Below are 72089 nucleotides of genomic sequence, written 5' to 3'. Positions count from 1 at the left end.
AATAATGGACAAATCGGACGATATGACCTTGAGTGGAATTCGTAGGAAGGTGCACATGTTATTCTTTGATAACGATCCACCAACAATTGAAAAAGTTTTAAATTTAGTGAACGAGGACGACAGCTTACCAAGCTTTAAAAGAACTACCTTTCAAAAAGTTTTAAATAAACTAAAGATTAAATATTTGAAACGGTCGAGACGAAGTGTTCTCATTGAAAAGGAAGAAATTGTGCGATGGCGCTTCTATTATCTTCAAAAAATGTTAAGGATGAGAGAACAAAGACGCAAAATTTATTATTTGGATGAGACTTGGGTTAACGAAGGTACATAAACAATTTTAACTTATTTTTTATATAGAATCAATCATTTCTGTATACTTATTGATCTTTATTTAAACAGTAACCATATAAATTATTATTAATAAGTAGAATTTAAATGTCATAATCAATATTTTATCACATCTTTGGCACACACTGTGTATAAAATTATTTATATTAAAATAATTTAAAGCAATAATATATTATTTGGTTTCAGGACATACAAAAAGTAAAATATGGCAAGACCTTTCCATTGAGTCTGCTCGACAAGCCTATCAGGAGGGACTCTCAACTGGCTTGAAAGCTCCATCGGGAAAAGGGAAGCGCTTGATAGTTGTACACATTGGTATGTTATCATCCTAATATTGTTAGCTTAAGATCACATAATTTTAGATGTGTGTTATCATGGAATTGAAAAAAGTTTTGTAAAAAAATAAACTCATGCATAGCTAATCAGGTTAACGTAAAAGTATAGTTTCTATGCCATATAGTCAATATATGATCACTAGACTGCTACATGTACTTTTCACATTTTAATATTTATCATTTTTTTATAGGTAACGAGGATGGATTTGTGGAAAATGCAGACTTAATTTTCGAAAGTAAAAAAGGTGAAGGCGACTATCATAGAGAGATGAACTCGAAGGTGTTTGAAGAGTGGTTCTCTAGAACTCTAGAAAAATTAGAACCAAACTCCATAATTGTAATGGACAATGCCCCATATCATTCTCGACGCTTGGAACGAGTTCCTTCTATGAATTGGTTAAAAAAAGACATACAAAGTTGGCTAACAGAAAAAGGTATCTCGTTCCAAGCAGAGATGATAAAAGCACAGCTTATCGACTTGGTAACACCTGAACGGGAAAAATACTCAGCATTTGTATGCGATACAATGGCGAAGCAGCACAACATTGAGGTATTAAGATTACCACCGTACCATTGCGAATTAAATCCTATCGAGTTGATATGGGGCCAAGTAAAAGGCCATGTCGCAGAAAAAAACAAAACATTTAAAATAATTGATTTAAAAAAAATATTAAGTGAAGCAATTAAATCTATAACTTCTGCGGCATGGCAACAATGTGTCAATCATGTAATTAAAGAGGAAAAGAAAATGGCAGAACTTGACGGCATTTCAGATAATGTAATTGACAATTTTATTATTCGAGTGACAGACAGTTCAACAAGTCCGTCAAGTTCTGCCAGTGATGAAGAAGATGAATAATTTATTTATGATGGTATTCTTTCCCGTTTGATGTAATTCCCGTTTGACGTAAATTTGATGAATAATAACAACATGTCTGTAATTTTGAACAAGACTCTTACAAACTATAATAATTACAATCTGGAGTTTACTAATATCTGCATTCTCTTTATATATAAAAGTACTAACTGGACTAACCTTCGAAATTTCTTCAGGAGTCTTATTCAAAATCTATAATGGGCGGCCAAAAAACCTTAAGGATTTGTATTTTTACATGATGTATTACATACTTGTAATTTGTGCTATTTAATTTAATCATTTTAACCCGTTCATACATGTAATAATAGCTAAATAAATATGTACAAAACTCCAAGTTTTTATTTTTATTTTTAGTTACTACTAAACCAATTTCAATTTTATTTTCCAATCTACTCTGGGAATAGAGTATTTACTAACTTACAGTCTATTTATTCTCTTAGAGTCCAAATACGAGACGTGTACATATTGCCATGGAGGATATTAAACTACCATTACTCTAAATTACATTATTTTATTCATTCTGATTAAAATAGAATATCACACAGCATAATATCTAAGAAAATTGTATAAATTCACTTAATACGCATTTAAATGCTGATTTAAAATATATCTTGCGAGATTATTCTCGAAATCTAATTAAACTCAAGGTCAAATATTTATTCACAATATTTAATTCAAACCAGACATTAGGTATAGTGTATAGAATAGGATAGAAAATAACGGAAATTTTCTTTTATTTTACATAATATTATACATTAATAAATTGTGCTAATGAAAAAAGGTTATTGTTATATGCCCGTTATCGGTTGCTAAGCGACGATTGTTGGTAAACATTCTTCTTCCAATTTGGCTGGAGTATAGATACACAATCAGCGACATAAAAATGCCGCGACGAAAAGAGCACCCAAATAGACATTTGGGTGCGCTTTTAGGTTAGGTCAGATTGTATAAACCATTTAAATTGTAAAGTCTGTTACTAAACTTACAATTCTTACTATTGCATGCCAACTTGATTTGTTCGGGTAACATGGTGACTCTGTTCTAACTTGAATGGAGACGCTATTGTTTTATATTTTTTATTTAATTTATTATTATTTTTCTTTTTTTATGTTATATAAAAATATTTGTTTTGTATAATAATTAAACATATGCCCGTATTACCTAAAAGGTTAGGCAAGAGTAAATAGTAAATGAGTGAAATTAAATTATTAAGTAATAGTACATTACGATACGCGTGGCCAAAGTAGCCTATTTTTGCACGGCGTGAAGTTAGCGCCCGAGCGCAGCGAGGGTGCTAAACGCCGTGCAGATAATAGGCTACTTTTGTCACAAGTATCGTATACTATTTTATAGCTCGTGTGACATAAACCCGCTTATACTTGTGAAGAAATATGAAAAAATATGATAATTATTTTGAAACTTATAAATGATTGAAACTAAAAATTATGAACTAAAAAAGCAATAAAAATGTGACACAACCAAAACCATTGAAATTTAGAAAATTTAGTACTTATTCTGCACTTGTGATAAAGACAAATCTAACACCACACATACGTCGAAATCTATCAAGCCATTTAGGCTACATACAGGCGTATTAAAGAAACATATGATAAGCAATCACATAATGTACTAATACATAACTAATACTAGTGATACAGTAGAAAATCGATTATCCGGACCTTAGTTATAAATATTCGCGATTGTTCGGATTGTGAAACGTGAACAAGTAACTTTGTAATAACCCTTACAGATCAGCCACATTTTGTGTGACTTGTGCATTTAAATTCCGGAAAGTCGCCAAATCGCAACAAAATAGTTACTATAAAAAACAAAAACCCGATTGCTAAAAATATAACCTATGTTATATCCACAATTTAGACGAATTCAGCGACACATCATGTATCAAAATTAATGAAGTCGTTTGAGTTTGCCAAAGAATGAAAAATACATACGTAACAAACATATAGTCGAAAAACATCACCTTCCTAAATCGGTTTAAATTGCTTTTCTTCATAAACTCAATTATCCAAATTTTCGATAATCCGAATGCCACAAATACGACAACAAATAGGTCGCTTAGTCGAGATTCTGCTGGAGTAGTATTATGGCTAATTTTGATAACGATTCCTAATTTAAATATCTCCTACTATGGTGTGTAGCGAAAATAAAACAAACACAGTCAAAACAAACAATAAAATTCGATAAAGCCCAATAGTTAGTCTTATAGTGATGCTATTGCTTAGTATGTACACAATGGCAAAAACATTTATAAATACGTCCAAAATAAAATATTAAAATAATTATAGCTTTAAACAAAATACTCATTACTCACTTTTAATTTTTAAATGGCATTTAAAAGTATGAAACGTTCATAGCTATGTTTATTTTTTTCAACTGTGAGGGTAGTGTATTAATATTCGTACGGTGTAAAAATCGGCTACTTTGGACACAGAAATGCGTGGCTAAAATGCGGGTTTAGGTCACAGAGTGCTATAAATTATTATTTAATATATTTTATGATGTCTTTTCATCCAACTGCCGCGGCAATGGTCATAGAATTATTATAATAAAGTGTATTGACGAACGATACACTAAAATAAGATTGCTTAACATAGTCAAAAAACATACGGAAAAAAAAATAAAAATCCATCGAAAAGACTGTTTTCCAATAAACTCATTTTATTCAAGGGAATTAATGGCACCCTGTTGATTCCGTATTTTTATTTTTACTCGACTGCCAAGGAATGGTTATGTTTTTTGCACGTATCTTGTATGTATCTTTATAAGAAAACTTTAGCTGCACTGCATTTTATTCCCTCGGATCTAACATACGGCTGGGTGAATTTCGACAGTTACGGTGTTATTATATTCGTCTCAAATATCCAAATGTCCTTAGATGGGTGTTGGAAAAAAATCTAAATTTAAGAAAAAATATACAACGGATTTCTGTCACTACAAAGTAAGCAAGTAATTTGATTAAAAAATAAAAAATCCCGGCTGGCTGAAACTACTAGTACTACTACTATAAAGGCTGAAGAATTTTCAAAAACAGTGAAATAGGCGTTTCATTATTTTTATCAAGAAAGCCAAATAAAAGTCATAATAGGTATCTGCTTCAAAAACAAATGTTCAAACAATATTATCCTATTTTATCCTCTTAGTGCTCATTCACACTATATAAAGAACCTATGTGTAAAATTCCAGCACGCTAAAGTTCGGTTCCCCTAAAGCGGTTTCCCTTTACGTTGGTGTCTGGAGCAGCAACTTACGCATTTAATCAGACAGTCACTTCGATGTGTTATATATATATATACATATGTATACATCATATAATATGTGTGTAATCTCCTTTTAATTTCCTTTATTTTGATACCCCACTCCATAGGTTTGGTTAACTTTTTTTGAAATATTATTATTTCGCGCCAAAAATCCGCCATTTTGATTTTTTTTCTAACACCTATCTAAGGACACTCGGGTCATTGAGACGAATATAATGACACCTTACTTGTCGACATTCATCCAGCCGTTTGTTAGATCCGATCAAATAAATAAAGACAAACATACAAGATACGCGCGAAAAACATAACCCTTCCTTGGCAGTCGGGTAAAAATAATTGAAATGTTGGTTTACTACATATTTCTTTAGTCGGCGGCAATATATTTCGTTGGGTAAAGGCGTAAACAGCTTGTTGATTTTTTAATTAAATTACTTGTATTTGGTTATATTTTAATTTTAAACTTATATTTGCATTAAAATAAATTGTGTCTTCACATTACTTTCATTGATAAATTTTTATTATGTTCATTAAAAATAATTACTTCGACCTAATAAAAATATTAACTTATAATTTATAATAACCGTATAAAGTAATGACAATTCGTCTCCACTAATTCCTTGTCCAAGTGACAAACCTGTCAAAGTGATAGTTTATGACAGCTAGCTTATGTCGTAAAAATTTATTGCTTTTGGTAAGCAGTTTTTGAAAAACACCGTTAAATAATAGTGATAAGGTTGATTTTGCATTAATTTTAGATTCTGTCGCTTAGAATTTTATAAACACGTTTGACGCCACTTTTTAAGTTCATTTTTGTATGGGATTGTGTATCTAGTTCTTATTAGTGATCGAAGCCTAAACTCCATTTTATTGACGGCTTCTTCTGTGTATTAATTAATAGTTTTATTTATTTATTGATTTATTTATTTTATTTTTGAAACACTTTAAACTAAGGGTAACAAGGGCGGACTTAATGCCTAATGGCATTCTCTGCCAGTCAACCCTGGGCGATGGCGACAATTACACAAAAGTAAAATAAACTGAGCCTGAATAATCTGAGATATATTATACATACAAACAAACATACATACATATATAATACTAATGAATAGAGAAATACTCAAATGCTGGACGGTGGTCGTAAGAAATATTCCAGATCCAACCCTGTTATGTGGAGGAATACTAACTTTAAAAATTCTGGAAGGAATAAACGAGGTGTGGAATTGACAGTTTTCCTTTAGATACAAAGGAGAAGCTGGATAATGTAAAATATAATACAGAACCAAGAGAATTCTACAATTACGCCTTTGATGAATGGTAAGCCATTTCAGCTGACGTCTATAATTGGATATATGATTAGGGATATTTTTCGAAGATTAAAAACGGATACAATTATTAAGAAGGCGCTCTAGCTTATTAAGAAGTTAAGTCTGGATAGCATACATCCACGTAATCAATAATGGGTAGAACGAGACTGTGTATTCGTGTAATTCTAGTCTTGTAAGGTATAACCAAGACTGGTACACACTCAGTAGGTTATGCTTACATTGTCCCTGTAGTACCGGGATCAGAATAGGACTACGGGATCCCCCGCCTGTCGTAGGAGGCGACTAAAGGCTTCCGGGGTTGCGGGCGCCAGGGAGCTCGAACCGTCCAGCAAGCGACCCCGGGAAGGACGGCTGTATGTGTGGTCGCATACCGTCGTAAACACTACATGGTGTGGGTGGAGCGAAAACTGCTACCCCCAGGGTAGAGCCCGATCGGGGCATAGCGCTTGGAGGGCTCCGGTTGTGTTCCGTCGGAGATCCCGGAGTTCTCCAACAAGCGTTGAGGGTAGCCAACGGGGGGGTTTTAGTGCGGTAAAAATCCCACATAACCCGGCGTCGCTCCCACGTCGTCGGGGCCCTTTTGAAGGTGTCCCCCTCGTCAAAAAAAAAAGGTTATGCTTACATAAAAAGATGAGGCTTGCTTATGTACACAGGCTTACAGAACTTTAGAGAGGAATGGAAGTATACAAATTGGACGAAAATGGTTTACAACGGTGGGATTTGCTATTTTTGGTAGAGGTTGGACAAAGGCCTTTTTCCAAATAGTAGAATATTGGCCCGACAGCAAGGAACAATTAATTATGTGCGTGATCGTTGGTGATACAGGCTTTACTATCGACCAAATCATAGATCTACTAATATCATCACACCCAATGGCCTTTGATTTAATTGATGTAATTACTATTATTACTTCCTCCCGAGTTACAGGACAAAATGAAAATTTGGAATGTAGTCACCCTACATTAAATCTTACCTTAAATCTCAAAAGTATGTGAAGTCTACCAATACGTACTTGGCCAGCGTGTTGGTCTATGGCTTAATCCTTCTCATTCCGAGAGGAGACCCGTGCCCAGCAGTGGGACAATAATGGGTTGATGATGATGATGAATGATGAATTAAGGTTTCAGTATTACATCTGATTACAGGGTCTAAAGCTGAAGTTGTGACAAAATGTTTATTAATGTAAACAAGAGTAAGAGAGGGACCATAATCATAAGTTAGTGGTTTACAATATCCAAGAGAGCGAAGAATTCTTCAGCAAATCGGTGTTAAAGTAGTTTTCTATTTGAAAAAAGTGGCTTATGTCCTTTCTCGGGTCTTAAACTGTCTTTGTACAAAATTTCATCCAAATTGGTTCAGTGGTTTAGGCGTGAAGAAGAGACAGAAGTTAGAAGTCATCATATTATTAGTAATGCATTCTTATAACGTCCATATAGGTAAACCCATAGATTAGTAATGATACTTCGCCGCCTTGAAATTGAATGAAGCCACAAACGGCTTATTTTAGTAAGTTCTTTTTTTTTAATTCTTTACAAATAAAAACATTTTTAGAGAAAATTTACGAATAAATAACTAATACTGCGTTATTTACGTAATAAATAAATAATTATTTCAAATATTTTAGGGACATTTTAGCACGGAGACGTGGCAAAACTTTTTTACGCAACTATTTCAATTCTCAAAACTGGGTACATTATCTTGTTAGGCGTGACTGCGTGAGTAATCTTTACTAATCTATGGGTAAACCATAAAAAAATCTTTAAAAATTCCGCGGGCGAAGTCGCGGGTAATTTCTAGTTAAACATCATTAATATTGTAAAGATACTCGGTAAGATCTCTGCTTAAGTAGTCTATGCTACTTCTTAGTCAGGCGATATTTGGGGTATGTTTATACGCAAAAAATCTTGAAAAAAAGTCGATAACAAGTATCGTGTTGTGTACAGTACTCTTACCATGAGTTTTCAAAACATCCCACAATTTTACGTTACGTTTATTCAATCCATTATTCTGTTCCGTTTGCTTAGTAGACTGAGTAAACATAACAAGAAGTAAGTGCTCAAGTCATTTTGTCTACCTCACATGTTCGCAAAAAAGAGAGACAAAACATATAGCGCCATTTTGTCAATTTAGACGTTTAATGTTACGTTACTGACACTATAGTTCTGATACAATCCGCTAGGGGCGCTGATTGAAAATTGTATACGTAAACAAATACCAAAACAGTCAAAATATTTGTCAAAACGTAAAAACTCATGGTAAGGGTACTGTACCCAGAATGCAACGTTACCGATGTTGTAGAGTGAAAATAATTAAACACAAGGGAACAGTTAGGTAGGAGGATACTTAATTGTATCAGGCGTTACTTTGCGGAAATCCATGGTATTAAGTTAGGATTAAAAGTACTTCGTAACAATCCGCACAAATATGTATGATGGTATATATTTTAACCATGTATGCAAAAAAATAAAACTTTACACCACCATATATACCAACCACCAACACGTGTTTCGCTCCAAAACGGAGCATCATCAGGGTAAGCTGACTCTACGACGGTTAATCATTAAGTGACGCTGTCAACAGGCATTAGACATAGCAAAAGGCATGCATTAGGTTGCATTGTTGCGATGTAGTTTTAATCTTAACTTAATAAGTTAGGGGAGTCATCCATCAACGCCAATAGCAGCTACCAAACCCTTTGGGGCGAACAATAGAATAGCACACGCGTCCACAATATTGTTTGATAATAACTCGGACACACATAATTTTGTTTGCGTACTACGGTTGTTTGTAATTATAGAATTAAAGACCACTCTTCGTACACATGGTTAGATCTATTGTTAGGTAGGGTTATTAAGAAGAGGTGTCGGGTTGAGACGGCGTTGACGCATTGTTGTTACATATAAGTATACGAAAGTGAGGCAACTATTCTATTATCCCCCAACCTTTGTGTTGCTGCGAGCCCATTTATGTCCTACTGCTGGGAGTGGGACAGGAACTAGGGAGAGGAACGCTGCTACAAAGCTTATTGGTGGAGGGAATACAGGGAATAACTGGGATAGCTTAACGTACTCTCCGAAACATAACATCATCATGAACAACCCATTACTGTCCCACTGTTGGGCACGGGTCTCCTCTCAGAGTGAGAAGGATTAGGCCATAGTCCACCACGCTGGCCAAGTGCGTATTGGTAGACTTCACATACCCTTGAGATTTATTTTTTATAAATCTCTCAAGTATGCAGGTTTCCTCACGATGTTTTCCTTCACCGTTTAGCAAGTGATAATTAATTTCTAATACGCACGTAACTTTGAAAAATCAGAGGTGTGTGCCTGGGATTTGAACCTCGGACCCCTCGATCAAGAGGCCGAGTTTCTTAACCACTAGGCTATCACTGCCTTTTCGTACACATAACATATGGTACCTATTTTACCGGGGGTCACCCATCCAACTGCCGACTGCGCCCGTCTTTTTTGTACAAGCTGCGAGGCTAGGCGCCTTTTATCGTGAGCTTTGTTTTTAACCGACTTCAAATAAGGAGGAGCTTTCTCAGTTCGACCATATATGTACATACTTGTTTGTTCGGAGATAACTTCGTCGTTTATGAACCGATTTTGATGATTTTTTTTGGAAAGAAGATATGTTCAAGGTGGTCCCATTATAAGGAAATAAGGGTCTGATGATGGCAGACCAGAGAAATCGAGGAAAACTTTCAAAAATTGTAGGGGCGACTAGTGCTTTTGTAAGTTTATTAATTAAAGGAGATGTATCATTTTCGGCCATCTCATGTACACTATATCTAAAAAACATGAATAATTTGTAAAATTGAAGAAAAATACACATATATTTTGATAACCTAAAGTATTCCTGTTTAAAAATATTTAAAATAAGCATTCCTCATTGAAATATTAAATATGGCGGAATACTGTCAATGTCAAGTTTTCAAAACTGTCGATGTCGGTCAGGGAACCTATGTGTACCCCACACATAGGTTACTATACTCTTTGGATGTCGGTAATTCTGTAATTCGCTATTTTTGTCGTAAAGTTATTGTTACCTTAGTACTTTACAACCTGGCTTTTGTTTTGGGTATCCCGTCATTATTTCTGAATTTAATTAATTATTTATAATAACAAAACCTCCTTTTAAATAGTATCTGGTTTTTAGGTGTAAGTGACATGTCAAATTAAAAAAGAAGAAGTTGTCAATTTGATATGTGTAAAAGTGGATATATACATACTATATAATAGTGGAATCCAATGTAAACGTTGAATAAATATGTACTGATGAGAAGATTCCATTTGAATACTGAATATGTTTATGCTCTGTGCTGCTTAAGATTTTGGACTGATTCTACCTTACTTGTTTGCCCAGCTTATGTTTTATCAACTCTTGTGATTTTCGTGCGATCGCTGTGAATTGTGTTGACAAGGATTCAATATCATCAGGTAAAATATACATCAGTTAGTTGTATTAATCGTGAAATAATCGTTAATAATTTCAAACTAGAGAAGCTAATCTTTTTACATTTCTCTTTTTTTAGATAATTACAATAGCAAGACAAGGACATTCTTTAGATGACAAAGTAATCAGTTATTATTGCAACTGCATCGCTGGGTAACGAACCGTACTCGTAGGTAGCTGTGCTCACATTATGACCATTGTTTGACGTTTGGGCTGAACTCGTCACAGGATATTACAGAACCTGCTACATGATTGGATGAAAATATTGATAAGGGAAGATATTGAAAATGAATAAATAACGTATCTAAGTGAAGAATAAATAAAATATTATCTAGATGTGTACTGAAAGTTGTTTTATTTACACACTTAAATGTTTTAACTAAAATAAATTGTTATTGAAGTCATAGATTAGTAAAGATACTTCGCCGCCTTGAAATTGAATGAAGCCACAAATGGCTTATTATCGTAAGTTTTTTTTTTTAATTCTTGACAAATAAAAACATTTTTAGAGAAAATTTACGAATAAATAACTAATACTGCGTAATTTACATGAATTTACATAATAAATAAATAATTATTTCAAATAATTTAGGGATATTTTAGCACGGAGACGTGGCAAAACTTTTTTACGCAAGTATTTCAATTCTCAAAACTGGGTACATTTTCTAGTTAGGAGTGAGTAATCTTTACTAATCTATGATTGAAGTACATATTTTGGTATGTTTGTTTTAAGTCAAGATTTATGAAAGTAAATATAATTAATGTTTATCAAATATAGGTATTGTTTCTCAATACATACAATACAATATTTATAGATGTACGCCCATTCGCGTAAAATATATTAAAAAGTATATAATGTATATAGTAAGTTAAAATAGAATGACAGATGACATTATTACGGTAATCACTACCGCCATGATGTTTTTCCACTGTTGTGTTGCAAGTTTAAGTGTAAATTATTGTTTTTAAACAATAAGACGAACATGATTTGAAGAAAATGAACGCCTACGAATTGTTCTTTGCATGTTTTTTTAGTTTTTAGTATAGTTTACAAAAGGTGGCCGGGAGCCCATACATTTAGAATTTTTGAAACATCTCCTTTATTTATTGTATATTATATTGTTAGGAACGTCAGGAGAAGAGAAAAAAATAATTGTAAAATGAAGGTATTCACTAAAAAGGGGCGTATAAAAAGGCACTGTAGATCGCCTTCTGGGCAGTTAATTTCCAATTATTGTAAAGAACGTTATTCTGACACTTTTGTTGTCGAATCCTTAATTTGTATGCTTAATTGTTATTTTGTTAACATTGTAAAGTAAAATTGTGAAGTAAAATGTTTTCGGTTTATAAACGTTTGTTTTTAATAAATTCCTGACGAGTTTTCTAATATCAGAAGTGGGATTGTATCCGCCCCACGTTCTGATCCACCGCCCTTGTATGTTTGTTCTTAATAATTAAATAAGTAAACAAGAAAAGTGGCAGACCACGTATATCGGTAAAATAACAACGCAAGTCGGGATCAACAGTATTGTGGCTGTACTCCAGAGGTGATATTGGTGAGGTTTTACCATGTGCATCACCACCGTGGCGCGGCTCAAGTCTGTCCACTGCTGGTGGAATGATTGGGAATGTAGTGGAGCCTGAGCTGGAGGTGATTGCTGGCAAGGTAGACACGATTGGCAATTTGGTAAGATCAAACCAATATTTTCTTATTACTCTTAATTTCAGAGTTAATTGCTAAAATTTAGTGTTGGAGTTTTAAAACATTTTATGTTTATGTAACAGACAGACAAAATATTAACTTTCTTTAAATATTAACCTTTTTACTTGTGGCATTTGGCATATATAAAAAAGATTTTAAAATTGTTAGTATATTTTAAACATTTTAAGTCCTTTAACCATTTGGTTTTGTAAATAACAATCTGTGTAGTTGTTAAATAAATTGTTTAGAAAAACTAGTGGGTGACTAGCAATCTATGAAAACATTTGTACTCAAATTATTTAATCGTTAAAATTATTATTTTAGATTTCGATTTTGTTAATACCCTCGTTCGTAGATATTCTTGGCGTTTATTTTAATTTAGTTACCGTACGCGGAATTCTCATGAATTTATTTTAGTCTCTTTTGTCTATCTATATGTACCTATGTAGTTAAGTTTACAAGATTGAAAACTTTAATGCCTAACGATGGAAAACTGTACCTTGACTTAACATGTACATGTACGTAAATCGGGGTCAGGTTTAGCCGTGCGATGATGATGAGACTTTTATTAAATTCACCGCACTACGTTCATGTTATGTAAACTGTGTTGTAAATAAATATTCTCAGTGTACAGGTGATATACTGACACGTGGAGCCCAGTGCTGACTTGTGCGTGTCGTCGTATGCTGTTGGGCAGCTGTGCGCTATGGGCGCTGGCGTTATCTGCGGGCGCCGCTGCTCTCCGCGGGTGCTGCGCTCTGCGGGCGCTGCCGCTCTCTGCGGGTGCTGTGCTCTGCGGGCGCTGCTGCTTTGTACAGGCGCCACTGCGCTCTGCGGGCGTTGCCGTGCTCTGCGGGCGCAGGTGCTGCTAGGCGTTGACGGGCGCTGTTATTCAGTGCGGGCGATGCCGTGCGGTGCGAGTACTGCTGGTGCCAACGTCTGCTGCATGGTCTATCGAGCGATACTGGCATTAAGGGTACTTCAAATGGAATTTAAATTGGTCCTTGGTAAGGAAATAAACGATTTGAAGTTGAACCTGGGTGAGTTATATTAAATTACAATTTTATTATTGTTACACTTTTGTTACAATGTGCAAATAAGTTTCTGTTCTATCAGTATTTTGCATACTTGTTACCATTTATGCTATCAGCTCAATATATACGGGTTATGTAGTGACGTGGGAGTACGGAGCGTGTATGGCCTAACACGACTTCGAGATGACCAAGATCACCAATATAATGCCTGGAGGTCAACAACGGGTTGTGGATTGGTATAGAAGACTCTTCGAAAGATTGTTATGCTTTCGAGGTGACTATATCCCACGTAATGCCTGGGTACTGTCACTTCAATCACAGGACGGGTTTGGTTCTTGGAAGACAGTGTAAGACCCGCCGTGGCCTCTGTTGACCAAAATCATGTAATGCCTGGGTACTGTGCGTACAGGACGGGTTTTGATACTTAGAAGACACAGTGTAAGACCCGCTGCGGCCTCTGTTGACTAAGACCAAGTAATGCCTGGGTACTGTCCGGGACGGGTTATGGTACTTGGAAGGAAGCCCCGCTGCGGCCTCTGTTGACTAAGTCCGTGTAATGCCTGGGTACCAAGGGTTAGGGCTATAATAGTGACGACAGCATGACGATATTGGAGGAGCTTGTAATAAGACATTTTTAGTATTTAGCACATTTACCGCGGTTCTATTGAACATGTAACAAAGTGTAACAGACTGTGTAATATTTACAGCAAGTTGGAAATAATAAGGAAAATAATGGTAAACGTATTAGTTGGTGTACTCAACTACACAAATTAATAAGTGTAGGACTTTGTTCGTAAGTAAAGTTCACTCTGCGGGTGCATATGAAACATACCCAGCGAATGCTGTGTTTTGCTTTTTGTGCTCGGTCGCTCAGACATGTGGTCCCGGAGCTGTGTACAACTGTACACGCAGAGTGAAGCCACGGACACCTGTGATGAGTCACGGTGTGCGTGACGTTTGTGTGGCAAACATTTTCTGTGTTTTTATTGTTATTAGTTTGGGTTGGAATAACCTTTTATGGGTACCGATTCACACATGCAAAGTTATGTCTCATTCGTAGACCCCTAACGAGTCATGAGGGTGCACTCCTTCGACGGGAACTGCCCCGGGTGATTGGTACTCGTATCTGTTTCTTTTATATCCGCTGTGTTTAGACATTTCTATATGTCCAATTGTATCGACTTAAAGAATAAACTTTTTGCCGTGGTCTGCATAGAGGTGGGCATCTTTATGCTTTACTTTACCATTCTTTGCGGTAAGGCGGAGGCGGATTCGGCCGGATTTTGCTTCTTCTACCGCCTAAGCAATGTGTTGCTAATGGTCATTGTATCGGTGAGCATTGGGAATACAGCGCGCTACTTTGTTAGAACGTTTTCTGAACGGGCTAGCAATTGTAAAGGTGTCGTGCTCAAAGACAAAGATCTCAGATCTTTGTCTTTGAGCCACACCGTCAGGAGAGGCCGTGTTAGGAACGACAATAGAAGAGAAAAAAATAATTGTAAAATGAGGGTATTAACTAAAAAGGGGCGTATAAAAAGGCACTGTAGATCGCCTTCTGGGCAGTTAATTTCCGATTATTGTAAAGAACGTTACTCTGACACTTTTGTTGTCGAATCTATAATTTGTATGTGTTGGGGGCAGGTCTAGGCGTTGAAAGCGGATGGCGTAATACCAGATGCTGGCCGCACCTGCACCGGACGACATTCCTTATCGCCTTATGACCCATCTACCTGATTACTTTACCTGCTCTTCCTATAAAAAGGGTTGAAGCAATTGATCAGTACGCATTTGATTTGGATGAGTCTTGGTGCACGGATCGCTGTCTGTTTCAATAGACTGTCCTAGCCTTCGCTATGGTTATTTTGCTATACAGTAGACATACTGACTACGATAACTAATTTTATTAAATTATGCTATGCCATATACTTGACCGACTGACTATGATAACTAATTTTATTATTACTGAATTACTGACTAACGTGTCCCTTTAATGTCCTAATCGGGTTTTCCTCACATCAGAAGTGGGATGGACCTACATGCCCACATGGTCATGGTGGAGACCAATGGTGACGTTTATTGGTTCGGGGCAATGGCGCGCATATGTTTGGTAATTTTCTTGGGGTTGCTTGGGAAGCCACGCCACGCGAAGGTAAAGCGTTTTACAGCCGTTGGATGCTTTAATTATGGTGGGACTGAAGCATGGAGTAGTGCAATTTAGGGTGGACCCTAGTGTAGTATGACAGTTTATTTCATACGGGTGACACGTTGCCATTTTGATACTTATAATCACTTATAATCACTTTTAACGCAAGACTGGGCGTGCGGAATGGTGACGAACTGAAGGTGGGGCCCTTTGGAGTTGGACAACGAAACCATCGAGGCCACTTGCTTGCCAACTTCTTGGAGAGGGAAGACTTCTTTATGATGAACTCCTTCTACAAGAAGAAGGCACAGCGAAAGTGGACTTGGATAAGTCCCGATGGTACCGTTAAGAACGAGATAGACTTCATTTTGGCAGACAAACGGCACATATTTAATGATGTCTCTGTGATCAACAGGGTGAAAACCGGAAGTGATCACCGGATGGTAAGAGGCACATTAAATATCAACGTTAAGCTCGAACGGTCACGCCTGATGAAGTCTACGCTCCGCCCAACACCTGTCCAGATCCAGGGCTCCGAAGACTTTCAAATTGAGTTACGAAACCGTTTCGCGTGCCTCGATTCTTGCGTTTCCGTGGACGATATTAACACCCAGGTTGTAGCAACTGTCCACGAGGTAGGGTCTAAGTACTTCAAGGCCCCCTCCGGTGGTAAGTCTCGAGTTCTCTCAGAGCATACTCTCGGTCTTATGCGGGAGAGACGAGAACTATGTGTGCAGTCTCCAACCTCAATGTCGAAATACAGGCTGCTAAATAAACAGATCTCCCAAAGTAGGCGACGCGATTGGCGTTCTTATAACGCTAATCGCGTAAAAGACGCTATTGAGCGAAACCGCGGCTCGAAAGTGTTCGCAGGAGATCTGTGCATTGGGCAGAGTCTGTTGACGAGGTTGAAGACCGAGTCGGGCACCATAGTTTCGTCTAAGCCCGAAGTTCTGAGAGAAATCGAGAATTACTACGGACAGCTGTATACTTCCGCACGAGTTCCAGCCCGTAAGATGGTGAACGACAAACGTGCCAAGCTGACCCGACACTACACCGAGGACCTCCCGGAAGTCAGCCTGTACGAGATTAGAGGGGCTCTCAAACAGCTTAAAAACAACAAGGCACCGGGAGATGACGGAATCACAACAGAGCTGCTAAAAGCTGGCGGGAAACCCGTACTAGTGGCGCTCCAAAAGTTGTTTGATTCCGTGATCAATAGCGGAACTACCCCGGAAGCGTGGAGCAGAAGCGTAGTGGTACTGTTCTTCAAAAAGGGCGATAAAACCCTACTGAAGAACTACAGGCCCATTGCGCTTCTGAGCCATGTTTATAAGCTCTTTTCGAGGGTCCTCACTAACCGTATTGCACGCAGGCTTGACGACTTTCAGCCTCCCGAACAAGCCGGATTCCGAAAAGGCTACAGCACCATGGACCACATACACACGCTCCGGCAGATTATACAGAAGACCGAGGAGTATAATCTGCCGCTATGTGTTGCCTATGTGGACTATGAGAAAGCCTTCGATTCTATCGAGACCTGGGCGGTGCTGGAGTCCCTTCAGCGATGCCAGATCGACTATAGGTACATCGAGGTGTTGAAGTGTGTATACAAAGCCGCCACCATGTCAGTCCGAGTACACGACCAGAGGACGAACCCTATCCAATTGCAGCGGGGAGTCAGACAAGGCGACGTCGTATCGCCGAAGCTGTTCACCGCTGCGTTGGAAGATGTGTTCAAGCTGATGGAGTGGAAAGGTCTTGGCGTTAACATCAATGGTGAACACCTCACACACCTTCGATTTGCCGATGATATAGTCATCTTGGCAGACTCGCTGAGGGACCTCAGTAAAATGCTAGGAGACCTCAACAGTGCCTCACAACGGGTGGGTCTTAAGATGAACATGGACAAGACGAAAATCATGTCCAATGTCCATGTCACACCCGTACCGGTAGTTGTTGATGGCACTCCTCTCGAAGTTGTCGACGAGTACAATTACCTGGGACAAACGATCCGGATGGGTAAGTCCAACTTTGAGAGGGAGGTCACTCGAAGAATCCAACTCGGCTGGGCTGCGTTCGGGAAATTACGGAGCATCTTCTCGTCCAAAATTCCTCAGTGCCTGAAGTCGAAACTATTCGAGCAATGTGTGTTGCCAGTGATGACCTACGGCGCCGAAACGTGGTCCTTTACCGTAGGCCTCATTCGAAAGCTCAGAGTCGCTCAGCGTGCTATGGAGAGAGCTATGCTTGGTATTTCGCTACGAGACATGATTCGTAATGATGAAATCCGTAGACGAACTAAGCTTACCGACATAGCTCTCAAAATTAGCAGGCTGAAGTGGCAATGGGCCGGCCACATCGCTCGGAGGACCGATAACCGATGGGGAAGAAAGGTCCTCGAGTGGCGACCACGCGGAGGCAAAAGGAGTTCAGGCCGCCCCCCGACCAGGTGGACCGACGACCTGAAGAAGACGGCGGGAAACCGCTGGATTCAAAGGGCACGGGACCGGTTGGAGTGGCGCCAATTAGGGGAGGCCTATGTCCAGCAGTGGACCTCAAAAGGCTGATGGATGGATGGAATCACTTTGGTGGTCCATTGTTTCAATTTATTTCTATTTCATAATGTTCGCCTAATTCGCATAATCTTTGAGTGTTCACAGGATAAGAAACTACTATATCTGCTTATTGGTGACACTGGACTTGTGTTGACCGTGAACGAATTAGAAGGTGGCCAATGTTACGACTCGCCATAAGGCAGGATACTTTTTGATTCGTTAGTAAGTGCTCTTCGGTAAGTGACTTTATTCTTTAAAAAAAATGATGTAATTGAGGTACTTTACGGTTTATTAAGAATTTGTCCACCAGAATTTGTCGGCTGTTTGAAAATAATTTATTAAATTTCTAAACTAATTTGGGGGTGCACTCATTATTTCTTGTGAGAAATTTCTGAAGGTTGTCGTATTAATGCAATTTTAATAGTCTACACGTTGCTCAATGGAGACACTGGTGTGTAAAGGCTCAATAGATGTGTTTGTGATATGGGTTCAGCGTAGATACGATACTGTAGCGTTCAGTGGTGCTCGCGTTTGAACTTAACGGTGTGTTGTATTGAGCGAGGTGAAGGTAATTTAGGTTATAGAACATTTAAAATTTGGGTTTTAATGTTCTTGATGAGCTTCCAAACTACTCTCATTTTATTTTTCTATATACAAATGGGGTATATTACGGGGTAATTGGAGCAAAGCTGACTAAATTAATTTAAAGTAGTTGCAAATAATGACTTGAGAACTTGAGTAAGCATGTTGATCGGATCGTACCAGAGGTTGTCGTGCAGCCGTAATATGCGGTGGGTAGGCAGCAATAGCGGAGGTCTAGTTTCAGTGGAAACTATAACTGTATCTGTGTGAGTGGATTTGTGTCAATGAAAAGTAACAGGAGGTTACTGGGCTATCCATCGGTCACATGTAGTGCTTAAGTGTCTTGAATGATTTGATGTATTTGGTCTAATTATGTAGAAACAATTGGTCAGCTAAGCTCTTGAGTTTAACAAAAAAGAAAAAAAAAAGAATAATAATAATAATTACTTGGAATTTATTTTACGCGTTTGACTTTAATGTTATTTCAATCAGAAAGCTGAATACCAATTTTCATAGACATTGTTTCAAAATCTGCGGACTTCCCAACAAACTTTGAACCCCTATTTTACCCTCTTTAGAGTAAATTTTCCATAAATGGTGTTAAAAAAGTTCTATTATTTCCAACAGGAAAGCCAAATGCAAGTTTTTATAGTCCTTGCTTCCGATTTAACGGAGTTTGAAATAAAATTCCAACCCCCCCAATTTAACGACCTTAAGGGATGATTTTCCAAAAACAATGAAATTGGTGTTTAATTATTTTCTATCGAAAACCCAAATACCGATTTTCGTACAGTTTGCATTAAAACTGTGGGACTTTCATACAAAGTTACAACCCTTATTTAACCCACAAAAAGGTTGATTTTCCAAAAACGGTAGAATTAAAGTCCCACTATATCTAATCAGTAAGGCAATGGCTAACTTTCATAGTGCTGGCTTTCAAATTGGCAAATTTTAAATTACGCTGTCAACCCTTATTTTACCAACTTAAGGGTTGATTTTCCAAAAATGGAGAAATAGGTGTTTAATTATTTTCTATTGAAAACCCGAAATACCGATTTTCATAGAGTTTACATCAAAACTGGGGGAATTCCTTACAAATTTACAACCCTTATTTTACCCATATAAGGGTTGATTTTTCAAAAACGGTAGAAGAAAAGTTATATTATATCTAACCAGTAAAAGATTGGCTAACTTTACCACCAATTAAAAAAAAAAGTATTGTACTGAGTTTTATGGTAATTACATCATTCGAAAGCTATGTTTTTAAGCTTTAAGAAAAAGTAATTTTGTAACAAAAATACATCTGCGTTTTCAAATGCAGCGGCTTTGAGTGCGCGCTTGGAGTGTGAGTCGATTCGTTTGCCCGCGAGTGTAGTACAAGAAGTGAGGAAGATGCACGATTGCCAAAAAGCAGTATAAACCGGTTTAAATCAATTAAAAGACGCGTCGCGTTTAACACGTTCATTGCAAACGTCTTGCCCAAATTGATATAAATTTCGTTCATGTGCTTGGGACTCGCCGGGCGAGTCCAATGTTTTTCGCCAATATTTCCTAAACGCGTCCGTATTTTCTACTGAAATTCAAAGTGTAGACTAAATAAACGCTAATATGAACATTTACACGGTGGCTCTAATTTACGACTATTTTTATAATTTAAGAAAACAAATGCATTATATAATGCTTTGAATTACAATTGCATTGTCCACTGCCGCAGGTCTTCGACCTTTAAATTAATGATTTATTATATGATAACAAAAACATAAATTATTTATTATCAAAGCTGACTATGTACTGTTGTTTTGGAAGAAAAATATAACGATGGTATTAAATTCCGATTCGAGATAATTTTAAATTAGTATATAGTGCCAGCGACTCGCCTGGCGAGTTCATTACGACGGCAACTTAATAAGGAATTAACAAAATCATATTGGCATTAAAGGTGTTAAATATGACTTTACATCTACGCTATTTATGTGCACTCACACAAATGCAAAGCTCAGCTTAGACCTCGCGGACTGTACTATATTCTATACTCTTAGGAAAGCTATCTGTCATTCAGATGTCATTCTGCAATCTGCCTGCATTTATGTTTTATGCTGATTATGTTTGATTATTTCGAATGTATGTTTTTCCGAAGTTGAATTGAATTTTTCGATCAACAATACTAACTGACATAGGAATGATAGGACTATTATTTTATGAAGTGCGTTGTGTGTGTGTTGTTTGAGTCAGAACCCCATTATATTTTTGAGACTGGACTCATCAGCACCATATCACTCGCTAGGTCAAAGTGCCAGTTAGATATTATACTTTGATGATATTGAAGCATATGCTTAGATAATATTTGTAATAAATACAATAATAACACAGTAACTGATTTTTAAACTTTTTTATTATAGATGTTCCAGTAGCAGTACCAAATAAAGTTGTTCTAGTACTCAATGAAGATTCGCAAGCTGACCTACCAGAAGATTTACTGGTGGTCATTTATGTAAGAGACGATCATAAATCTGAAGCTAATTCAACCCCACCAGTTAAATCTTTAAAGGGCCATACAAGTCTGTCTTACAAGACATAGAGGGCACACCGAAGCCTAAAAAACTTGAGCTTAACTGAAAATAAAAAAAGCATAAGTAATATGACCTCCTTCATCATCAAAAGAAAGAGTTATAAAAAAACTAATGAAGATCTTGTAACTAATAAAAGGTTAGAAGTTTAAGAAATTTAGCGGCAACATGAGCTGATGAAGCTAGAAAAAAAACGAAAGTTTTACTAGATTTAGACGTTAGAAAACACTTTCGGAAAGTGCCAAAGTAGACTTGGAATTTAAAAAAATATATAATTTGTAATAATTTATTTATTGATAGATTAGCATGTCCTTACTAAATAAAACATTCTGTGAGCATATTATTTCGATTTATATCCCTATATTAATAATAGTAAATTAAAAATGTGATTTTGAATAAGAAATTATACGAACCTAAAATATTGTTCAACTAATAACCATCTAAAGTTATTTCCTGCAGAGGGTAAAGATTGTAAAAATGATTCTGATACAGTATCTTCTTCAGTAATAGAATCAGTAATAAATATTATATCATTTTGCTGCAGTGCAATATTGTGTATCACAGCTGTTGCAACAATTACAGTTAATGTGTGATTAACTTTCAACCTATTTTTTTAGACAGGCAAGCAGATATTTTCCATACACCAAATGTCCTCTCTACTATGTTTCTAGTTCTTATTTGTGACTGATTTTATAGTTTTTTTTTTTCATTTTTCACACAATTCAAATATGGTGTCTGTCAACATACGCTTTCCACAAGGATATGTACTGTCCCTTAGGAGGTGAGCGTCTGTCTCATTAATATCTGGGCATGCACGCAGGAATGAGTTGTGATATACTGTACTGTCATGTGTTGAACCATGCCAGCGGGCATCTATATGCAAAGAAACCTTTTCTATTTCTAAATAATTCTGCTTGATCACCTCCAGGAGACTGAACTGGTATGTGTGATCCGTCTATAGAATTAATCACGTTTGGGAATCCCGCAATATTATAAAATTGGCTCTTCACTTCCCTCAATTGTTCCATATTTGGCATCCTACTATCCTGCTAATATTATATAGCTGAAAGTTTGTATGAATGGGTTCGTTAATTCTTGTAGAAGAAACGGCTAATTGGATTAGGATGAAACTTTCCAATAATATACTTTATACATCAGAATAACAGAAAGACGATTTTTTTAAAGATTGTTTGGTTTGGCTTTAATATAACAATAAGTATCGAGTGAGTGGCAAAAATCTTGCCGTCTAAGAGCTGTCTTGGCGTACGCTGCCTAAACCGTTAAAGTTACAGGAAAGTAATGTATGATGGAATTGTTTGTCTCAAATAGTTTTAAATAAAAGGCCTCGACAGCATATATCTTTTACCTGGTAGCCATTATAACCGAAAATGCCAGTTGTAAATTACTATTCTATTTTACTATGCTTATTTTATAGTATTGAATTAACTCTTATTAAAATAAATACTTTAATCACTTTTGAAAATTAAAGTTGATAAACTTTGTCTTTTACACTAAATAATTTGTACGGATAGTTTAAAAGTTATCACGATAAGTGTAACTTGACTGAGCAATATTTTAATACGTGAACATAGGATTTTTTAGAGAGGTAAGTCGGTATTTGCTGTTGATCCGAGCCATTTGTATATTTGAGGAGTATATTTTTGGTGATAGAATATGTTTTAAAGTGTATATCTAAGTTTGATTTATATAACAGTTTCCTATTTTGAATCAGTGAAAACGAACCTAACACAATTTTTGTTAGGTTCGTTTATAATCAGTATAAACTTTGATATTTTGATTAAAAAATAAATCTTAAAAACAGCGGGAACTGAGTTGCCAACCTATTACTTTCTCATACTAAGCCGTTTGTATAAATGGTCGTAACATCGAATTAGTGGATTATACATAAGTCATATGTTATGTATAATCCTTAAGGATAAGTTTGCCAATGTATGAAAAAAATATGTATTTTCTTCAAAATTTTCCTTTTCCTTTAATTTGTCTCGTAACATTACTTCCCAGTATTTGATCCTTACAAGCGACACTGTCAGATAGTGGAAAAATATAGAGGGTGTATTTTTTTTTTCAAAATGAACTCGTTCAATTCCCGGCTAGGAGAAAAGATATTTAAAAAAACTAATGATGCAGTTTTAGTTTTTATGAAAATCGGTTTCGTAACTCCTTTCAGCATTTTTCGCTAATCCTTATAGATTCGGCATTGGCCCTGAAGGCCTATTTGAAAAATTCACAGGATTACAAGCTACCAGGCGAACTTCGTACCGCCATTGTTTTTTTTTCTCTTTTTCATAATTTACAGAATTTATTTGCGAAAACTTTCGATATTAATTCTTCCTTTGGCGTTATGAATTCACAAAAACAGAGTTTTATGTATTTGCATAGGCAAACATGCTAATACATGTAATCTGATGTCTATTAATTACGCACGTTAATTCTAAATCAATTATTAATATATAATTAAATTTACTGAACATAAACTTGTTTGGCTTCTATCAAAGTAAATAAATAAATGATATGGCCATTTTTCGTAATAGAAACTGCATCCAACATTTTGTTACGATTTAAAAAAGAGCTCTGCTTCAAAGCCGGCGATGAATTGGCGACTACTCTGGTGTTGCAAATGTTCATAGGCGACGTTGACTACTTTCCATCAGGTAGCTCGTCTGCTTTATCGTTAGGTTCAAAGATAATATAAAAAAAAGAAAAATAACGATGGTGTTAAAAACAAATACAGGTCTTTGATTCAAAAGAAAAATACCGATAGAATTTGTTGTTATAATTTTGTACGTTTATTAGCACGAAAAGTAAGTAAGAATAGTATAGAAGCACGGCATCCAAGACATTGAGATAGATTTATTGTTAAATAATGACATCTTGCAAAGTTATTTTCAATTAAACGTTTACACTTAAGTTATAATAATATAATTTATAAAATTATTTAAGAAGCAAGACATCTAAGACGTTGACATAGATTTATTGTTAAATAATGACATCTTGCAAAGTTATTTTCAATTAAACGTTTACACTTAAGTTATAATAATATAATTTATAAAATTATTAAAGAAGCAAGACATCTAAGACGTTGACATAGATTTATTGTTAAATAATGTCATCTTGCAAAGTTATTTTCAATTAAACGTTTACACTTAAGTTATAATAATATAATTTATAAAATTATTAAAGAAGCAAGACATCTAAGACGTTGACATAGATTTATTGTTAAATAATGTCATCTTGCAAAGTTATTTTCAATTAAATGTTTACACTTAAGTTATAATAATATAATTTATAAAATTATTAAAGAAGCAAGACATCTAAGACGTTGACATAGATTTATTGTTAAATAATGTCATCTTGCAAAGTTATTTTCAATTAAACGTTTACACTTAAGTTATAATAATATATTTTATAAAATTATTAAAGAAGCAAGACATCTAAGACGTTGACATAGATTTATTGTTAAATAATGACATCTTGCAAAGTTATTTTCAATTAAACGTTTACACTTAAGTTATAATAATATAATTTATAAAATTATTAAAAAAGCAAGACATCTAAGACGTTGACATAGATTTATTGTTAAATAATGACATCTTGCAAAGTTATTTTCAATTAAATGTTTACACTTAAGTTATAATAATATAATTTATAAAATTATTAAAGAAGCAAGACATCTAAGACGTTGACATAGATTTATTGTTAAATAATGTCATCTTGCAAAGTTATTTTCAATTAAACGTTTACACTTAAGTTATAATAATATATTTTATAAAATTATTAAAGAAGCAAGACATCTAAGACGTTGACATAGATATATTGTTAAATAATGACATCTTGCAAAGTTATTTTCAATTAAATGTTTACACTTAAGTTATAATAATATAATTTATAAAATTATTAAAGAAGCAAGACATCTAAGACGTTGACATAGATTTATTGTTAAATAATGACATCTTGCAAAGTTATTTTCAATTAAACGTTTACACTTAAGTTATAATAATATAACTTTTATAATGATTAAATATTAAATAAATTAAATTGACACGGAATACAATACTATCGCATACATAATACTTTACATGTAACTATGAAGTATAAATACGTATATTTCATAGTTAGATATAAATTTTACAATTTACGGTACGAATTGAATAAATTGCAACTGATATTATGTAACTATGATTGCAATAAAAGTTTATTAAACTTACACCTAACTTATAAATAAATTGACACATATTGTCGCGCACAAAATATTTATATATTTTATGATATATGTATTTAAATGATGGTCATATGAAAAATACTGATAGATTGTTGTTGTAGTTATGCAAATTTATTAGTCTGTTGTAACTAATAATTTTGAATACCTAAGAGAAATACCTAAGAGATCAAGACAGATTTATTATTAAAAACATGACTGCTTACTATTTTCAATTACAATAAACGTTTACTACATTTACACCTAACTTATAATTAAATAGACACATATACTCGCAAGTAAAATATTTATACTCGTATATTTTATGATATATGTATGTATTTAAATGATATGATAATATGATCATATGAAAAATACTGATAGATTGTTGTTGATTAATTATGTACGTTTATTAAATACCACAATAAATACCTAAGGGATTGAGACAGATTTATTAACAAACACAAAATAATTTTACATTTTTATTTAACTATTACAAAATGATACACATTTATATTTTTACGTTACGTGTAAACATAAGTATAAAATAAAAATTGAATAAATACTTAACAAGTAATAAAAAACCCCTTACAAATTTTATAGTAAGTGTCCGAAAATACTTAACTGACAAAAAGGAAATTTTGATATAATGTTTCTCATAAATTTTTTGCACATTTCTGGAAAAACAATCAAATTTTCAATTTGAATTTTAGTACATCGGAAAAATTACAGGATATGCGGAAGTATTATGGTAGTTTTAATTGGACCCTTAAAATGTTTATGTATGGGACAGGGAAAATGCAAATGAGGGATCATTCCTTACAAAAACTGGTAACTGCCGAAATAAGCACTATCAATTAAAAGGAATAAGTAAAGTTATGTATTTGCATTTGTAATCTGATGTCTATTAATTACGCACCTTAATTTTAAATCACAATTATTAATTTACTTTTCGTATTATATAATCGTACACAAATTCACATATATCACTGTTATAATATAAAAAAATACAATATTAAATATTAATTAACTTATATTTTTATCCTATAAGAACGCCTTGTGTATCAACTAGGATAGACAGATTATCTTGAGATTTTTTTTAATAATTTAGATTTGGTAGACTAGCAAGCAGTTTACGTAATAGGAGGTAGTCACAGCCGCCCATGGATAGGATTGGAGGCCGAGCTGAGCCCGATCACAATGTTTATCTTACAAAAATATTACATAAGAACACAGACGTGGTTGTCTGGTGGATCTGGCAAATTTGAAACCATAAATTGGGCCGGCGATCTTGAAGTACTGCGTTGTCGAAAAGGTGCTCGATGCCGATTTACTGTCGGGATACGGCGATGACATAAAAGGGATACATTACCATCCGGATCGATTCGTCTAGCAGCCACTACTCTTCGTGATGGCTGCTCTGGACGAGGTGTCGACAACGATCGACGTATCGATGGTGAACGTTGCGCTGTGTATCTGCGCAACACTGACGGACTTCTTGAGGGAGGTGGTGGCAACAAACGTCCTGGCATCCGGGGTGTCAGATTTGGTAGCAACACGGACGGCCTTCTTATGGGAGGTGGTGTAAACAAAAGTCGCCTGCTCCGTAGTGTCATCATTGGCTCCGTAGTCTTATCTGTATTATGGTCTTGTTTTGTAAGTCTTTTTAAGTCCTGGTTCGTCGGTTTTTTTATAACCACCACTGGCTTGCTTTGCTTGGCTGACTTGCTTGGCTTGGCTGGCTCGCTCTGGTTGGCTGGCTGGCTATGCTTGGCGGGCTCGCTTGGCTTGGCTGGCTTGCTTTTCTTGACTGGTTCGCTTGGCTTGGCTGGCTTGCTTTGCTCGGCTGGCTCGCTCTGCTTGGCCGGCTGGGTTTGTTTGGCTGGTTCGCTTGGCTTGGCTGGCTTGTTTTGTTTGGTTGGCTCGCTTTGCTTGGCTGGCTTGCTTTGCTTGACTGGCTCGCTCTGCTTGGCTGGCTTGCTTTGCTTGGTTGGCACGCTGGGCTTGGCTGGCTTGCTTTGCTTGGTTGGCTCGCCTTGCTTGGCTGGCTTGATTTGTTTGGCTGGCTTGCTTTGCTCGGCAGGCTCGCTTTGCTTGTCCGGCTTGCTGTGCTTGCCTGGTTCGCTTTGCTTTTCTGGCTTGTTTTGCTCGGCTGGCTTGCTTTGTTTGGCTAACTGGTTTTGCTTGGCTGGCTTGTTTTGCTTGGCTCGCTCGCTTTGTTGGGCTGGTTTGCTTTGCTCGGCAAGCTGGCTTTTCAATGCGGCAGTTTTGCTGCGGGTCATGTATCCGTTTATTCTTTGTTCTTCATTAAAATTGGGTATATTCGATACTGGGCTGATGTTTACTTCTAATTTGTTCATAGTTACATATTTTAACAGATCCTCCTTTGAGAGTCTCGATAATATAATCAAAGGCTGTTTATTTTTATTTTTTTTAATTTGTAGCTCTGCTATACGTTGCGAGCGGCGTGGTTTCAAATTGTCCATATTTGAATTTTCTATCTCAGTATCAGTCTATCTTGATGAATGATCAAGCGCGGCATTGGAGCACTGAAATAAGAATGGGGGGTCAGTTAGTACATCGGTTCCCAGTAGAGTTTGTAAGAGATATCGATAATCGATACCGATATGAGAATATCATTATTTACAATTTAAGCAGTAAAAAATACATTCTTGGTTTCATTTCAATTGGTTTCAATCGAGTGCAAAGTCAAGGTGCAAAAATATGAATTTGGTAGAACCCTTTGTGGTTAGACTCCGGCGGCACCACCGCCACTCCTATTTCTGCCACATAATAGCAGTGTTAAGCGCTGCTGTGTTCTGGTTTGAAGGGTGTGGTAGGGGAGACATACTTTTCCGAGGCGTTCCGGAGCTTAGTCTTCAGGTGTAGCTGCGTATCTGTGGCCGACCCCAGATAGGAATATCTGATCCTATCTGGGATTGATTATAGATGTCCATGGGTGGCAGTAGTCTTATCATCAGTTAAATTGCATGCTCGTCTGCTACTTCTTTATTATAAAAAAATAAAATAAAGGAAATGGCTCGTTTTTTAGAAAATAAATTTTTCATCTATTTTTAGGGATCTATAATTTAAAACCACAGACTTCTTATAGGTTCTGCTGTAAATATAGATAAGGAACTGTTTTCTGTTTTTTTTTTTCCAAATTAATTATAAGGCCACGTTCAAACTGCCGTACTTTTCAGCTGCCTATTGTGAATGAGCGTTACAGTTTCCTATTCCATTCGTGAGGATGAAGCGGTTTACAGTGAGCAGGTTCACACTCGGCGGCTCACAATACGTTTGGTGTAAAACAAACCTTTTAAATCAGATTAAAACTATAAAATACAGTTAAAATAATCTGTCATGTATTATGATCGTAATTGGAGCTACTCGTAATTGGAGCAAAAGGCGATAGAACAAACTAGAGATGTTATATTGGGGTTATTTTTAGGTAATCCTATTATTGAATATACAGGGTGAATCTCCATAAAGTGCAAATATTGAAACAGGTAAAATTAAACCGTATTTTGTCGACAAAAAAAATAAAAAAAATAATTTTTTTTTAAGGGGTTTTACGACCTTTTGAAGTTTTCTTTGGAATTGTGCACCTAAAGTAAATAAATCGCTATAACTTTTGAACTAAAAGAGTTATCATGTTCAAACAAAATTTACAATGAATGCCAGTTATAGGCCGTACTGATCAAAAACAAAAAAGTTTATCTTCCTAGAAAAAAATAGTCAGATTAGTGTGAAGAAAGCAATTTTTTTAGGTTAAATTTCAGTAATCGTGAATTTCCTCAAAATAATCTAGGCATTTTATTTTATTTTTATTATTTAATGTAATTCTACGTCGTATTAGCTTTCAAACACTAAAAAAAACATGCCTCTAACTTAAGTATAAAGTTTCCTACGAGCGCTTAAACAAAGGCAGTTTTAAGGGTGTTGGTAATAAATAACATTTTTAATACAAACTTGAGGTTTTTTTTAATTATTAAAGATGTATTTTATTACTTGTTTGTGTGTTTAGATTTGTTTTATTACTTCAATATCGTCAAAAATAAAAAACTACCATGAATTTACCATTGAAACATATTTTTGATAATTTCCTTTGTTTATATTTTGGACATCTAATTGAGGAGCGTCGGAACAAAAACCGATAAATCGCATTTTGTCATTTTTATTTTTTATGATGCCAATTCGTTGTTCTCTTACATATTTTATTGTATGGTTAATGTAACCTGGTCAAAAAGCTACAAATCCACTCTAAATCCGTTGGCAAAATACTGGGATCTGAACATAAACCGATAAAAACATCAATCGTACTAAACAACGATGGCGATCGGAACTAAAATCGATAAATCCCTAACATTTTTCATTGCTGACTCTGCTGATTCTGACAAAAACCGATATAATCCTACTTTCGAGTCTCTCATGACAAAACCATAAACAACATTAGGTTATATTATCGTGAATGGGCCGGCCTTATTTTTAAATTTGACACATAGATTTTGATACATTTTGATAGCTTGACATTGACGTTGTGGCAATTACTTGTCAGAAAATTTTAAAGTAAAAGCGGTTTGTTTGCTATTGTGATTGTCGTCTATGAAAATTGTTTGTTTTTAAATTTTATCATTGTTTTTCGCAAGTGAAATACTGTTATGATGTTGGAAGATTTAGGTAATTCTGTTGTAGAAGATATTAATCAGGGAACTCGAAAAGAAACAAAGGGTAAACGCAGAACTGCTTTGGAACGAGAGAATAGGTGGGTACTTTTATATTATTATTTTTTGTAAACATAACTACACGTTCGTGTAGTCTAAATGTCTGAAATTGGTAAACGAAATAATTGTAGATTTCACTTGCTTATCTGGCGGCACGGCAGTGACCGCACCAAGTCGAGTGTTCTATTTTCATTGTGTATTTGATTGTTTAAGGTACCGTGATACTGATCCATTGGCAATCGATTTTGAATGGCCATGTTCGCACAATACCGCTTAACTTCGATGCAACAAGATGTCGGTCCGCTATATTTTAAAAAATAGGCAAATCTTTTTTAAAAGGCGAAATAAAGTTGATCAAGATCCCAAAAACCACTTTAAAAACTTCGTTTGTTTATCAGACTCGCTGAATTAGGGAGGTCAATCAGGCAGTTGTATTGGTGCGCAAGACGTTTCGTTTAGAAAACCCTATTATAATAATTTATAGCGTAGAGCCTTCCATAATAAATTATCTAACTTATTTTAAAATATTTATTCAAATTTTACCAATACTTCCAGACATTAAAGCGTACATCAAAACAAACTCTTCCGCTTATTGGTAAAGAAGTATAGATAAGCTTATTACACCATTGTCCTTGAAAATCGGAACTATTGGAGAAGTCCACGATGACGGTTTATGTACTCCTGAAGTATTCTCTCTAAATCTAGCAATTCTTTTTATTTCCTATGTCCTTTCTTCTAATGAAATTGGTATTCTTCGATAGTATTGCATCACTATCCTATTGCATAACAATAAAACCATTGAAGTATTTATTGGAATTTGATCTAGGGTATCTGATCAAGGTTATTTGTGTAATTTTAATATCCCCAATTGCATGTCACTTTACCCACTACATGCACATGTGCAGCGAGCGATCAATGTGACATCCCAAGTAATTAACTGTAGGCTGCCAAGTTACCTCCTTATCACGGAAACGTAGCGGCGGCGGCATGTTACGCCTGCGGCTGAAAAGTGTCGCGACCGTCTTACCAAAATTAAAGTTAAATCAATAAGTATTAAATTAAATAAATGGTTGCTATATGTTAATAAGAGCTAGTAATTGAAACTTTCATTTTTATTTAGTCTCACAATTTAAATGAATTTTCATCTATATTACGAATTCATAAATACTATCTTTAATTAAAATAAATAAGAGTCCTACCATACAAACTAACATATTGTTTACAAATTGTTTTCGTCACAATATGACACAAGATTGGAATGGTCTCTACCTTCCTTTAGCCCCTTTTTATTTATTAACTTTTTTAACACGCCTTTTACCTTTATTCTCGTCGCCACTTGTAATGTGTATAAGAACCTCAAGGGCTATTTAACATGCACTGGCTCACCACTACACCAGTTCCGAGTAGGGCAGACTGCCTTTGACAGCTACCCTCTCTACTGGCATACAAGAGACTATGTACATACATATCTATTTAATAGATACATACACTACAACCGTAATAGCAAATGAAAACTAAATACTAATTAGCACTTTTTAACACAACTTTGTAAAATCATAGGTCGACCTTCGACTTAGGTCGTGCGTTCTATAGCTTCTGTTTTTGCACTAGAATCAAATATACCGGCCTCATACTTCTTATTTTCACTTTAATCATAAAATAACACCATTATTGTGAGAAAAAAATATTATTTATAATGCTTTATCTGGCGATTACCGCCCGATTTTGAGAGATAGCAAATTATTGACAGATGGTATTTCAAACTAACTAAAGTAAGCTGTCAGAATGTTATTGAAACGCTTTGTCATTTTGGTATGGATCAACCTAACTATAGTAAGTGCAAATCCCTCCCAAGAATAGATCAATAGTAAAAGTAAAAATTTCTAACTATCTTGAGTTATTGAAACGAAAACAACTGCTACTCACTAGCTATCCAAAGTGCTACGAAATATTACGATTTTTTTTTAATAAAAATGTTATTAGCTAAAAACAAATATTCAGAACATCAGTAATTTTTGGATTCGCAAACTGCACTAGAGTCTTACTGTTCGCCACAGGTAAAGTACTTCATCTTAGTTAACACTTTAAACTGTGTTATTGTTGTGATTGTCAATGTAGGTAAAAGATTTATACCATTTTCGAAAGCTAGTGAAATAGGGCTATTATTTTAATAATTGACAATCGAAACAAATCACTATCGGCTAGGGTACTTAATGACAAAATCTATTGCACATGAGCTCTACTTTTACCCCTTCAAGGGAATGTATCGAATTTTCAGTAACCCTGTATATGTTTTAGAACATTTGAGTTATAGGGAAAAAACCTTCGATCACTAATCAGGAATAACATTATTATTTTTAACCAACTTCAAAAAGGAGGTGGTTATCAAGTCGGCCGGTTTTTTGTTTTTTTTTTCTTTTTTTATGTATGTACACGAATTACTATTTTAATAATTCTTATAATTAATATTTTAATAATAATTACGATTTTAATAATTCTTTTTTTAGTGTTTTTTAGTGTGTAGATATGTAACTCCTCAACCGATGACTATTATTGAGTTTTGTTTGAACATATATGGTGTAGGTTCTAATGAAATTGCAAAGCCAGTTCATCGTTGACTATTTAATGGTCTGATAATGTGGCTTGGAGACAAAATATGCAACTCCTCAACCGATGGGAATAATTGAGTTGTGTTTGAAGATATTTGGTGTAGGTTCTAATGAAATTGCAAAGCCAGTTCATCATTGACTATTGAAGGGTATGATAATGTGGCTTGAAGACAAAATATGTATTTCCTCAACCGATGGGAATAATTGAGTTGTGATTGAAGATATTTGGTGTAGGTTCTAATAAAATTGCAAAGCCAGTTCATCATTGACTATTTAAGGGTCTGATAATGTGGCTCGGAGCGGAATATATGTAACTCCTCAACCGATGGGAATAATTGAATTGTGTTTAAAGATATTTGGTGTAGGTTCTAATAAAATTGCAAAGCCAGTTCATCATTGACTATTTAGTTAGGTTAGGTTAGGGTAGGTTAGGTTAGGTTAGGTTGCAGGCGGTGCGCTCCTTTTGCGAAGCAGTAATGCTCGCGAAGGAGGCGGCGGAAAGGGCCAGGGAAGCTATGTCTGCCCAGCCAATCCGTCGCAGGCGCACGGGACGCCGTAGAGCGGCTTTCGAAAGCCGCTCTTTCCCCGTTCCCTGAGCCCACGGAGGCGGATTCGGGGAATCCAATTCCGGTCTTTCGGGCGGGAAAATTCAAAACCAAAAAGCACGCTATAACAGAACTAAATAGCAATAATTGTTGCAATCTAGTAACTTTGCGATGAACTTTCTCTAACGAGCTCGAAGAATCTCGCCTCAAAAATCGTTAATCCATAGGATGATGATAAGGACAATGGTACAATATTATTAAAATCGTGTATTGACATCGGTTTTTGATAATTCTTAAAAATTTTGAATGAAACTGAACGTTCAAAGTGGATAGAAATCGGTTTCAAAGAATCCGTTACTTAGTTACATACATACATACATACCAAGCTAATAAAAGCGTGTTAAAAATATTTTAAATCCAGTCTAGATGGTAAAGATTTTAACGGATATACATTTTTGAATAATAAAAGTAATTAAATGTCCATAGCTGCTAAGCACATCATATAATTGATGAATTGAATATTGAAATTAATCACAACAAATGTCGAGCATTAGACACAAAAACATTACATATCAATATAAAATTAGAAAGCCTGACTCTGATTCGGCGAAACTAATTAAAAGCTAACAACAACATTCCTTAAATGATAATGCAACAATAAATAACTACTAAATACTTGATTAACCCGTGAAAAATTATATACGGGTGCACAATCCTAATAGCTGATCTTTATTAAGTACTGCGAAATGACTACCTACATAATTTTAAATTATTTTTTAATATGCCTGATAAATGGCAAAAAGCAGTTAGTTAGTTGCAAGTGGGTATTAACCACAAATAATAATGAACAAGGTTAAACAGAAAAAACAAAGTTCGTTTGGTTGCTCGAAGCTTCACTAAGAAATTCAGTTTCAGTAAGAAATTTTACAGGATTACGATGTAACGTTCGCATCAATAGCCAGATTTACTACCTTTAGGTATAGATAGATTTCTTATCTTTTGTAAATCAGGTTCATTTAAATGTACACCATATGGACGAAAATTAGCTTCGCGTTTTGTTCATTATGCTTAGGAGCGAAACGAAAGTTACCGACATAGCTCTCAAAATAAGCAAGCTGAAGTGGCAATGGGCTGGCCACATAGTTCGTAGGACCGATAACCGGTGGGGTCGGAAGGTCCTCGAATGGAAACCACGTCTCGGCAAAAAGAGTACAGGACGCCCCCCGACCAGGTGGGACTGACGACCTGAAGCGGACGGCGGGTAACCGCTGGACGCAGACGGCCCAAAACGGGTCTTAGTGGCGCAGACTAGGGGAGGCCTATGTCCAGCAGTGGACCAGTAAAGGCTGATGGATGGATGATGGATGATTTTTGCCTAAAGATAATAAAGCCAGTAAATTAAATAAAAGCTTTTACGGCTGACATCTTGGCTTTGGTTCGAACATCTTCATGTTATACTTAAATATAGGGTTTAAAAACTTTTAAGGTACACTCTCATTCATTTCTTATTATAGATGTTGAAAGAATACCAAATACAATATCACTAAATCAATCTACTAATGTGCAAAATGTGCTATAAAGATTCTATAAGTGTTATCTATCCTAATCACATTTTCTTATAAATTACTCTACTACTATAATTCTGACTTATATCATGGTGCACATTGTAGATTCAAATAAAGGTAGTATTGTATAGAAATGTAAAGTAAATATACACAATGTTTTTGTACGCATCCAGATTTTTGTCTTAAATGTGTAAATGTTTAATTCATCTTTTAATGTTATATAAAATATATAAAGAGTTAAAAACTAATCAATGAAAGCTGTAATTATAAATAGTTAATTATTGCTTATGTGGACTCTGACTGAGGAACTGAGAAAGCGACGAGACGCAAACATTGTATTAGAAACTATTTGTTCAAAGTAATTAAAACTGCATAACATTCGTGAAACACACGAAAACAATGTAAGTACTGTCGCAGTCTCATCAGCTAAAGCAGGGTACGAGTATAAGGTTTTGTTTGATAGTTTTTTGTATATTTGACTGATAAAACGCTGTGGTCTGAAATATGTTCAGCTCCACATGTGCCATTAGGTTAAGTTTGCCATTGTTAAAACATTTCTATTTATTTTAAAAAGATGTGTGCTATGGAGTTTCTTTCGCTGCTTATTCTCCATAACGAAACACCTAGTGAAGTGTTGGTAGATATAAACTGATTTATACTTGAATCTTTGAGGGGGGCTGTTGGAATATAGCAAAAATCCAAGCTATGTATAATATTCAAGTAGGTCGTATATGATAAAGCTGGCAGCTGAAAAACATGTATTTTACTTTTTCTGATTTGTCATTCCTGTCAATGATTCGATATAATAAAAAGTATATTTTTGGAGTGAATTTTATTTTATTATATGTCATAGTTTATTTTCTCGTTCTCCTGTTGCCATTTCCTAACATTTATCAAATCAAGATACTGTTTCTCATGATGGTATCATGAGGCAATTACTATGTATTACAATATTGTTTATATCTGCGCCCATTTTCGTAAAGATATGTTAAAAAGTATATTATGTATATAGTAAGTTAAAACAGAATGGTAGGGTAATCACTACCGCCATGATGTTTTTGCAGTGTTGTGTTACAAGTTTAAGTGTAAATTATTGCTTTAAACTATTAAACGAAGATGATTGGAAAAAAATAAGAATTGTTCTTTACATGTTTTTTTAGTTTTTAGTATAGTGTACAAAAGGTGCCCATACATTTTGAAACATCTCCTATACTTAATTTAATTTGTACGATAAATTTCTGTGTACATTTCTGGTTAATTTGAAAATATACAGGGTGTTCCTTAAGTACCACGACTAACTTGTGGAGAACAAAGGTTAGGGTCTGACCTCTTAGAGAAAAAAAAACCTTCGTAAAAGGTCACCGTTTTTGCACTATCGATTGTGTTATAATTTTTAAAAAATTCAGCCCTCTATATCTTCTTTCGTTAACTGCGTGTACAAATTTGGTGATGCAGTGTTATTTTTTTCTGCTAAGTAATATTAGACAATTGGTCCACCATATTGAAATGTAAATTAGTTAAAAGATGTAAAGGAACCATGAAAAAAATAACGCTATATTTAGATTTTAATTTTTTTACAATTTTTGCCATTTTTACTATTTTTTTCACGTCATTCTGAATCGAATGAGCTATCTCTCATATGTTTAGCAGATTCATATGATTTATTTTGCATGTTTTCAATTTATTGATCAGACTATTTTAAATATTCAGTACGTATACATTTTACATTATATGATAAAAATAAAAAACAGGAGGTAATCACTCAGTCGTTTATTTACATTGGTTACAGAGTACATTCAATTAATTTAATTATACAGAGATAATTTTATTAAACAGTAGGTTTACATATTTTGTTATAATATTCTTAAACTAAAACTGTTAAAAATTATACATATTTGAAGATACACTATATTTAAAGAAGTACACTATATTTAAAAATATTAACATTAATCGAAATTACTAAAATTATAAATAAAATTGTATGCCTACACTATTGATAATAGCAATTTCATATCATAGAGATCTGATGTATAAATATATCTATTATTAATAATTACTCTCTTTCTTACTTCATTTACATTTCGATTAGTTTGCATGATGATATCATTAACCTATCACTGTTTCACTGGGCACGGGTCTAATTTTAATTTCTCATGTGCAGGCTTATTCATGATGTATTCCTTTACTGTAAACTTCATTCAAATTTTGACTTTATTCAAACATTCAAATTCGTTTCATTTCGATATAAAAGTTAGAAGTAGGGTAAAATTGACTTCATATAGTTAACGATTTATTTGCTTTTTTTAAATGAAGAATCATATTATAAAATGTTTAACTAGACAATGTGATTTCGTACTGGCTACTACGTCGCGACAAGCGAAAACACATTTTTGTTAGTCTTACTTGTAAAACGAACCTCAAATTTTTTCTTCAATTTTTTCTGTGTAAGTTATAATAATATCGTAAGACGTAATAAGATCTATAAATAGTTTTCAATGGAATACATTCTAAAATGCATTATTATAATAAAATTGTGTTGTTGATTGAACGTGTTATTGAATTATCATGTGTCGAGCTGGATAACCTTGTTAAAATTACAATATAATGATATTCAGGGAAATTCTCTAAAGTTGATAAATTCTTATTTAAACAAAAGAGTCCAAACAAGTGCAAGTAACTGGAACATTATCAGCAGGCTCTAATATTAAAATAGGTGTTCCTCAGGGCTTCATCCTAGGTTTGTTTCTAGTTTTAGTTTATACTACTAAATTCTAATAAAACTAAATATATTAAATGTATGCTACCAAATGCAAGGAGTACAGGGATGAATGTCGCTCTAAATAGTGAGACTTTGCAATCTGTCAATGAAACTGTTTTATTGGGTATATTGATTCTAAACTCCAGTGAGGTCCCCACATCTTTGCTTTGTCCAGCAGACTTAGTACTGCAGCTTTTGCAGTCTTAGAAAGTTAACAGACATCCCCACTGCTTGTCTATTTCAGTTACTTTCACAGCATTATGTCTTATACCACATTTTGAATTTAGACTTTTGATTAGACCACATTATGAATCTCACAGAAAACAAGTTCAAACATGTCGTTAAACAAACGCTATGTTTCAAAGTAAACTATAAACTAAGTGATTATTTGACTGACAAAACGGTGAGGTCTCAAGTAGTTTTAGCTCCACATTTACCAATAGTTTAAGTTTAACATTGTAAAAACCATTTTTTAAAAGATATGTGTTACGGAGTTTCTTTCGCCGCTTCTTGCCTGTCGAGGGCGCTATGAATCAATGGATAATGATCCAAACCTTCTGAATACTGTCCATCAACATAAGTGAAATGAAATGAGAAACAAATGACAAGATTTCTAAATAAAACAGCTGCTACATGAGAATTTATATTAAAATAGAATTCGCTTAATCTCTCTTACAGAACATGGAATCCCATTTTACCAGTAACTCTCAAGTCACCCAATAGCATACGAATACAATACAGAAATAAGAGATTGCTCTCTCATATAGAAAATGAAATCACAAAGAATCAACGACGATCAAAATCTTAGAGAGTTTGGCTAACAAGGGAAATAAGTAGGGAATAAAATGCATGAAACTATCAATTTCATGCTAGTCATACTTACGTAGTACCTGTTTATTAATCTGTGGTAATACTTCATATACGTGGTTGAACATGGGAATGGCGTGTCTCAGAAAATAGACCTGAATATCTAAAGTAGCCCAAGGTCCCGGCAAATGACTTATTGCCTGTCGAGGGCGCTATGAATCAATGGATAATGATCCAAACCTTCTGAATACTGTCCATCAACATTAGTGAAATGAAATGAGAAACAAATGACAAGATTTCTAAATAAAACAGCTGCTACATGAGAATTTATATTAAAATAGAATTCGCTTAATCTCTCTTACAGAACATGGAATCCCATTTAACCAGTAACTCTCAAGTCACTCACTAGCATACGAAGACAATACAGAAATAAGAGATTGCATAATCTCTCTTAAAGAACATGTAATCAAAAAGAGTCAACAATGCTCAATACTTAGAGAGTTTGGCTAACAAGGGAAATAAGTAGGGAATAAAATGCATGAAACTATCAATTTCATGCTAGTCATACTTACGTAGTACCTATTTATTAATCTGTGGTAATACTTCATCTACGTGGTTGAACATGGGAATGGCGTGTCTCAGAAAATAGACCTGAATATCTAAAGTAGCCCAAGGACCCGGCAAATGACTTATTGCCTGTCGAGGGCGCTATGAATCAATGGATAATGATCCAAACCTTCTGAATACTGTCCATCAACATTAGTGAAATGAAATGAGAAAGAAATGACAAGATTTCTAAATAAAACAGCTGCTACATGAGAATTTATCATAAAACAGAATTTGCTTAATCTCTCTAACAGAACATGGAATCCCATTTTATCAGTAACTCTCAAGTCACCCAATAGCATACGAATACAATACAGAAATAAGAGATTGCTCTCTCATATAGAAAATGAAATCACAAAGAATCAACGACGGTCAAAATCTTAGAGAGTTTGGCTAACAAGGGAAATAAGAAGGGAATAAAATGCATGAAACTATCAATTTCATGCTAGTCATACTTACGTAGTACCTATTTATTAATCTGTGGTAATACTTCATATACGTGGTTGAACATGGGAATGGCGTGTCTCAGAAAATAGACCTGAATATCTAAAGTAGCCCAAGGACCAGTCAAATGACTTATTGCCTGTCGAGGGCGCTATGAATCAATGGATAATGATTCAAACCTTCTGAATACTGTCCATCAACATTAGTGAAATGAAATGAGAAACAAATGACAAGATTTCTAAATAAAACAGCTGCTACATGAGAATTTATATTAAAATAGAATTCGCTTAATCTCTCTTACAGAACATGGAATCCCATTTTACCAGTAACTCTCAAGTCACTCACTAGCATACGAAGACAATACAGAAATAAGAGATTGCATAATCTCTCTTAAAGAACATGTAATCTAAAAGAGTCAACAATGCTCAATACTTAGAGAGTTTGGCTAACAAGGGAAATAAGTAGGGAATAAAATACATGAAACTATCAATTTCATGCTAGTCATACTTACGTAGTACCTATTTATTAATCTGTGGTAATACTTCATATACGTGGTTGAACATGGGAATGGCGTGTCTCAGAAAATAGACCTGAATATCTAAAGTAGCCCAAGGACCCGGCAAATGACTTATTGCCTGTCGAGGGCGCTATGAATCAATGGATAATGATCCAAACCTTCTGAATACTGTCCATCAACATTAGTGAAATGAAATGAGAAACAAATGACAAGATTTCTAAATAAAACAGCTGCTACATGAGAATTTATATTAAAATAGAATTCGCTTAATCTCTCTTACAGAACATGGAATCCCATTTAACCAGTAACTCTCAAGTCACTCACTAGCATACGAAGACAATACAGAAATACGAGATTGCATAATCTCTCTTAAAGAACATGTAATCAAAAAGAGTCAACAATGCTCAATACTTAGAGAGTTTGGCTAACAAGGGAAATAAGTAGGGAATAAAATGCATGAAACTATCAATTTCATGCTAGTCATACTTACGTAGTACCTATTTATTAATCTGTGGTAATACTTCATATACGTGGTTGAACATGGGAATGGCGTGTCTCAGAAAATAGACCTGAATATCTAAAGTAGCCCAAGGTCCCGGCAAATGACTTATTGCCTGTCGAGGGCGCTATGAATCAATGGATAATGATCCAAACCTTCTGAATACTGTCCATCAACATTAGTGAAATGAAATGAGAAACAAATGACAAGATTTCTAAATAAAACAGCTGCTACATGAGAATTTATCATAAAACAGAATTTGCTTAATCTCTCTAACAGAACATGGAATCCCATTTTATCAGTAACTCTCAAGTCACCCAATAGCATACGAATACAATACAGAAATAAGAGATTGCTCTCTCATATAGAAAATGAAATCACAAAGAATCAACGACGATCAAAATCTTAGAGAGTTTGGCTAACAAGGGAAATAAGAAGGGAATAAAATGCATGAAACTATCAATTTCATGCTAGTCATACTTACGTAGTACCTATTTATTAATCTGTGGTAATACTTCATCTACGTGGTTGAACATGGGAATGGCGTGTCTCAGAAAAAAGACCTGAATATCTAAAGTAGCCCAAGGTCCCGGCAAATGACTTATTGCCTGTCGAGGGCGCTATGAATCAATGGATAATGATCCAAACCTTCTGAATACTGTCCATCAACATAAGTGAAATGAAATGAGAAAGAAATGACAAGATTTCTAAATAAAACAGCTGCTACATGAGAATTTATATTAAAATAGAATTCGCTTAATCTCTCTTACAGAACATGGATTCCCATTTTACCAGTAACTCTCAAGTCACTCACTAGCATACGAAGACAATACAGAAATAAGAGATTGCATAATCTCTCTTAAAGAACATGTAATCAAAAAGAGTCAACAATGCTCAATACTTAGAGAGTTTGGCTAACAAGGGAAATAAGTAGGGAATAAAATGCATGAAACTATCAATTTCATGCTAGTCATACTTACGTAGTACCTATTTATTAATCTGTGGTAATACTTCATCTACGTGGTTGAACATGGGAATGGCGTGTCTCAGAAAATAGACCTGAATATCTAAAGTAGCCCAAGGACCCGGCAAATGACTTATTGCCTGTCGAGGGCGCTATGAATCAATGGATAATGATCCAAACCTTCTGAATACTGTCCATCAACATTAGTGAAATGAAATGAGAAAGAAATGACAAGATTTCTAAATAAAACAGCTGCTACATGAGAATTTATCATAAAACAGAATTTGCTTAATCTCTCTAACAGAACATGGAATCCCATTTTATCAGTAACTCTCAAGTCACCCAATAGCATACGAATACAATACAGAAATAAGAGATTGCTCTCTCATATAGGAAATGAAATCACAAAGAATCAACGACGATCAAAATCTTAGAGAGTTTGGCTAACAAGGGAAATAAGTAGGAATAAAAATGCATGAAACTATCAATTTCATGCTAGTAATACTTACGTAGTACCTATTTATTAATCTGTTGTAATACTTCATATACGTGGTTGAACATGGGAATGGCGTGTCTCAGAAAATAGACCTGAATATCTAAAGTAGCCCAAGGACCCGGCAAATGACTTATTGCCTGTCGAGGGCTCTATGAATCAATGGATAATGATCCAAACCTTCTGAATACTGTCCATCAACATTAGTGAAATGAAATGAGAAAGAAATGACAAGATTTCTAAATAAAACAGCTGCTACATGAGAATTTATCATAAAACAGAATTTGCTTAATCTCTCTTACAGAACATGGAATCCCATTTTATCAGTAACTCTCAAGTCACCCAATAGCATACGAATACAATACAGAAATAAGAGATTGCTCTCTCATATAGAAAATGAAATCACAAAGAATCAACGACGATCAAAATCTTAGAGAGTTTGGCTAACAAGGGAAATAAGTAGGGAATAAAATGCATGAAACTATCAATTTCATGCTAGTAATACTTACGTAGTACCTATTTATTAATCTGTGGTAATACTTCATATACGTGGTTGAACATGGGAATGGCGTGTCTCAGAAAATAGACCTGAATATCTAAAGTAGCCCAAGGACCAGTCAAACGACTTATTGCCAGTCGAGGACGCTATGAATCAATGGATAATGATCCAAACCTTCTGAATACTGTCTGTTGGATATTAAGTCTCCAGGCAACCGATGTTGTTGATTGTCAATGTAAAAATATGGATATAATCGAATAAAGTATTATTTTACATTCCTTAATATTTACAATGCATTACAATGCACCGCCAACGAAGGAGTTCGGACAAGGTGATAAGGTACAAGTCCGCAGTTACACCAACCCAAGAGTTAAATGGGAGTTCGGAGTCGTCATCCGAAGATTAGGTAGACTCCATTATGAAGTGAGAACTGAAAATGGCATAATGGTGTGCCGTCACCTTGATCAAATGCTGCCGGCGCCCCTGGTGGTATAAGTGAAAATAGCGGTGGACTGTTGGATATTAAGTCTCCAGGCAACCGATGTTGTTGATTGTCAATGTAAAAATATGGATATAATCGAATAAAGTATTATTTTACATTCCTTAATATTTTATTTGATACTGTCCATCAACATTAGTGAAATGAAATGAGAAAGAAATGACAAGATTTCTAAATAAAACAGCTGATACGTGAGAATTTATAATAAAATAGAATTTGCTTAATCTCTTTAACAGAACATGGAATCCCATTTTATCAGTAACTCTCAAGTCACTCACTATAGAAATCTCTCTTATAGAACATGTAATCAGAAAGAGTCAACAAGGCTCAATACTTAGAGGGTTGGCTAACAAGGGAAATAAGTAGGAAATAAAATGCATGAAACTATCCATTTCTTGCTAGTAATACTTTATATACGCGGTTGAACATGGGAATGGCGTGTCTCAGAAAATAGACCTGAATATCTAAAGTTCAGAAAGAAAGAAAATAGCTCATGGTACAGGCAAATGACTCATTGCCTGTCGAGGACGGTATGTATCAATTGATAATGATCTGAAACTTCTGAATACCACCGTCATCTTTTTTGGCCGTCTTCTTATATGGGCCAAATTGTAAAAATACAACTTTACAGGAGAGGCTTCCAAAGTTTAAATTTACTATCACTTCAGATTGATAAAACTGAAATTTAAGAATCTTTGCTTGTTTGCGAACAGAACTATCCTCCTCATTTATACGATAGTATTTTATATATACATTTATTAGTTTTTTTTTCGTCACATTGGCCCTTGTACGTTCGTTTTTGTTATAATTATTTTTCTTTAAAAACACCCTAAAAGGGCCAATGAGTCATATTGACCTTTATACGCGTATTTCTCTAATTAGCATAAAGTATATATATTTTTTGTTATTTTTTACCCATAAAATTTGAAGTACTTACAAATGTTATCATCTCTATTTTCTATTACATCATCGTTTTCATAACCTAAATCGTCTTTCTGTACACTGTTATTTTCATTTCCCAATGCCAAATTCATGTAACATGAATTTAAACGTACAAGGTTCTAAGAGTAGAGACTTATACGCGGGGAGTTCCCGCGCGTTTGTTTATGGTTTGGACCAATCTGCTGGACCACGTCAAGTCCTTTGAACCGGTTGATTCACATTATTGTCGTAAAGACAGTAATAAACTTTATTTAGATGGCTCTTTAAGTTATATCCGAATGTTCAAGTTAGACAAAGAATGGTATGATCCATCTAAATATGCTAATAAATGTGAGTCGTTAAGGCAATATAGGGATATAGTAAACAAAAATATTAATTTATCATTTCACCAGCCAAAAAAAAACTAATGCCATGTTTGTCATTCTTTCAAAAACGGTTTTGTGACTCCTGAAAATAAAATAATTTTTGAAAATCATATAGTCAGCAAAAATCAGGCTAGATCCTTAAAAGAAAAGGATAAGCGTGAATCACAAAATAATACGAAAATATTCTGCGCTACTTTTGATATGCAAAAAGTGTTGTTGTCCCCAAGTGTTGTTAAAGGTGGTAGAACCCTTTGTGATTCGACTCCGGCGGCACCACCGCCACACCTATTTCTGCCTAATAACAGCAGTGTTAAGCGCTGCTGTGTTCCGTCTTGAAGGGTGTGGTAAGGGAGACATACTTTTCCGAGGCGTTCCAGCTTAGTCCTCAGGGGTAGCGGCGCATCTGTGGCCGACCTCTGTGTGGGTTGATTGCAGATGTCTATGGGCGGCAGTAGCCACTTACCATCAGGTGGACTGCATGTTCGTCTGCTACTCCTATATTATAAAAAAAAAATCAAAAAAGGTGTGAAATTAGTCTCTTTTATTATGGCAAAAGGCTGAATGTGCATAACTTATCAGTTTTCGATATTGGGAAGTTAATTGGCACCCGTTACTTATGGAACGAACAAATTGCAATGAAGGGATCAAACGAAATAGCGAGCTGTATTTATGATATAATTAAATTAAAAAGTCAAGAAGGTTGTGACGACTTCATATTTTGGTCAGACAATTGCACAGCCCAAAACCGTAACAAGATTATAATTTGTATGTATCTGTATGCTGCTAAACAGTTTAATTTGAATATAAAGCACACTTTTCTTGAAGTAGGCCACGCTCAGAATGAAGGTGACTCCATACACGACACTATTGAAAGAGCTTCAAAATATAAGAATATTTACACACCCTCTGAATGGAGCTCATTGATTCGATGGGCGAAATCAAAAGGAAGTCCTTATAACGTCATAGACGTAGCTCAAAACATGATTTATGACTTCAAAAAAATGCAAACAAATACACACTTTAACTGGACTAAAAACTCAGAAGGACAAAAAATTATTTAGTCTAAAATGAAACAAATTCGCGTAAGCCGAGATGAACCATACGTCTTATACTATAAATATGATTTGGGTAGTGACCATGCTATTGAAAATCATATTAAATCTTAGATCAGCCAGTACGAACAAGAAGGCAAATTGCTGATAACCCTACGGATATTCCTCTGCAACTATGTTACAATCAGCTGTTACCAATATAACCTTCCAAGAAGAAAGACTTGCTTGATTTATGTCGAAAAAATATTATCCCACCAGCATACCACAGTTATTATGAAAATCTAGTAGCATCTAATGACATTGTGTCAATTAATGAAAGCGATAATGAAGAAATTTAAAGAAGACTTATTAAGAATTACTAGTAATGTTGGTAATTTTAGTACTTGATTATATTACGGACCTTTTTTTATTTTGTTTATACCAGATAGGTTTTTAATTTTGTTATTTTTTATAATTTTAGTAAGAATATAATAATGTGAAGCACATTATTTTGTTAATCAAACTAAGATCTCCAGTAACAGTTTCCTTCTTACTTTTTTTTTATTTTTTTATCATGAAAATACCAAATAGACTGAATACGGGTCCATAAGTGTAGTTTTAAGGCTAATTTAATTTTTATTTCAAAAATTTTAATAAAACTGTTGCATGTTTTTTTTATTATTCAAATGATCTAACTGAAAACTTTGTTAGTAGGTTAGCAGATTGTAAAACGTATAAGTGTAAATGTGACATAAGTAACTAAATATCTAAATAGCTTATATTCTAAATAATGAATTATCAACTACTTCAATTATTAATTGATTTTATGGGTAAAAAATAAAAAATATATATACTGTATGCTAATTAGCGTAATACGCGTATAAAGGTCAATATGACTCATTGGCTCTTTTAGGGTGTTTTTAAAGAAAAATAATTATAACAAAAACGAACGTATAAGGGCCAATGGGACGTAAAAAAAAACTAATATATATAAAATACTATCGTATAAATGAGGAGGATTGTTCTGATAGCAAACAAGCAAAGATTCTTAAATTTCAGTTTTATCAATCTGAAGTTATAGTAAATTTAAACTTTGAAGCCTCTCCTGTAAAGTTATAATTTTGCAATTTGGCCCATTGACAAATTGTTTCTTTGTTTTTAATGCGACCATTTACTATTAGACTGATTGTCTGATGTTGAAGTTTACGAATAATATTAATTTTTACATCTAAGACTTTAGTTCTTATGAACTGCATCATCATGTAGCAGAATGTATTATTATTTTTTTAAATGACGGCGGATTTTCTTGCGTTTCTTATTAAGTTCATATGGAGTTGAATACCACATGTTATTTCCACATCTACATCTTCGAGAACCACACAGGTTCGTGATGAAGTGCTATGAAAGCGAATTAGTATTCGCTTGTTGTTCATTTATGCCACTCTTATAGATCTAATCAAAATATATGAAAGATCTTTACGTAAATTCTCTCTCGATATATAAATTATTGAAGTTGGGGGGGGGGGGGGGGTTTAAATGATTTTAGCATTTTTTAATTAAATTTTAAGTTATGTTTATATATATATTAATTAGAATGTTATATAAAAACGATTGCCTGGTGAATACCTTTTTGTTGACTACACAAAGATACATGTACCTATACGTACCTAAAGAAGGTTTATGTTTACGTTTAAGCGTATGGTTTGTAGCATTTGTTAAAATGACTATCTAAAGTAGTCAAAGTTTTAGCTTCAATTAACTGTCATTTTCCAGCAAAACACGTCGTCACATTGTCAAGCATTTACACTCTGGCTGTCATTTCGATGTTATTCTGCGGCGTGGTAGGTATCCTGAAAAGAAAAAAAAGCTATTATTTATTTTTTATTGTTTGTCAGGCTGAATCAAAGTGTATTTAACGCGGTAGGTACATCATCAGGCGCTATCTTAGCAGGTTTGTTTTACCACGCTTTTATTAGCTTTACCTGTATGTATGTAACAGAATCTTTGATCTCAATTTTTACCCACTTTTAACGGGCCAATTAATTAAAAATTTTGAACACTTATAAAGAACCGATGACGATACACGATTTTAATAATTTTATCCCATTTACCGGGATTGTTAGGATTTACGATTTTCCTTGTACGATTTTAGCGTGGTTTTTAGTTTTTTTAACTAATATTATTTTTTATGAAATGAAATATAAATTTCAAACAATCATGCGATCCACTATAACTATATTTATCCGACCTGCTTTATGGTGCGTTGAAACACCATGTTTAAATTGACGTCATCAATTAAATAGCTCGTACCTTTCTTTACTAATCCGCGTAACAGGACGTCTCTAAGCCTCGCCCAGTTGTGCAAAGTGAACCTTGCATAGCATCGGGACCCCACAGTTTGAGACAGCCAACCCTATTGAAGAACGTAAAGTGAATTACGTTACTATTTAATGTTTAATACGAATTATTAGTAATTACTAGGGTATGTGAAGTGTACCAATGCGCACTTGGCCAGCACGGTGGACTATGGCCTAATCCTTCTCATTATGGGAGGAGACCTGTGCCTAGCAGTGGGACAGGATGGGTTGATGATGATGATGATGATGACTCATTACATTTTATTTTTATTGTCACTAGGTTTACTTACACCTGTTTGTTTAATTTGAGTAATGTTCCGAATCAAGGAGAACTGACACACATTATATGTAATGGCGTCAGCGAGGTAATCTTCGGCATTAATGTAGCGTATATATACTAAGACGTAACAAATAGGCAGCTACGTCTCCACTGTATACGCCATAAGGATTTACAATATTGTTATAAAATGTATTAAATAAAAAAGTAAATTAATAATATTAATTAATTCTTTTTCCCATCACGCAAACCCGCGCTCACGTACGGGTTTGGTCTGCACGCTCGCCACTCGCGTCTTACCGTTTCGTAGATACTCATCACATACGCCAAATGCACGCGGAATGACGGCATCAACTTAACTGACAAGCAAGCAGGCACAAATCCGCGTGACAGAAATATGACCCAAGTGAAGGCAATTGTAGTATTGAATTAAATTACTTTAGTTTCTTGTTATTGTAATTTAATACTGTTAATTAATACTGACCCGTGTTCTTAAGTTGTAAGAGCCAACGCGGTAACTGCTTCCGTCAATGTGTATATTCTTCCATAGTCTGAAAGATAATGTTTATTAAGCTTTGGCAAAAGTATAACTACCTTTGTTTGTAAGGAAATATCTAATAATCATGAACAGATAAAAATTAAGGACATTTAGGAAGATATATAGAATCTCTCTACGTCTTTCAAAAAATGTAGGTACCTATTATATTAGTATACGACAATATAGTTTAAAAATGTAAATGCTTATCATGAAGATTAATTGTCTCGGTACATATTCGCAAACAGCAATTGCGTTACAAGCTCCGAGTTTTCTATAGCGTAGCTTCAAGCAGTGAAACATGTCTTATGTTACACCGCATAGGAAATACGCAGAAATTATTTAGGCATGTTATAATATAAGTGATTATTATTGCGTTAAATTAAAACAGATTTTAATTAATGATAAAGGATTACAAGTAAAGTCAATGGGCCTTTAAGGATTTCATATTTATAAAATACATGTCATAAAGGGAGTAGGGATTAGTAATCCCCCTTAAGGATAATCTATTAAGAAACCTCCTAATCGTATCAATTATAGTTAATTATAAACATTTTCAGTGTATAAGTTATTTGGTAAGTAAAACTCATTAAATATTTGCTTACCTGCCTGTAATATTATTTCATAATTATAATGTAGCTTATGAAATGCCATCTTTGTTCCTCGTATCCTTTATAAGTCTATGACGTTTTGCCATTTTGCGACTCAAACTTTTCCTGTGTAAAATACAAACATACACTTTGTATTGTATACATAACATACATGACTAAATATCTGTTTCTCGTTTTAATAGTGCATTGTTCATAGCAGTGTGAGGTTTGTTTGTAATCCATTTATAAAGAAACTATCGTATTGATGTACAGTAGACTCACGGTAATCTATCATTAATTTTTAGGCCAGTATCGGAATAACAATTTTGAGCACCTTTTATTCGGCAAATTAAAAAATGTCTATTTAAAACCAGTACATTATGAAGTTTCTGATTATATACTCGATGACAGTTCTGAGTTAAAAAAATCACAAGGTATACTATAATAATTATGGATATTAATGTAACGACTTGTCTGGGACACGCAGTGGCGTGGCTAGCCACTGCGTATGCAACCTAGCCAACCTAGTACTAGTACTAGGTTCAAATATATTTATAAATTTAAGCTCGCAGGAGACTATTTATTACACAGTATCAGGATTATCGAGGAACTATTGTAATACACTTGCATTTGAACACTGCACTATTCTATCGTAATAAAATTGCATATATCTAAATATTTCATTTAAATTGTCCCAAATTCCGCACTATTGACTTACATTACAGTAAATGTATCAATGAGGGAAATTTGGTTTTTAATGTAGCGTACCGCTTCTTAAACGTAACTTAAAACAGTTACGAATTGATTATATACGCAATGAAATCATTATTATTAATAGATATGTTATTATCACGGGGTTTTTGCCCGCGTGTCTCACCCACATGCGTGAATCAACCCGCTGCAGTCTCTCCGTGAGCTGCACGCGTGTGGATTGCAACTCCAGGAGAAGTATTTATGAAACAATAGGACGCGAGTGGGACGCGTGAGGGCCAGATCCTGACGCGGGCACAAACCAGCGTGATAGGAATATGTTCTAAGTGAATATTAGTATCGAATTGTAGTAGATGACGAACGAGTTATATACATCTTAATTAATTACTCTTTTTACGCTTATCTTTTTGGCAATACTATAAATTAACATTTGAGTAGGTAATACGTTGAATATGCTTTGACTACAAATATATGCCTGATAACCTATATTCCGAATGTTTTTTCCATTCATTACTACGTTACACGTCAAAATAGAAGTTACACGTCTCTTTTGATGACAGTTTTAAGAAAATATTGTAAGAAAGAGACAATAAAATTACACCAAGATATAATACATAAGTTTTCAAAATGCATAAAAAATATTACTTAACTACTTCTTACCTGCTTTGACGAAAGTTTCAATGCGTTGAATACTCTTTAGCTTGTGGTCAAAATCTGGACTTCTTGAGATTTTGAGATCTGTTGGTATAGTGCCGGTTCTTCTGTGTAGGTATTAAAAAAAAAACAAATTATTCCAACTTAGTCGTAAGTCACAGACTGAACTGATGCATGCCTATTGGTTAATTGTTACGAATTACATATGGCATACATTATTTTTAATGTTGCCAGCGACGTTTACTTCGATATCGTTATAGCGCAGTATATTCAGACGCGACTAATGCTTAGACGCGTTTGTTGGTTCTACGCAGAAAGCAATAAATTGAAGTAGTTCATAAAAATGTTTCATGTTTGGGTTGCATAAGACCTCAAATTTTTTTTTGAGGTATTAATTTCACAGGTACAATTTAAATAGAATTTCGTTACTTTACTAGAATTATCAAGCTGCATTTATGCTCGCTGGTCGTTCGTTATTTAGGGTTGTTACCCTGTTATCCTTAAGTTGTCTGTTGACAACTTATAATAATAGACACACAGTTAATTTTATACCAAAAGTATTATTGAGGAATTACAAATACCAAGTACACGAGAAACTGTTCGCAAAGCGAAAACAAAATGGCTGCTAACGTTGCGCATTCGTTGTTTATTTTAGCTTAGCTCCGCCCACACCATAGTCACGTGATATAACAGAATAGACGCTACGCTTTATTTCAAAGTTACAAGTTTGTACCCTCGGCTTCGCTCGAAGTCGGAGGTCGATTACAATACAATTTGATAAAATTGTCCTTAAGCTTATCAGGATAAAAGTTAAGTTTGTCGTCATCGAGTATGGTACTTTTTTCAGAATAAAAAAAGTACATTATGTCCTTTTCTGGACCCCTGACAACGTGTACACAATTTCATAAAAAATGGTTATGTAGTTAAGGCATGAAAGTTTTTTTTTGTTCACGAGGGAACCTTCAAAAGGTACTCGATGCCGTAGGAGCGACACAGGGTCATGTGAGACTCTTACCGCACTAAAACCCCCCCGGTGGCCGTCCTCGGCGCTGCGTAGAGTACTCCGGGATCTCCAAAGGAACGCAACCGGAGTCTTCTTAGCGCATTGCCCCGTCGGGCTCCGCCCAGGTGAGCTTGACGCTCGCCGCACCGTCTGGTGCGTACTACGGTATGCGACCACACATACCGCCGTCCTTCCCGGGGCCGTTGGCCGGGCGGTTCGAGCTCCCACTCTTGCCACCCGCAACCCCGGAAGCCCCCTTTTAGTCGCCTCTTACGACAGGCAGAGGATATCGTAGCCCTATTCTTGTCCCGGAACTACCGAAGTCGCCGGGGCCGTACTTAGCGGTCCCCGGCGAGGTATCGCTTTAGTTAGGCCCCGGCGACTTCGGTAGTTCCGGGACAAGAATAGGGCTACGATATCCTCTGCCTGTCGTAAGAGGCGACTAAAAGGGGGCTTCCGGGGTTGCGGGCGGCAAGAGTGGGAGCTCGAACCGCCCGGCCAACGGCCCCGGGAAGGACGGCGGTATGTGTGGTCGCATACTATAGTTCACACCAGACGGTGCGGCGAGCGTCAAGCTAACCTGGGCGGAGCCCGACGGGGCAATGCGCTAAGAGAACTCCGGTTGCGTTCCTTTGGAGATCCCGGAGCCCTCTACGCAGCGCAGAGGACGGCCACCGGGAGGGTTTTAGTGCGGTAAAAATCCCACATAACCCGGCGTCGCTCCCACGTTGTCGGGTACCTTTTGAAGGTTTCCTCCTCGATAAAAAAAAAAGAAAGGTCACTCTATCCTTGCTTTGCAGCCAGGCCCGAAAGTTCGGTAGGATAGTTCGTCAACCACCCTTTGGCAAGGCGTGAAAGTCCAGCAAACAAACAAATAGGCGCAGAATCTTACATTCGCATTTATAATATTAGATAGGATATAATTTTATCATTCGCTAATAAATAAATTCGCTAATAGTTCGCGAATAAATTATTTGAATTTGAATTCGCAAACGGAAATTCAACACAAGAAACGACAGCTTTATCTTCGATAAGAAAAGTCCTATAATTAGCCTCCAGAAAAGGTGCCTTCACCACACTATCTTAATAGTTCTACCATTACACTAAAGTTAATTATATCAGGCGCTACTTTGCGGAAATCCATGCTATTAAGTTAAGATTAAAACTACTTCGCAACAATCAATCAAACCATGCAGTATGTACCACCCTCCATCCCTCAAAGGATGCGTGCAAATGCAAAATATTAAAAATATACACCACCCTACATACCACCACCAACACCTGTTTCGCTCCAAAACGGAGCATAATCAGGGTAAGTTGACTCTACGACGGTTAATCGTTACGACGTTAAATTGTTTAAAATATATACCATCATTCATATTTGTTGAGTATTGTTGCGAAGCAGTTTTAATCTTTACTTTATATACACTAAAGTAATAATGATTACTCACATGTACTATTCCACAACTCGTTCCTGTCAGGCTCGGAAGGTGACTACGAAAGAACACTGCTCAGAAATTATCTCGTGACTGAAAAGAAACAAATAGTCAAAAGAAGAACTTTTTGATTTACATACTCGTATATCACTAAGAATTTTTCTATTTTTAATATGCGTACTTAATTATTTTTATTGTGTAATTTTAAAAACATAATTTTAAAAATAAGACAAAATAAACATAAGAAAAAATGGCGCATGTAAATTCCCTTGTTCCAAGACGGCGTTCCGCGTCAGTTGCGCGGCAAACATGTGCAGAGTGCGTAAAAAAATATTTGATAAAACTTCATCTGTATTTCTTGTGTGTTCGTTTGTAGAACAAAAATATATAGAAATGTACATGCCCAATTGTAACAGTTTCTTACCTTTTACTCTATTAAATTTCTCCATCTTTGTAACTTCTTTGTAACACATTATGGATCTTGTTAACAATTTTTTGTTTTAGTTATAACAACAAAGCGAGAAAATTTATCACTTTTAGAATTATTTTCGAATAACAATGGCCAATTAATTACCTACCTTTTTTTCCATCCCCAATGATGCTCTTGAATCAAATTAAGTGCACTTAAACTTATGAACAATTTTGTTTAAAAGACGGTGTAAAACACAGAAAGAGAGAATCCACGTATTTTTCACGACGAGACGCGGTGTAATAATGGCCGGATCGAAGAATAACGCGAGAACCCAAGCCACGCATGTGCAGTTCGTATCCACTAAACCACGCCTTATCCAGAGACACGATGAACTACATAATAGACAGTTAAGACTTTTTGAGTATAGTACAAATATTAACTAATATTTGTACTATAATCAAAAAGTCTTAACTACGCTGGCAAATATACCTTGGGGGAAGGACTACATATTTGTGCCGTTTGCAGTAGATAAACTGGGTCCGTGCGGGCCAGAAGCACGAAGCTTTTTCAAAGAATTGTCGTCTCGTATGTTGACGTTTCTGGAGAACCAATAGCTGGTGCGTATTTTGGCCAAAGAATAAGCTTAGTCATACAACGCGGCAACGCCGGCAGCATTCTTGGAACTCTATCGAAAGACAGTGGTTTGAACTCATAGTTTTACATTTAAACTTTTATATTACCATAAGCTTATTTTTCTTTTTGTTTAAATAATATTTTTTGTATATATTGTATATAAATTTATAGTTAGAATTTGTAAATATAGTTAATATGCGAATTAGTGATAAGTTACCATTTGTAAAATAAATTAACTAGAAGAATTAATTCAGTTAATATAGGAAATATACTCACAAATTTGTATTATAACACCTTAGCCCATTTAGACACAGCCATCCCTTATCATCCAAAAAGTAAAATAACGTTCTCTGACTATAGCACGTTAAGGTCTAAAATTGCAACATTCCAATGAATTTATGTATTGTGCCGGTGTTGGAGGCGGCAACCCACCCCAGCGGCACTAGATTTTCTATGTTAGATAATTGTTTGCTTTCCACAAAAATACATTTTTTACCTACCAATTTTCATTAAGAAATAAGTAACCGTTTCATTATGGGAGTTGGTTCTTGATCACTTAATCAACATCTGTAGTTGGTAAGGACGACATATCTGAATTAATCGTTTTAACTCAGTTAATTTTGATAGTTAATTGTATCAGGCGTTATTTTGCGGAAATCCATGCTATTAAGTTAAGATTAAAACTACTTCACAACAATCCGCTACAAATATGTATGATGATACATATTTGTAGCTACAACACAACAATCCGCTACAAATATGTATGATGATACATATTTGTAGCGGATTGTTGCGAAGTAGTTTTAATCTTGACTTAATAGTTCATTGTGGTATTAATGCGTCTGTGTAACATTTAGAAATCAACCTTAGAGATTGGTGATACAGACTTACTTTAATTATTTACTTGAATTATTTACTATAAAAGTGTGAGCAACGTGTGTACGTAGGTATTTACTTATTAAATAAGACAAACCTTACAGGATTTAGCAGCTGCTACCCTGGTACAACTTGAGTTATTTATACTTACTTACATAGTTCGTTGTAAATTAGTCTAAGGGATTACAGTCGACGCAATTCACAGGCGATATTTTTATAGAATTAGACACAGTAATAGATGTTCATGATCAAGCTGTAGTAGGATTTTGCTAGCTGGTTGTTCGCTATTTAAGGTAACATGCAGTTTATAAGAATCAGAAACATTAATCAACACAGTTAATTTTATACCATAAAGATTATTGAGGAACTATAAATCCTAAATATACGAGAAACTGTTCGCAAAGCGAAAACAAAATGGCTGCTAATGCTGCGCATATGTTGTTTGTGTAACCTTAGCTCCGCCCACAGGTAACACATTCACGCGACATAACAGAGTAGACGCTACGCTTTATCTTAAACTAATAAGTTTTTACTCTCGGCTTCGCTCGCGGTCGGTGGTCGATGACAATCTAATTAAATTTGTCATTGCCATAACAATGTCTTTAAGCTCATCAAGATAAAATATAAGTTTCTTATGATCTTATCTCTAGGGAACGGTATCTAATTTTTACGAATAAAAAGTACCTACTTATGTGGCACCTTCTCTGTACCCCTGACGTGTGGAGGAAATGTAATGATAATTAATTAGTTATAAAAAGGAAAAAGAAAAATTATATTCGCATTTAAAATATTCGTTAGATTACAATTTTAATTATTCGCCAAAAGAAAATCCACCAAGAATGTCTGAAGAATGTACTTATGCTATGGGTCAAACAATTCTGCTATTTTACAGTAAATATTAGCGATCACTCACCTAGCATTCTGCAACTCGTTCCTGTGAGGCTCGGAAAGTGACGAAAAACACTGCTCAGGAATTATCACGTGACTGAAAAGAAACAAATAATTAAAATAAGAACTTTTGATTGACATACATACATATATGACTAAGTGTAACTTAATTATTTTTATGTATAGTTATAATATTAAAATATGAAATATGTTCGATATGATGATGACGATCGACGCATGTACCTTCATTTGTATGAAAACCAAGCGTGCCATTTTTTCCGATCGACTGACACTTGTCAAGAAGGTTTTAGAGATGATGGATGTAGAATATATAAAAATAGAAATCGAAATTTGAAATCGAAAATTCGAATAATTTTAAAAATAAGGAAAAGTTGAGCAACAGACATTTCAGGAACGATCGGAAATCGATTTTCGAGAAATCGATAGTCTAGATTTATTTTACTAGTGCTCTGCGAATGTTTTGGTGAAAAATTCACCGAATTATTATTATCAAAATCTACCGTGTCGTCCATAAATTTAGTCAAACAACAACAAAAAAATATATAAGCGACGAATACATAACCTCTCTTCCCTTGAGAAGTCGGTTAAATATAAAACGAAATGTCTACAGAATATAGATTTAATACAAAATAAATATTGCTTAAATATTTATTACATTCTGCTGTTAAAATTATCTCTGCATGTCGAGGGACTTCAAGATGCCACGTGTGCGTGCCATATTATACGAGTAAATGGTTAATAAATAAAACATCCTTATTTTTTAACTTTATCTTATTTTGTACAAAACTGTGGAAGAAAATATAAAAATTACACATTGGAAATAATAAAACCTTATTGCCTTATTAAAAATTACAGTGATTATGATATTTTAATTATATAAAGGAGATGTTTCAAAATGTATGGGCTCCCGGCCACCTTTTGTACACTATACTAAAAACTAAAAAACATGCAAAGAACAATTCGTAGCGGTTCATTATCTTCAAATCATGTTCGTTTAATTGTTTAAAAACAATAATTTACACTTAAACTTGCAACACAACAGTGGAAAAACATCATGGCGGTAGTGATTACCGTAAATATGTCATCTGTCATTCTATTTTAACTTACTATATACATTATATACTTTAAATATATTTTTACGCGAATGGGCGTAGATATATAAATATTGTATTGTATGTATGTAGAAACAATACCTATATTTGATAAACATTAATTATATTTGCTTTCATAAATCTTGACTTAAAACAATCATACCAAAATATGTACTTCTATACCAATTTATTTTAGTTAAAACATTTAAGTGTGTAAATAAAACAACTTTAAGTACACATTTAGATAATATTTTATTTATTCTTCACTTAGATACATTATTTAATCATTATCAATATCTTCCCTTATCAATATTTTCATCCAATCATGTAGCATGTTCTGTAATATCCTGTGACGAGCTCAGCCCAAACATCAAACAATGGTCATAATGTGAGCGCAGCTACCTACGAGTACGGTTCGTAGCCCAGCGATGCAGTTGCAATAATAACTGATTATTATTTTGTCATCCCAAGAATGTCCTTGTCTTGCTATTGTAATTATCTAAAAAAGAGAAATGTAAAAAGATTAGCTTCTCTAGTTTAAAATTATTAACGATTATTTCACGATTAATACAACTAACTGATGTATATTTTACCTGATGATATCGAATCCTTGTCAATACAATCCACAGCGATCGCACGAAAATCACAAGAGTCCATAAAACATAAGCTGGGTAAACAAGTAAGGTAGAATCAGTCCAAAATCGTAAGCAGCACAGAGCAGAAATATATAAATAGGGAATGTTTTAGGTTCGAAGTTAGAAACGTGAAATTTCAAATAACGTCTATTCAGACAAATACACGACAACGTGGACATGTGCAAATTTAATATATGATAATACGTGAGTTTATTCAAATTGGCCTACATTTTGGTATACCTACTGATTAGGTACATCGCAACTACATTGGACACACTGCTTGCCAACATTTTGTCATGCCGTGGGGTGTGGTTGTGGTTATGCGTAGATTAGTGATGGTGACGTGGTAGACACATAGACCTTGGATTAAAATTTTGGGATAGAACAGGGCTACAGTAATTACAGTATCCCCTGCCGGTCGTACGAGACTAAAGGGGGACTTCTGGAGTTGCGGGCGGCAAGAATGGGAGCTCTAACCGCCCAGCCTGAGACCCTGGAAAGAACCACTGTACCTAAGGCCCCATACAACATGGACGGTTCCTATGGAATAGTGTAAATAATGATTATTGTATACTACATGAAACTTATATTTTAAAGAAAGTTTCATTACAGTCCACTAATTAGAGCTAATGAAGAAAGCTTGAACAATTGAGGTACACGTGACGAAAAAAAAGCTTTTATTAATTAAAAATTAATGCTAAGTACTTTATCGTTAAAATAGTTAAAGGTACAAATTTACGATTACAGTTATTTGTATGTCATAACATATTTTTTTACGCGGGCGAAGCCGCAGGTTCTGCTAGGGATCTATAATATAAAAATGAATCGCTGAATCTGTTGCTAAGAGCAAATCTCGAGAACGGCTGAACCAATTTCGCTAATTGTTTTTTATAATATTCCTGGAAGTACGAGAATGGTTCTTACGGAGAGAAAAAATAAAAATAAAAGTCTGAAAAAGTCTAAAAACAACACTTTTTCAATATTCCCATACATAAGATTCGTAATAATACTTACAAGTAAATTTGAACTTTAATACTATACCATAAAGTTTAAGTGTGAGTGCCTACAACTGTGTTGTTACTGGACCTATGAACTCAGTTTGCCAATATTGTGATGAAAGCAATTTATGATGAAAATCAGTAATTGCCTAGAGAAGTCTTCAGGAAATGTATCATTCTGCAATGCAACTCTTACATTTGTTGACAGCTAACGTTTATTTACATAGCACCATAGATTTGACGATTTGAGGAAAATGTTTATTTCATCGGCAACAGTTGATCTTGGAGTTACTGAATGTTTGGCGGAAAACGCCAGACAGTAAAATCATTCCGCCTCCAAAACATCTTGCTGTCATCAAAGAATGTTGCTGCTATTCCAGAAGAAGCAACTGCTACCGCAATGTTGAATTACGTGTGAAATTACAGACATAAGGATTGTCCTCCCAGTTCCACCGGGGGTTTAAAAAAAATAAACTCCCATTTCCATCATAAATTGCTTTCATCATTTCAATGCTTTACAATATTGGCATTTCCATCATAAATTGTTTTCATAATTTCAATGCTTTACAATATTGGCAAACTGAGTTCATAGGTCCAGTAGCAATACAGTTGTAGGCACTGTAATAAATTGATATATTGTAACAGAAAGCAGCTTGATTCAAACTTACACCTTTATTAGTCGAATGTCGCGCTTCACGTGTCTGTCAATTGTTTTGCCTTTACAGAACCCCTCCTCTAATACTTAAACTTTATGCTATATTTTACTGTGGGCACTCAATAATAGAACCATATAAACCAAATAAACAAGTAAAATACTAATAGTGCTAATATTAATCATGTATTTTGAATTATACAGTCATTTAAGTTAATCAGTGCACAATCAATAACACAGCACAGCACGAAATCATTTAAAAGTTTCTTATTAATAACAGAATGAGGCTTTAAAATACAAAATTCTCGTAGACGTCTATATAATATATGAAATTAAATATATGCATATGAAAACTTGCTGTTTTGTTTTGATTACATCCGGTTTTGATGATTTAGAGTGGACGAATCACTCAAGAGTCTTACTAAATTAATTCCTTTTTCTCAATAATACCGCTCTAATATGTTTAAATCCTTCTTTTAAAGTTTATGAAATTTCGGTTTAGGAACGTGTATAAGCAAAATTGTTAGGATATTTAGCGATCGTACTTGTATACATCGTCACTGCATACGTCTTGTAATTTGTCATTTGTTTAAATTTTAGTTATAAAAGCTAAATAACTCCTAATTTTCTTCTGAAGATTACGTATTATGTGTCGCCGTCAGTGTAGCGTTGTTTGTTTACAGTGTTTACGTTACGTCACAAAATGTCACATGACTGTCTGTTTTCGTACCTATATCAATTCATTAAAACACTCCCAAAAAGTGTTAAGTAGCCAATTACGTACATTTTTATCTTCGTTTTATAGTCGTGGTTGGTTGAATTAAAATAACTACACTTGAAACGTATGAACAATTTTGTTTAAAGCAATACTGGATAGCAGAAAAAACAGACAGAAATGAAGAAATCACGTATCATTCAGAATAATAAAATGTATTGAGACGCGGCGTAACATAACAGCCGAATCAGGGATACCGTGGGGACCCACGCCTCCCTTGCACAGTTTGCATCTACCAAGCCACGCTTTCAATTTGCCCATAGACACATTGGATTACAGAGTAGACATCCCGTTAATATTTGTAATTTGTAACAATAATCGAATCTAAAGTACTTAAATCAAAGGACTTTGTTAGAAAATATGGTAAGAATGAACGATAATTCTAAGATCCATTTTACACAGAAAATAAAAATACCAATAATATCAACAACAGGTACCTATCAATATCAACCAAAATATTTTAAAGTAATATTTTTAATGTAACGGACGAAGTACCCAAACGAGAATGCAATCCAACTTATGTTGTCACTATCAACCGCAATATATGAATATGCAACTAGGACTGCATTTAGAGATCTGGAAGCCATATATAAGGGAGAATCGTGAGCCAGTGATTACTTTCCGAATAAAAGAAAATATTTTTCGTTAAAATTGCAACTTTATTGCTAACAAATGAAATAATTTCAAAATATAATGTAGTTATTAGTTGCATTTTGCATCTAAGAATGCAAAAATTCTGGGAAAAAAAGTAAAAGTTGTTCAACCGTCGAATATGGGATATTTGTATCAAATACAGCCAATATAAAACTTACTGAAAAAAAATGTACTGAATTACAAGTGTACATTGCCCAAAAACGTATGTCTAGTTATAAGAGGGTTTCAAAAAAGTACCACACTTACTACTTAGAATGGAAAAAAATAACTTAAGGCTGTGTTTGCATGTTAGGGAAGGGTGTCGTGGTACATACGGGACACTCTGCGTATAAAAATTGTTACTACACCATCTTGTGCAGGGCAAACATCCTTACTAACTGGACTAAATGAAAAACTGTAGAATAACTGATTAAATTATCATTTAGATATTATTTTATGTATACTAATGTAAATTATTTTACATTTTTTTAGATTGACAGCTTAGCGTTAACGAAATACACTCTTCGAATTTGGTTGTGTTACAATGATGTTTATAATATGGCTGCTCAATGCTCCATAGATATAGGATGTCAAAGATACACAATGTCAGTTAAAACGCATAACCAAATTTGATATGTGTGTGTGCATAATAGTGTTGTTACCTTCATACTTTTTATCGATTGACATCCAGTAATTAGTTTGACAAACTTGGCGTGGCAATGTAGATTTCGTTTCCAAATTATTACACAAATTAATAAAATACTATATTTTTATAGATTTATTAATATTATGAAATATAAATTAATACGACAACTTCTTGGTATAAAACATTTTTCCTCAAAATGTTTGTTACATATTATCAAGTCCGAGTCCATTCGGGCCGATTTATTATTCTTATCCACCTTTCACGTACCTCAGTTGATCGACGTGGTATCCTTGAAAAAATGTATGTGATACAAATATTATTCGAGTTATAGTAATGTAAAAATCCAGAATATGTAAATTCTGTTCCAATACGTCAATAAAGTTTACTTTTCTACTATTTTTGTTTTACGTTTATTCTATTTTTGTGATGCATGAAATGATCTTTACTATTATATCATCGACACATCATCGATATAATATGACGTCACCATTTTGTCAGGCCCTAGCGTAAATCAATAATTTACTTATCGTATTTTTTTTGGTAATTTTACATGAATTATACGTATTTATAACAAGATAAATGAATATAAAATTGTAACAACTATGCATGAAACCAATTAACATGAAATTTGACCAAATTTTGCTTAAAACCCTGCGATAGAAAAATCGTATTTACCTGTGAATCGTGTACTTCTGTGGATTGTTTTTCCTTGTAACGGTACACTTGACAATAGAGCAATACACCATTGTAACACAAATTCAGCAATATATTAGTAGTAGTAATTATTTTAGTAAAGTGTGGTACCTAATTAAAATCTAAAAATATCCCTATTTTTTTCATGGTTCCTTTACATCTTTTAACCAATTTACATTTCAATGTGATAGACCAACTATCTGATAGTATTTAATAGAAAAAATAAACACTGCATCACCAAATTTGTACACGCAGTTAACGAAAGCAGATGAAGAGGGCTGAATTTCTCAAAAAATCTAAAACAATTGATAGTGCAAAAACGGTGACACTTTTACTAAGGTATTTTTTTTTTCAGAGACGTCAGACCCTCACCTATGTTCTCCCCAAGTTTGTCGTGGTACTTACGGGACACCCTATATAAGATAAGCATCATGGTCGTAATTTTAGGTTTACTTTATTTACATAATATTCGAACAGCGACATCTATTATCACCATTTGAAGCAACACGATAACTGATGAATTCAAAAGTAGTTCTTCAATAGATGGCAGTATGCTTTGTTTCATGTTTGCGTATGTTGTGTCTCACTCGCACGTCAGCATGTACATTGGGGTGTAAGCGAGATAAAATGTATCAATAGGACCAATTTTTTTCTGTATTTGCGTCTCACGCACACATCGTTGCACATATTGAGAGTGAGGGAGATGCATAATAATAGGAATATCTTTGGAAGAATGACCTCTAATTTATGTTACCCTAGTACTTGTGCTGGTACATTGTAACATCGCGTGAAATATTGAATTTAAATTACTACTGAATATAATTTATCAGAACATGTATAAATCGCACTTATATGAAACTGAAACAATACGTGTTTCAGTTTCATATAAGTAGACACTAGAAACATGTGGATAAATAATATAATATGAATTTGAAAACCAGAGGTGTCAACTTGCGCGATTAATAGAGGTTCTATTTCTATTTTGTTGGTAGATTTTGTTTCGAGACTGCAACCGCTGCAACTTCATACTGTAACTTTGGTGTGACAATCTTAAAATTTCATTCTCATCATATTTTCATAACGCGCCCAAAGAAGTATAACTTCTATAAATTAACCATTTATGCGTGCGCAAGTACCATCGTACCCGTTTAGTTCGATTTTTGAACGTATACAATCTAAGTCATTCAAGACGCCGCCATGTTGTTGTGGTACATAATAATAAATCAAAGATATTTTGTTGTTGTGCGCAGCGAGATAAAAAATAGCAAATTATTAGTTTTCCTGAAATTACGATATTTTTCTCCTTATTTTGGTAAATGTACAATTTATAGTCCAAATTGAAACATCTCCTTTAACATTAATTTATTAAAATCGTAAAAAGTAGACCTTATTTTATTTGTCAGTAAAATTTCACATCATTATTAGATATTCGTAATAATATGACAAATATTGAAAAGCATATTCGTTAAAAGTTTCCACTTCTTTAGTAATTTTAATAACCTACCAACTACCAACATTGTGATGGCCAGTGGCGCCCCCGCTACGCGCATACATAAGTTTACCGGATGATAGAACAAATCTGTCAAAGAGGCGCGGTTATAACGTACATCGTACTGTCGTCACTAGATGGCGTTCTTTGAAAGTCATATTCGTAACTGATGAAAGTGGGCAAAATGGATTCCTATGAAAACTGCTAAGTTATATTTAAAAGACAAAACTAGTTAAAGTTATTTTTATAAAATAGAAATACTAGAAGATATTTCCCAATTCGTTCTTTTATATAGTAAGGTAGGTACTTAACTATTCGATTCCAATAAGTTTAACACTGGGTACCTACAGGTAAGGGTAGACAGGTAGAAATAAGTTTAAAATACCAGAAATCACGATAGGGCTAAATTGTTTAGGCGAAGAATTCCAGTAACCATCTCTCGGCCTGCGGCGACAGTCTCGACATAGGTAGCGATCGCTTAGCGACCGAATTCGGTTGATAAGTCTTACCGATCGTAATTTAACGATTTTTGGTAGTCTCGACTATGAAAACTAGCGACTGTCATCGCAATCATATCGACTCCATTTGTCAACTTTACGATATTCGCAAAACATTTATCGTGTAAATTTGACAGTCCGATAAGTGATCGTTACGATCGTTAAGGTATTTAAACTACAATTATTCCCAAAAAAAAGTCATATTTAACTTAGGCGTATTTAGCTTATAATATTTTTGAACTTGAGCATCGTCGCAAAACGGTAAAGCGGCGACGTATCATGAGAAATCGACGTAATGAATAAAATTTGGATGAAGTTATGTTTCTGAGGCTATCACGTTTTGATTTACAATAAAGAATATTTGTACTGTATTCATTGATTCATTTATAATATATTAGGTGCTGATAAGGGGTACCCTTAGAGTCTTGGGTGATGACACCTATAAAAAAAATCAACAAATTTTCTTGAGCATAATATATGTTTATTCTCAAAATATGGACACAATAAAAAACATTATTGTTTTTCTTCTTAACCATCTTATTTTTGAGACATCCCCATTTTATTCATTGCCTCTGCCAAAAGCATCGTGGCTTCTGCTTGCTCCTTATCTGCTTCAGCGTACATGTTGGAGGGCTCCGCCTGTTGATAGTTGACAAACTTTAGGTAATCACATACAAAATTTTAACTATATTAAGGGATTAATATTATAAAAAGTACTTTCTACTTACTTTTTGGAATTCGACGTAGATGTCATTTGCGAACACCCCGGCCGTTGCAACACACTGTTGCCGTCGGCGCACCCATTTTACTTTACAACGACTTTACTTAAAGACTCCAAAAAACTGAACCACTTTTTTGTTGGCGTATAATCAGTTTACAATGTTGACATTGTCTCCATAACCTTTCAAACAGATTCACATAGCAAACGTCAAATTGGCTAGTGTTGCAGTAATATACATTATAATGTCCACTGATTTTATTACAATTCTAGATATATTAAAACTATATCACTAAAATGAATCAGATTTATAAAAACATATTTACTTTTTCACATACTTTTTTAGTAATTGCCAAAATTAATTAATTAGTTTTATTAAATTAACTTCACCAATTCTGCCTTACATTTTTTAAGTTGCAACATTTCTTGATATAAATTGTCACTGCTATGAATACGGATTTCGCTATCGTACCCACGTTTCAAGTACCGACTTTGCGTGGAATTTGAGTAGTCGAGACTTGCATTTGTCGTAAAGAAGATTTCTGCAAGCGATATTTTTCGTTAAGATTTAGCGATCGATAGTTAACGTCAGATTCGTTACGAATGTCTAGACTGCCGCCCCAGATCAGACTTTTGACATTATTTGTCAATATTTCTTGCCAAGATGATTCCACAGGGTCCTAATAAGAATACTGAATTTCTTTTTACAATAGGTATGCGATGTTTTTATAAATTTTGAAACTGAATGGGGATCTCACTCGTGCCTGAGATTCAAATCCTGCTCCTCACGCATCACAGACTGATAGTATTAATAAAATAATGTAAATAATCCAGTGTGCCATCAATCTTATTCACTATTACCTTATAACACAAGTAGAACAACGCGAAAAAACGTTATCGTGAAAATAAATTTAAAAATAATATTATTTCATTATAACAAATAAGAAACATTCGCATATTAAAGACAATGAAACCCGTAAAATAAATATATCAGTTACTGTATTTCACAAAATATATTTGAAATAATGAACTATCATCTTAACATCATTGAAGTTCAGGAACGCGACATTGTGTGAGCGTTTCGCAGCTTCACAGCCACCCTTGCGTTCAAATAATCAATAATGTTTGATGTTCGAAATAATTGAATAAAGACTCACCTATTGTCCTAGTAGCAGCTACCACTTGCCACAATAAAACACTTGACACGATTTAAGTTGCCACTAATTGTATATGGTTAAAATAAGGAAATGTTCATATTATAAAACTTCAGCGCACCGTACCGCGCAACTCATGCGAGGCGTCCTTTCGTACTGACGCGTTAGTTGCGCAGAAGGACCTCCCGACACGAATGATCCCGAATACTCGAGAATCGCTCCCATATCAATCGATATCGAATCGTTCTTTCGTTTCCTACTTAGCGACGGTATCACTAAGAATAGAATGATAATGTTACTTAAATTAAGTTCTCTTATTAGAAAAAAAATCACTTTTTTATACGAGTGCAGCTTAAAAGAGGCGTGTTGGAAAACAAAATAAATAATAGTTTAAAAAACTAAAAAACACGCTTTTATGATAAAATCAACTAAAAAGTAGGAAATAATTTTCAATCTAGGAATCAATTAAGGAACAGTAAATAGTAATGTAAGTATTTGTTGTTACAGCGGCCACCATTATGCATCCTCTGTAAAAAAAATAAGTGTCTATCTATTACGGTTTAAAATATGTGACACACAAACAGACAGCGAAGGGTTCAGTTTTACCCTTTGTGTATGGAATCTTAAAAATCATTCTACCAGACGGCATTATATATATGTTTCAGAACATTTGAGTTGTAGGGAAATAACATTAATATTTTCAACACTTAAAATCACGCTATAACAGTTATTGAAATCAAAAAGTAATAATTGTTGTAATCTAGTAACTTTGCGATGAACTTTCTCTAAGGCGCTCGAACAATCTCGCCTCGAAATCCTGAGAATGTTGATAAGGACAATGGTACAAATTTTGTACCATTGTCCTTATCAACATAAAATCGTGTATTGTCATTGGTTTTCGATAATTCTTCAAAATTTTCAATTAAACTGAACGTTCAAAGTGAATAGAAATCGTGTTCAAAGATTCCGTTACGTAGTTACATACATACCTACATACATACAACCCAAGCTAATAAATAAAAAAAGCGTGTTAATAAAAATATTTTTAATGACAAAGAGTTTAAGAGTAAAGAGTTTCAATTCGGAGTAAAAAGCGTGGGGTGCTTGATATTGTAAAGGTTACAATCATTCTATTGGCAATTATCTATGAGAGAATAGTTATGAACCGCAGTAAAATGCACCCCACGCTTTTTATTCTGAATTGAAACTCTTTACTCTTAAACTTTTTGTCTTAATAAATATTTTCTAGTTTTTAGTTCGATTAGCAATAAAAGCGTGTTATTTTAGTTTTTAAACTATTATTTATTTTTCATTTTTTAGTCTGTGACAAACTCATAAATTGAGGAATGAATTAATCTAATAAGGATAATGGGAGACTTTTATCAAATTATTGCATTGTCATCGGTCCTTGATACGTGTGCAAAGTTTCAAATTAATCAGAGTTATGAAAGTTGGTGAAAATTATGCTCAAAGATTCAATAACATACATATATAGGAAAATAGATACAAGCCAAGCTAATAAAAGCGTGTGAAAAACAATTATCAGGTGTTACACTAGTAACATATTTATTAATTAATTCCAATATTTAAGACTACGTATTTTTTTGCCGAGCAATGGTTTTAATCATCAATTGAGCAAATCGTAAAAAGGAATTTTGAAATATGATAGCACAGCGCGACCGAGGAGGTACCACCATCACACCTATTTCTAGCAGTTATGCGTTTCGCTGAAATAGTTGATTCTATAAAAAATACAGTAATCGATTTTAGTATAAGTGAATTTCTGCCAATCCAGGTTAATTTTGATATCGGAACATCACTAAACGAAGCAACGCACCCTCGCAATCTAGGGGAGATTGTTAGGGTGCGTTGCTTCGGTTAGGGGTTGCCAGATAGGGGAGTCATGTTGGCATGTTATTAGGACTTTAAAATTGTTAAACATCTTTGTTGAAAATATTTTATGCGTATTCAAATTAATCACAAATTATTATTGGTACCTGATCCAAACATTAAATAATTACAGATTATTAAAGTCACTCACAGACTCACAGTGTAGGCTTGATTTCTTGAAACTAAAGAATGAGGTTTCATTAGTATAAAAATAATTGTAATAAATTAAATGATGTGAGGAATTGAAGTATAATTATAATTGTAACTAATGCTTTTGGATAACTGTGGATCGATCAAAGGATAAAATATAACTGGTATTTTATTATGTTTTATATTTCTAATGAAAGGTGTGATTGTTTATTGAATTTATTAGATTTTAAAAGTTCTTTATAACTTTATTTTAAGGCGAATGAAAGCAGGGCCAGGTAATCTGATGTTTTCCGGAGTTTTGATTTAATATTTTATTTTATTTTATAAGTTTTTATACACAGAGAAAGTAATAAATAAATAACATAAAAGAAACACAGTACAAAGGACTACTTATTTCACAATGAAATTTCTTCCAGCAGCCCTGAGATTGGAAATCTCACACGAAAACAAATTCAGCGCGCAAAAATAAAATAATAACAATCTACTAAGGTTATAAATACGGATAAATATATAAATACATACGATAGATAATACTAGCTTTTAACCCGCGGCTTCGGTCGCGGTCTAAGTTTTTATCTGTTCCTTCGGGAGCAGTAGGTACCTTTCTTGGGGCTTAAGGTATCCATGTCCTTTTCTGAACGCCTGATAACATGTATCAACTTTCATGTAGAGGTGAGCCGTATATACTGAAAAAGGTTCAGGGACTAGGTATTTTACCGTACTAGGTAGCACCTATTACAACTTTTAAAATACTCGATCCACCTAGTTCCATCTTGTACCTATTACGGGCAGCGGTACTTTCATCCAAAGGGAATATAATCTTTTTGGTTGCGCGTCACCAGCAATGTCTGCGTTAATTTTTAAATTTGTTTTTTTTTTTTAATTTGAACCTTATTTCTATGCAATAAAACTAACGTAATCCGCACTAATGTTTGTCTAAATTATTGAAGAGTCACTCTTTTGAATTTGAACCTTATTTTAATGCGAATAAAAGTAAAAACTAATGAAACACGAACTCATGGGCATGCAAAAATAAACTTGTCCTTTTTAACTACACCTAGTCGCTTCATTATTACTAGTGAGTGCGCGTGCAACCCTTACCACTCTTACGTATCGATTACTAGCAAGGCATAAAAGGCACGAACTAGCTTCCTAGTCCAAGAATAAGTACCTAGTCCAAGACTAAGTACCTAGTCCAAGAATAACTTATCTTATAGAATACCTAGCTACTATAACTTATAGAATACCTACCTCACTTATAGAATACCTTGTCCAAGATTAAGTACTTAGTCCAAGATTAAGTACCTGGTCCAAGACTAAGTACCTAGTCCAAGACTAAATACCTACTAGATCAATAGATATTTCCAAGAGGTGACCAAATTTTATTTTATTTTATTTATGGGACTAGGTGGTGCTGGTATTTGGATCACGTATTTTTAAATACTAGGCACAGGCATATCTAGTCTCAAATTTACCTAGTACAACCCATCTCTACTTTCATGACAAAAATTATGTAGTTAAGGCATAAAAGTGTGGTATATTAACAAGCAAACAAACTCACATTTAAATTGATTGTATTACTTAGGGTTCTTACAGGTGTGTGAAGTTAATTAACCAGTACTTAGCATAGTGTCGTAGTAGTCCTTCAGTTTGTCATTTATCATTACTTTCCAGAATTTGATCCTTATAAGCAACACTATCAGATAGTGGAATAATATAGAGGATGATTTTTTTCCAAAATGAACTCATTCGATTCCCGGCTAGGAAAAAGATATTTTAAAAAAGTAATGACGCAGTTTTAGTTTTTGTCAAAATCTTATAGTAATAGTAATAGTTTCGGACTTGGCCCTGAAGGCCCGTTTGTAAAATTCACCCTGTATAGATATGCGTAGGTTGTGGAAATTTCTATCTTTTTGTGTTTTTTTTGTTTAAATTTCTATTACAACTTCCAAAATTAATCTGCACGGACGGTTACTATGTTAAAATCAACATTCTTATTTTACTATCAAAATAAACGAGCTTACAAAATAGCAATTGCTACTTTGAAATCTCTGATATACACTTATAATATCGGTATAGATACTTCGCATGAGTCATATTTAAAAATTCGCTTCCAAATATAAAGTTAAATCATATAGGTAGAACCGTCGCAGTCATCAAAAAATACTTTCAAAATATTATATCAAATATTTTGAATACACATTTATTAGCTCTATATAGCTTGCAATTCATAATGTAACAATTTAAGGTACAGTCGCAGGAAGCGAATTTAATTTCAGAAAGATAAGAAAGTACCGTTAAAGAAAGTTATAGTTAATTTTTAATACGTTAGTATGTAACTGTAAAAATCCTTAGGTATTTCCGATTTGAAAACTGGTCTATCAGCATGAGAGATCAATATTTTTACAATAGATACTATGCTTTTATTAATTTCACGTTATGGTAATTGGTAATGTTATAATTGGAATCGCGAGGCAATAATAGTACTTAAGTCGCGTCGTCTAAAATAGTTAGTCTCATATGAATATCATCACATTGTAAGTTAAAGAAATAATAAAATATTTCATACCCTGTTTTTCTTGCTATCGTGGTGGCAATGTAGCAGTTATTTCGATTGGTTTCATTTCGATACCCCAAAAACATAACGCAGTATTTTTAGTTACGTTTCTTACGAAGAGAGATCAGAAACACCGTAACTCTAGATTCAATATAAGACGAGTATCAACGGTTCACTCTTATTTAAGAACACATACTTAAGTGGGGAAATGGTAAGAATTATTTTGAGGTGGAAGCGCCGGGCTTATTATAATTGGGTGTATACAAATATGACGGTCCCGCTTAGACATCTAAAATTGCATAGGACTAAAAGAGACGAAGCCATAAATGTATCTATTGGGTGGGGATACGTGGCCACCCTTCGTGAACGCAGATGTTTAAGGGCCTTACCAGTTCTTTTATCACATCATAACAATATCCAAAACGACGGTAATCTGAGGACGGAATGTACAACACAACAAAAGCCCCATACAAAACTTCGGACAAAATAATACGGGATTAGGTATCAATTTAACGGATGATTTAATCATTTTCAAGCCGGCCTGAGCAGCTGAAGAAATAATAAGTACGTACTCAACAACAAAAGATGGATTACAAACGAACTTTTAGGGGCTATTACAAAATGCACACATTGAATACTTGTTTAAAATGGTGAAAGGATTCTGTGCTCTTAGTCGGGCGATCCAATAGGATGATCTCGTAATAATAAGGACTGGAACTTGTTTCAATAGTTTCGCTTTCAAAACTTAAACGGCTCAATTTCTATGTAATTATTTTTATACCAAGGTCCGAGGTTCGAATACCAGTTTGGTGCCAACGATGTGTAAAACTTGTTAGTGTTTTTTTATTAAGGCGCTACACATATTACGTATGATAGATCAAAGATAAATGTAAATATATATAAATATGGTAGACATCTTGTTTATGTAAGTAAGTAACAAGCGCCTCAATATTCTGGCTTGAAGGTAGGTAACGTAGTTCTTTTTTAAAATTTAAGTAGCAAATAACAGTACTGTCCACCTTATGGTAAGTGTCACTGTATCCTAGGGACATTTGTAACCAGGTATAGGTACAACAAGGGTTCTCCTGAAAACGGATGTGTTGTGTACTCCTGAAGATTAGGATGGTCGTTCACGTGTACGTCAGCCGACATCCTACTTATATCAGATCTTCCATCTTAGATAAGGTATGATACTATTTGAGATTTTTACCGATTTGTGTTCTTCATTACTTTCAAATGGATGGAGCAGGAATATCACAATTTTGCCTTAGTTTTGTAAGCATCTGTGAAATGCAAGATCACAAGTGAAATTACCTAGTATTGTCGGAAAAATTCGAGTCTTAGGTACTATGGCGATCCTATGACGTTAATCAAACAAACAATCAACCAATAAAAAAATGGATTATTAATTAATCAACCCAACGTAAATTAAGAAAATAGCGTTAATAAAAATAAATTTGTAATGAACCCGTGACATAACATAACGTGACTTTAACGTTGCTTCATATAAGGTTATTCTATAAACATTCAGCTAAGTGTAATTGTACACGGACCTTAACTGTTCTAAAAAGTTTGCACAAAAGATAACCGTTGTGACAGTTGTGATTGACAGCTGTCACTTCCACGCCAAATTCATGGGAAAGAGATCATTTATACCATGATATTATTTCATTCAAATTTGTAACGGCCGCTATAGTTATTATGATTGCAATGTTGCGGTATTTACAAAGGCCACCCTTTTTTAAACTGGTTGGCAAGACCGTTGGAAATTTTACTTCAAGGACTTCATTTGTTGTGTTTTGTATTTATTTGAATATAAAATTTG

At 34.5% G+C, this 72089-nt stretch overlaps 2 protein-coding genes and 1 long non-coding RNA gene across 4 annotated transcripts in view; 1 reads left to right on the top strand and 2 right to left on the bottom strand.

Annotated features, from left to right (window-relative positions):
• The window catches only part of LOC140743231 (uncharacterized), a 2437-nt gene extending 543 nt beyond the window's left edge, over positions 1 to 1894 (top strand). Inside the window, exons 1-3 of the mRNA XM_073074351.1 lie at positions 1 to 323; positions 535 to 663; positions 875 to 1894. The exon at positions 1 to 323 is cut by the window's left edge and continues 543 nt beyond it. Coding sequence (XP_072930452.1) covers positions 1 to 323; positions 535 to 663; positions 875 to 1542 — 1120 coding nt within the window. The 3' untranslated portion in view covers positions 1543 to 1894. The remainder of the gene's footprint in view (positions 324 to 534; positions 664 to 874) is intronic.
• A 23263-nt stretch (positions 1895 to 25157) lies between these two features.
• Positions 25158 to 65811, bottom strand: LOC140743082 (uncharacterized). 2 transcript variants are annotated; one of them, XR_012102370.1, is made up of 7 exons: positions 65671 to 65811; positions 55691 to 55762; positions 50424 to 50524; positions 49068 to 49178; positions 48412 to 48478; positions 47604 to 47706; positions 46971 to 47143 (listed from the first exon to the last, which is right to left on the bottom strand). XR_012102370.1 is itself a non-coding variant. In XM_073074148.1 (3 exons), exon 3 carries the CDS (start codon positions 27910 to 27912, stop codon positions 26647 to 26649), a length of 1266 nt encoding a protein of 421 aa, XP_072930249.1. In that variant the 5' UTR covers positions 27913 to 27975; positions 55691 to 55762; positions 65671 to 65811; the 3' UTR covers positions 25158 to 26646. The 2 variants fall into 2 exon arrangements, 1 of the variants encoding a protein (XP_072930249.1); XM_073074148.1 differs by lacking the exons at positions 46971 to 47143; positions 47604 to 47706; positions 48412 to 48478; positions 49068 to 49178; positions 50424 to 50524 and adding an exon at positions 25158 to 27975.
• On the bottom strand, positions 64255 to 65131 carry LOC140743081 (uncharacterized). The gene is made up of 2 exons (XR_012102369.1): positions 64524 to 65131; positions 64255 to 64434 (listed from the first exon to the last, which is right to left on the bottom strand). It is a non-coding gene; the product is annotated as an uncharacterized LOC140743081 (long non-coding RNA).
• Positions 65812 to 72089: the final 6278 nt, after the last annotated feature.

Source organism: Epargyreus clarus, unplaced genomic scaffold, assembly GCF_041222505.1.
Source record: "Epargyreus clarus isolate Ecla_fem2 unplaced genomic scaffold, WU_Ecla_fem_2.2 ptg000007l, whole genome shotgun sequence".
NCBI lineage: Eukaryota > Metazoa > Arthropoda > Insecta > Lepidoptera > Hesperiidae > Epargyreus > Epargyreus clarus.
This window is presented reverse-complemented; position numbering and strand designations above follow the sequence as displayed.

Bases quoted from the DNA above. Each gene is read 5' to 3' on its own strand.
- LOC140743082 (XM_073074148.1), bottom strand. From the start codon at position 27,912: ATGGACAATTTGAAACCACGCCGCTCGCAACGTATAGCAGAGCTACAA.